General features: G+C 40.4%; 1 protein-coding gene across 1 annotated transcript; it reads right to left on the minus strand.

The window, feature by feature from the left end:
• Nucleotides 1-9,204: 9,204 nt before the first annotated feature.
• Nucleotides 9,205-48,642, minus strand: NDFIP2 (Nedd4 family interacting protein 2). Its single transcript, XM_019528501.1, has 8 exons — nt 48,465-48,642; nt 47,203-47,330; nt 42,779-42,838; nt 36,856-36,943; nt 24,355-24,479; nt 17,865-17,931; nt 12,998-13,103; nt 9,205-10,997 (listed from the first exon to the last, which is right to left on the minus strand). The coding sequence occupies exons 1-7, from the start codon at nt 48,640-48,642 to the stop codon at nt 13,000-13,002; spliced, it is 750 nt and encodes a 249-aa protein (XP_019384046.1). The 3' UTR covers nt 9,205-10,997; nt 12,998-12,999.
• Nucleotides 48,643-72,089: the final 23,447 nt, after the last annotated feature.

Here is a 72,089-nt window from a genome sequence, read left to right on the forward strand (position 1 = left end):
GGGCTTTACTGGGCACCTGCTGTTTTGTAAGAACTGCCCATGTACACTTTCATACCCCACAATATGTGAAAGAAAGCATGGTAGCTTGCTGTGTTTTTAGTGAAGACTAAGCTTCCAGAGTTTAGCTTCCACTTACCACAAGAAAGAAAAAAAAAAAAAAGTGTTGCATATAGGCAGTTTTTATGGAACAGGTGATGCATAAAAATATGTGGCCTTTTGGCCTGTGGAAAATTGTTGTATGCCCATACTTTTATTGTTGCTCAATGAAATGTATTTTTTTTTCCAGAGAGTTTTAGGAGAGCATAGGATTTACAACCCTAAACTGATACTTATGGAATACTGGGTGACATCTCTCCACAACTTATTACATTAATACCATATATTTTTACATACAACATGCACTTTTCTTCCAAAATCAGCCCCCAAAATTGAGGTCCATGCATAAAGTGGGGAAAATGATTTTCTCCCAGGATACAAGAACTTCGATTCTTGCTCCACAGTGCAGCAGCTGTGGCATTACTATTCAGGAAGCTGAGGGAATCAACTGATGTAATATAATAGCTCATTGTTCTTCACTCCAAAGATGTTAACAATTGCCTCTCTTTTTTAAGTCTTGATGTTCTACAATCAAGTTAACCTTTCTTAGAGAAACTTTGCTAATCTGCTAGCTGCCCTTTGCCTCTCTCCTTTTATTTCACAGCTCTAGAAGCTCTTTAGTTCAGTTCACCACACGAATGTCTCACACGCACACAGATTTTTTTTCTGAACAAACCTATTTTTGTTCATCACTTGAATTTCATTTGGTAATTATTTGGCTCCTAACAGTCGAGAGACACGGTTTAGAAATTCTGTTGCCATTTTAACTTGTGTACAGCCTTGCTCTAAATTTAATCACGTGAAATGACATTTGAGTAAAATCTCCCCACCCTACCTCCCCAGAAACTTCCTTGAAACATATTTGAAAATTATTTCCATTAGTAATACTCATTCTTAATTTCTTAATTCCTGTCTGGACATTGTGTTCCTATTGCATTGGGCTTAGCCATCCCTATAGATCAAACTTCTGATTAGGAGTAATCTATTAAAGGCTGATGTCCAGATGGCAGGAAGTGGAAAGTGGGGTTCTATAGGGCTCTGTGTCCAATACTATGTAATAGTTTTATTAATGACTTGGATGCAGGGACAGGGGCTGATCATATTTGCAGATGACAAAACAAGGAGGGGTTGCAAACAGTTTGGAGCATAGGATTAAAATTCAAAGGAATATTGGTATGTTGGAGAACTAGGTTATATGCAACAAAATGAATTCAACAGACAAATGAAAACTACCATACAATAGGAAGAAAAACCAAATGCATAAATACAGAATAAGTATTTATTCTGACACTTCATTAGGCAGCAATTGCTGAGAAAGATGCAATGTTGTCCAAAAACAAGCAAATATAATTCCAAGTTGCATTAGCAGAAACATAATATGCAAGGTACAGGATGTGATTATGCCACACAATTTACTGCTAATTAGGCCTCAGCTGGGGTATTGTGCCTAATTTTAAGTATTAGAAATTAAAAAGGATACTGAGTTAGATTATGATTCCAGGGGCAGATCTTAGGGGGTTGTTGTGATGTAGTTGCACTGCCCCCGCATTTGATTCTGCCACAGGAATAGGGAGGGTGCCTGGCTCCTCATTGGTGCCACAGGGGTGGAAGCCTCCCCAGCTACCCACTGTGGGGTGGGAAAGAGGCTGCCCCCCCATTTCCTCATCCATTGCTTTTGCTCCTCTGAGACGGCTCTGGGACAGCTAAGCCTGGAACTGTCTAAGCCCAGGGTGAGGAGCTCAGACCATCCCCTTGGCAGGCTGCATCTACTCCCATTAGCACAAGGGAAGTACAAGGGCACATGCTTTTTCAAAATACTATATCCACCCATGTATGACTGTAAAGGGTTGAAATACAAGGCATGCAAGGAAAGGGTTAAGAAATAAGGCACATTTAGTGAGGGTGGGAAAAGAGGTTGAGATGAACAGAAGAGCAATTTTCACATAATCAAGTCCGCATGAGGAGTAGAAAAATTCTCTCCCTCCAGAGGGCAGAACATGAGACAAAAGGTTCCAACTGCTGCAAGGCATCTTTAGGTTTTACCTGAGTAAAGCTTCATACCTAACACAAGGACAACTTAACAAGTTGCCCAGGAAAGTTTTTGAATTCTGGGAGTTTTCAAGAAACTGGATTATAAACTGTTTGGGATGGTTTAGGAATAGTCCATTCCATGTCTGTGCAGGGATTGGACTAAGTATTAAAGCTGTAAATTCACCCATTATTTTCTCTTCCCTCAAAAACCCATTGAAATTAGATGGGAAAAAGGTTAAAGCTGAGACAATTATCACAAGGCAGGAAATCAAGTGGTCTGCTTGCAAATTTAGATATCATACCACACAATTATTTGTACTGTGGTAGTGTGTAGGAAACCAAGTCATAAATCATAACACCAATATGCTAGGTGCTGCACAAACAGAACAAAAAGTGAAGTCTCTACACTGACAGTTCACCGAAGTCAAAGGATTTAAAAAATAACAGTGCTTGTTGGGAGGAGGGTGGGGTGGAGGAGAGGCTAGGAAGTAGGATATAATTTGTATTCTGTTTCTAAAGTAACTGAGGGTTCACATTTTTCAACTGCTCTCAGCAACCATGAAGGATAGAAACAGTTACTCCAAAAAACAGGATGAGATTGCCATGTAATCCCCAGGTCCAGGAACTGGAACATTAAGAAAATCATCACATTCTGCGAACTTTGTGATATAACAGTGAGTTGGCAACAGCAAGTTTTCTTTTTTTAGTGTGAACCTTACGATTGCAAAAGTTGAAAAGGCTGAGTATGGTATGCAGATTTTCTAGTTTAATGCAGCAAGGCAGATTATATTTTGACCAGTAGGTCAGAGCCATGCCTTGAGGCAGTATATAACTATACTGTTCATCTTGGCAAAGCTAACACCTGCTGGCTTAGTACCTTACTGAGAAAAAAGGTGGGCCCTACATGACTGACAGTTTGTAGGGGAGTGTGTTCCTTAGCCATTGCCTGCAGCAAAACCAAAATAACAATGATTATTTATTTTGAAAATTCTCCAGGTATACAGACAGTGGAAAATTTCGTAGGAACAACCCATTTTTGCACTGTTGAACTATCCAGACTGCACTATATGGCAAAGTTACATCTGCACAAGCTGCAGAAGAAACAAGAGCCGCATATGGAAGAGATTCAAGCACTGTGTGATCTACTGATTTCAGGCATTGCACCACATCTGAATTGCCCCTTTGAAATTATGAGCATCCTTCCTGTGTATGCCAGAATTCTAAACTACAGAACCGCACTTGCTTAACTTTCTCCATGTAAGATACACCAATGTTCTGGTGATGAGTAATAACAAAAATATGAATAGATGTTCAAAGTCAGGGTTGCTCAGTCCCTGGCTCACAGGCCAGATCTGGCCTGCAGAGCCATGTGATCCAACCTGTTGGGCTCCACACAAGTATCAAAATTAGGCAGCAGGGAAGCAGTGGCAAGATTAATTGCCACCAAATTTCTGGACGTATGGGGAGCCCTGCAGGCTGGATGGCATGGCCCTATGCCCTAGATTAGGCTCATGAGGCCAGGTCAAGGCAGAATGTGGCCTCATCAAGGCATGCAGGGCCCAACCCAATGCACTGATCCCACAAGCGTGGCCCTACCAGATTCACAGCAAAGTGGGCTATGCTGCGGCTCCTTTGATCTTGCAGGTTCCCCCGCCATGCCGATTGGTGGAGTGGCCCAGCTTGTGGCTCATTCCTGATCAGCAGAAAAACAAAAACCATGGTTTTAAACTTGGTGCTGTTTTTGCCTCCCCGCTGCTGATTGACCGAGGGGCCCTGGCAGCCCTGTTGCTTGCTGCTGACCAGTGGGGGAGACAAAAACAGCACCAAATTTAACACTGTGGTTTTCGCTTCCCTACCAATCAGAAGCCACAAGCGTGGCCCCTCCAACAATCAGTGGCTGGAGGAGCCTGGGGCATGAACCTGCAACATTAAAAGGAGCTGCAGTACAGCCCACCTCCACTATGAATCCAGTAGGGTCCTACCCATGAGGGATCCAGCCCCATACCACTCACCCAGACTGCAACGTTGACTGCGTGACTGTTCTAAGAATATTCTGACTCCCAACATACTAAGAGCAAAAAACAGCAGCACTTTAGAATGAAATGTGTTAACTAGTTTGTGACAAGAATTATTTATGATACAAATTTCATATTGCATGTAATCAGAGCCAGACCACACTAAAAAAAAGAAACTGCTCATCAGAAATAAAAGTATTTGGGAGTATCAGTGGAAGCCACAAAGTAATTTGAAAACCACTACACACACAAACAAAATTATCAGGTATGGTCAAATTCAGCAGAGGTGCAGAAACCCTGCTTTCATTAGTGTTACACCAGAGATTAATTTGACACATGAAAAATAATTATCCTCATCCCCTTCTATTAATTTAGACTGCGAAATAAATCTGTACTTTGAGCTTTTTAAGGAAATTGCAGGAGACATTTTCAAATGCAGGAGTAAGTTAATGACTTAAACCAAGTTGAAGGAAAATACTGAGAAAGACAAACTAGCTGAAGACCCATCCCATAGGGGCTCTCATCAGTAGTTCTAAGCAGCCAGCAGTGCCTTCTTCCAATAATTCCCCCCAAAAGGCCTGTCAACTTAACTTTGAAACACCCAGTAATTCTTCACAGAAAAAAAATAAAAACAATCACACTTCAGAATCTACACTGTGCAGCTGCCAAGAACATAGCAGCAGCTGCTGACTGATACCATAGCAGAGAGAATGAAGGGGAACACTTTTATCCAAGCCAGCTACAAGGAGATGCCAAATAACTACTGTAGTTGAATACATACATATGCCAATTTAAAAATAACAGATACAAAGCAAACAGAACAAATTATGTCAGCAGCAGTCTCATATGTGTATTTATGAGATTATGTCTGGACATTTGTGAGTCACAGTACAATACTGATGTACAAAATCAAGATGGACATCTGTCTGTGCAGTCATGCAGAATGGAGGAATTCATGAGCAACTGTTAAGATTCGGTTAAGGGTCTTCACCTTAGGCGCACAAAGGAAAAAAAGACAGATGGGTACAAATTAAAGCGAGTTTAAAATGCATTGTTTAATTGAGGGTCCTTTATCATTTTATATAAAATGGTGGAAATAAACCATGGCTGCATAACACTTGTGCATACATAAGGAAGAGTTTTCCTTTACTTCCCAAAGTTGTTCCATAGTGAAATCTCAATCCTTTTTTGAAAAAGATCACATTGGGAGGAGCCATTAAAAATCCCACTGGGTGCATCTATACATGCAATTCACATGGCTGAATAAAGTTGCTAGCAGGGCCACAAGGGTGCTAGTGTGGGGCTAGCCAGCTGGCAGCCAGCACACTGTAGCATCCTTATGTCCCAGCCACCCCTGATCACCATCTACACATGCACTGTGACAGAGTAAATAACTCCATTGTAGGATAGTACTTATGTTGCATAATACTATCCTATAGTGGAGTTGGTTTAATCTGGCCAAATAGTGCTGCAAGTGTAGACAGTGAACCTTTACTGGAGCTAATCAGCCAACTCCACAGTAAAGCACTCATGTAAATGCTCCCACTATCAATTAATTTACAAGTCTAGAAAAATATTACAGAATGAAAAATGACAGTATGCAAAAATAATGTGGAGGTGGGTCAGAGTTTAGTTTCATAGATTTCATAGACATTAGGGACTGGAAGGGATCTTGTGAGATTATTGAGTCCAGCCCCCCTGCCAGAGGCAGGAAGTCTATAGGAATCAGATGATCCCAGCAAGATAAACATCCAAATGCCTTTTTAATGAGTCCAGAGTAGGCGCTTGCACCACCTCTGGGGGTGGGGAGGAGTCTGTTCCAGACCTTGGGTAAGTTTTTCTTACATTGAGTCTCAATTGACCTCCTGGATTTAGTGTCCGTTAGATCTAGTTATCCCTTGGGGAGCCCTGGTGAACAACTGTTCTCCCAGATCCTGATGCACCCCCCATTATATACTTATAGACAGCCACCAGGTCCCCCCTGAACCTTCTCTTCCCCATGCTGAAGAGTCCCATGTCCCTCAGCCTCTCCTCATAAGGCTTTCTCTCTTGGCCTTTGATCATACAGGTAGGTCTCCTCTGGACTCTCTCGAGTTGTGCCTCAAGTGATTTGAGAGTAAACTTTAGGCTGCCCATGCAGCTAAATTTAGGAACCAAAGGGAAATTCTTGTATTTAGATATTCTGAAGATAATGTTGACCCCCATTGTTTTGATATCACTTACACTTACATACCAGAGGATTGGAAGAAGGCCAATGTGGCCCCCATCTACAAGAAGGGGAGAAAGGACCCCAGCAATTATAAGCCAGTCAGGCTTACCTCAGTCCTTGGGAAGACCTTTGAGAAAATTATCAAGGAGCACATCTGCAAGGGCCCAGCAGGGGAGGTAATGTGCAACCAGCATGGGTTCATTAGGGGCAGGTCCTGCCTGACTAACTTGGTTTCTTTTTATGATCAGGTCACAAAATCCCTAGACGAGGGTGTCAGGGTGGATGTCATCTTCCCGGACTTTAAGAAGGCCTTTGACATGGTTTCCCACCACATTCTCTGAAAAAAGAAAAAAGAAAAAAAAAAACAACTTGGTGACTGTGGCATTGATGCCTACACAATCAGATGGGTGCCAAATCGGCTAGATGGTCGCACCCAGAGAGCGGTGGTGGACGGGTAATTTTCAACCTAGAGAGATGAGGGCAGTGGAGTCCCCCAGAGCTTGGTCCTGGGGCCTGTACTCTTCAACATCTTTATCAGCGATCCGGATGTGGGTGTGGAATGCATGCTGTCCAAATTTGCTGACGACACTAAGTTGTGGGGCAAGGTGGGCATGCTGCAGGGGAGGGACAGAATCCAGCTAGATCTAGACAGGTTACAGAAGTGGGCAGGCGAGAATACGATGGAGTTCAATGCAGACAAGTGCAAGGTGCTACATCTAGGGAGAAAGAACCAGCAACACACCTATAGGCTGGGGGACACCCTTCTTGTCAACACAGTGGCAGAAAGGGATCTTGCAGTCTTTGTTGACTCCAGGACGAACATGAGCTGCCCACGCAAGGACGCAGTCAGTAAGGCTAACCGTCCCTTGTCGTGCATCTACATATGCATCACAAGCTGGTCCAGGGAGGTGATCCTTCCCCTCTATGCGGCATTGGTCAGGCCACAGTTGGAGTACTGTGTCCAGTTCTGGGCACCGCACTTCAAGAGGGATGTGGCTAGCATTGAGAAGGTCCGGAGGAGGGCCACTCACATGGTTAAGGAGCAGTGGGGCAGGCTCCATGAAGAGCAGCTAAAGGGCCTGAACCTATTTAGTCTTCACAAGAGAAGGCTGAGAGAGGATCTGGTGGCCGTTTACAAACTCACCAGTGGAAACTGGGGAGGCTCTGCTCCCCCAGGCACCACTGGGGGTTACTAGGAATAATGGCCACAAATTGTTAGAGAGAAGGTTCAGGCTGGATATCAGGAGACATTACTTTATAGTTAGGGCTCCCAGGCTCTGAAATGGGCTCCCAAGTGAGATGGTTTTCAAGAGGAGGCCGGACAGATATTTGGCTGGGGTGATATGATCCCTGTACCCGTTCCTGCCCGGGGCAGGGAGTCAGACCTGATGATCTGTTTAGGTCCCTTCCGACCTTAAGTACTATGATATACCGCAATTCTAGGAGGTGAGAGACAACAGAGTGGAAGTAACGGAGGAGAGAAGAGGAGAGAATATGAAGTGTCTGGTTGTAAACTTTATGTTAAAACTGGCAGGTGTTGTGTTTAAGTAACTGTTGAACAAGGATCTGGTTCCTTGACAAACCAGAACTTGAAGTCACATTAGGAGAGAACAATTTCTAAATAAGGTAAGGAATGGGGTTGAGCTTCTAATGCGAGATATAGCGAACTGAAGTCAGTGCTCCTTCCCTACGCTCTTAGCCCTCACACAAGGGAAGGGTGGCAGTGGGTCCATGCAAGAGTGTTGGGATTAGGCTTAAAAGTTTTCACAGGTAGTGGACTGATGTCATTCATCCCCCAGGTGGTGCAGACAGGTGAGAGCAGAGGGCAGCCCATGCTCAGGTGGTATAGATTATGAAAGGAAGGATGATAAGTTACTGCCAGATTGTTTCCCAGATGTGTTAACTTAATACAGATACACCCTAGTTATATCACATCCCTGGTGTCTTGTCTTTCTTCCTGTGGTGCCCTGGATAAAGGAAACAAGCAAGAGGAAAGCTTACATAAATTGGATTTGGGCAATTACTCAAATTTAATAGATTTTTTTTTTTCCAACTTCAAAGCTCTGTTTGCAATTTATAGAAAAAAATCTGTTTACAGTCAACCTCATAGTGATACTAGGGTTTGTTTTCTAACTACCACACAGAGCAAAGCTGACCAGGTGTTTCTAAACCACTGAAGCAGCTGCTCCTAACCAAACTCACAGGAAATAGCAAGGAAAATATGCAGCATTTGACACATCTGGAATAGATTGCAGAGTCTTTGAAATAATGTGCCAATTCCCTTCCTCCCACTGATGAGATTTCAGGCTACCAAAGTGCTGCATCCACTAAAGAGGGACAGATAAGATGCCTGTCTTCACCATACACATTCTTCGTATCAGCATGAAGAATAACGCTTTGAAGTTAGCCTGGAAATAATGCATGTAGGAAAAACGGTACTGTAAAATGTAATAGAGTAAACAGAGAGAAATCAAGCAGAAGATTGATATTTAACATGGGAAAATTGGTATTTACTGTACTAGCTGAACTTGGCAAATTTAAAAAGGAAAATCCATATTACATACGTTTCACATTTATGCTAAAAAAGTTAAAATGTCAACACACTAAAAGTTTTGAGTAATAAAACATGGGATGAAAAAAGGAGGAAGAATGGGGGAGCAGGTTAGCAATATCATTTGCATGTAATTTCATGTTAGTTGATTGCAGCAGAATAATGCAGCATGAAATTCTCTAATGTAAGGTACAAAAACTAAAAAAGCAGCAAGGGTTTTACACATTGCTCTTCTCTGGCAGAAGGACAATAAATGAAAAAAGTATAAAAACACAGATGAAATTCAGAGGGAAATGCAAAGCAACTATTAAACATAATCATTTTATTTCTTTTCTTTTTTTCCACAAAAGGCCAGGAAAGGGAGGTTTCCCAGAAGCATTAGTTTATAATTGTTTACCTTTTTTAGTAACTATGCAAATTAAGAACAATAAACTATGTGACCTGTTTACATATGCATTTTTAAAACATTCAGCGTAAATACAAATTGAATAAAGCATTACTAGTTTAAAGACAACAAAAATCTCATTTTTTTAATGTTAGTATTAAAAAAAGTTCAAATTAAAAAAGAGGAGGATTCCACCCTCCCACAAAAAAGCAAAATATGTTGATTACTGGTTGTCACTGAGATTCCAGTTGTAGTAAAGGATTAAGGGGTCTAGTCTCAATCCTGGCAGGGCATAGATCTTACAACTATTGCAGGGAATTATGTTTCTTTATGAACAGGAGAATGCATCCCTAAAGAGATGATACCTTTAAAAATATAATACTATTACTGTTAAGTGAATACTAGTAAGAGTGCATTGGTTTTATTTTTTTGCTATTAGTTTAAAATAAAAGACTGAAGGGGAAAAAACACCCCCCCCCACACACACACGTATTACAGTTTTAACTCAAGTCAGAGCTAATTTTTTTGAAAGACTGAAGTCGTTTTTTCTAAATTAAGCATGGTGAGACACTTGTAAGCACCATTCTGAGAAACTCATCAAATATAGTGGATTTCAGGGTAATAGCAAACATAACATTTGGTAAATACAACAGTTAATGTAATTAACCTGGGACCTGATCTGCAAAGCTGTTGCTGGAGCAGAGACCTATTTGCATAAAAAGGCCTAAGATCCAATGTTAGCAATCCTCGCTGACTGGAAGTAGATCTGTCTCTTTCAGTGGAGCTATCTACAGAAGAAAGATTCTTTTGCATGACCAAGGGTTTTCAGGATTGGGTCCAAATTAGTTAATCAAATCATGCAGAGAATAACCTGCTGTTCAAATGGACATTCAATATCTTCTACCCTCAAAGAATTATACCAAAAAATAAAACTATAACTTTAATGTCCAAATTAACAAAACATATATTGTTCATATTGTGAGTAAACACAATTTAAAGTGAATGAGAAATACTCTGGTTACAAATATATTTTGACATCACTCCTAAGAAACAATCTAAACAGTGATTTATGCATAGATATTTACATGGGGGGCTCAAAGTGGTATTTCATTTTTAAACAAACTACTAAGCTGGTCTGAGTTTGATAAAATGCTGATCATTAAACATTAAGAATAATGAGGATTTGCAAATTTTTGTAAACTTTAACAAGTGTTCTATGTTGCACAATCATTAGATTAATCTAAATTACATAAACACTAACTAAATGTTTGAACTGGTTAATCTGAATCAGTATATTTCAAATTTTACTGAACTAAACTTCAGATCAACTAGTCAGTGGTACACACATGCTGTAAGACAAGATACCACTTGAGTCTTTAAGATACAACAAGCACAGATTAACCAAGTCTGACTGTATTTAATCTCTACTAACAGGCTGTATGAAGGGTATGATTTTACTTCAGTCCTATCTTTTTACTTAGCACATAAGCAAATGTGCAAAAACAAAAAGGCAATTTTTTATATATTTACTTGAATGAACAAAACTGGGACTTAAGCATAAACCACCCTGTCATTCTGTTTGAAGCTGCATCTTTTCTTCACTAATTTGTCTTCTGTTTTTAGTAGTCTTCTATCATATTAAATTGGAGAGTTACAGATCATCTGGAAATTTCACACTGGTATAAGAAGGGAATGTCTGGTCGATGCAGTCTAGAGATAAAGAAAGAATCGTACTTCAGTTCATCAGATTGATTAACTGTAAGCAACACTGAAAATTGAGGTGAGTGTTAAAGCAGGAAACCTTTTTTTTTTTTTAAAAAAAAAAAAAAAAGCAAAATCAATTTTATCCCAATCAGGATGACAGGAGAAACTGGCAGTAGAAAAAGACTCATCCAAAATATTTTTAAGGCTTCTGTTTTTGGAATATTTATTCATATTATAGTATTTAGAATTGCTAACATCTATTTGTTTATTTAGAAATCATTTTACTGGACAGAAAATATCTTCTCTATATCAGTTCACTTATGCTTGCTGACATTTACTTTGTAGTTATTACTTGAATTAAATATTTAATACCTTTGAACAAATATTGGGTAAGTCTGTCCAGCTCCTGAAGATCTTTTTGAGTCTGAGTAGCTCCTACTGTGTAATTGTTAGAGGTGCTTTAAGCTAATGGACCAGTCAATAGAAAGATTCTCATTGTCTACAGTGGGTGTTACATAAAGGTCCTAATATTCCATCCTATACCAGAATTTCAAGCCTGAGATGAAAAAACAATAGTGTATACTACTATACTGTCCTCCTCGCATCCACCTTTTGAGGCAAATTCAGCCAGATACTATTAGACTTTTAATCACCCTGCATTTGAAAAGCTCTATTCCTACATTAATTTTTATTCTATAAGATCTAAATTTATTAAATACATATTAGATGTTTTCATGCAGGTGTTTACTATACACTTTTCCTTAACTCTAAAGAGGCCACTTTATTGCTCAGAAAATAAAATATATATTATTGCTACAAAATGAAGGAAACACTGCACTGTAGATGTCACTAACTTAGGCTGTTTCTTAAAAGGCAATATATTTCTCAATTATCATTTAAGAGTTTACCTTAGTGCATAGTTTTGACAAAATGGCACATGATAAAAGCATATTACATTACAGTTTTATTCACTTAACAGATTAATTCCATGATCAAGAACTGAAAAGCACAGCAGAAGTAATGATTTTCCATATTTATCATTAGGTGTTCATTAAAGTGGATTTTGCTGCCTTAAATAAAAAGACACATCCTTTCTAGGCAAATACTGTCTCAGGATTTTTGTTTTGTTTTTTTTCAGACTTCCAATAGTGAGTTGCTGGTTACTTCGTACTGATCCTGTAGCCAATCTTGAAAAAAAAGAAGTTAAAAGAAAATCTGCTTATTATAGTAAATACAGCTTTTAAAATGAAATAAAACTGAGAACCAATACTAAACATTTAGAGTTACACACAACATAATGAAAATGCATGGTAATTATTTATGGACTCAATTAGAATCATGGTGTTAAAAATCAAACAAATCTCCCAATGTTAAATTATGCAGCAAAGGCCAACAATCCACATAATGGATAAGTAGTACTTGAGACAAAAAGCCAAACGGATAAGCCAACTAAAACAAGAACAAAGTACATTGTTACATAAATAATAAAAATCATGGTTTGTGATTAGCTTAAAACATTCATATAAAACAGGCAATATACTGACAGTCTGGCCTCAAGAGTGAATGTCAATCAGATTTAATATTCAGATAGATCAGTGCTTCCTGACTGGCTGAGAATAGGTTGACTGATGAGCCAATCAGTTCTCGTGTGCTAATGTCCATATCCTGATTAGCTGCAGCTACTACTCTTTATACAAAGTGAACTTGATTTCTAAGCTTATATTTGCTCAGAACGTTCGTTTCAAAAGAAACAGTTTTAATTTTAAAAAATTCTTAACTTCAGAAGAGGAGAACTCTGGATGCTCCTGAAGCATACTTCAGAATGGAGACAGAATTCATTGTTACTGCATTTAACATGCATACAACAAAGACTTATTGTTTTGGTGACCAAAACTTAACGTTCCTTGAAGGAAGTATTAGCCTGTTAATATCTGTTAACCAAGAAAAAACAGAATCTACCTCCTGGGACAATTAACATTTATCTCAATAAAATAAGAATTGCTTACCTCTAGTACAAGAAGAAAAATCTTGTCCTATGAGCAGCTGCCATACTTTCAGACATGTTTCTGACTTTAAGGTAATTGACAAACCCTCGAAAGAACAGGAGAAGGCCTGAAAGCATTAAAAATGCATGTAAATAAATGTAAAAAAATACCTAGCTGTATAATATTGTGGGGGTTTTTTTTACTGTACCATTAAAAGAATGCAAAAAATTGAGAGAATGTGCGCATGCGCACACACAATGTAACCTTCAAAAATCCAATCTATGAACATAACCTAACCTCATTACAGATACAAGAGTTCCAACAGCACAAAAGTTTACAATTAATTTAGAGTCAGGTTCAAGACTGTCATTTGTACTAAACTTAAACAATTTTTAAAAGCAGACAAAGAATTCTTGAAATACAGTTTTAAAATACTCTGTTTAAAAAAAGGGGAAAGCAAATACAGGCCTCAACAGCAGGATGAGTTGTTGCTGTATTAAAAGACAACTTGAATTCTGAAATACAGTCAGAAATATATACATGTAGATGAGTATAAAATATGTTGCTAGTTAGTCAGGGAAAAACCCAACATGCCAGGTAATAATAAACGTATGTAAACGGTGCCTCAGTATTTGGACAGGTGTATTTTTATAGTAATAGACTAAAGAAAGACAATGTTGCACGATCACTCTGGAGCATGAGTTACAAGTACATACTTTATTTGGTCACACCACAGATCACCTGGAAACTAACCACACACTCAGCTTTCAGCTATGTTTAGGGAGTCACCATAAAAATACACATAGTTATCATATGAAAGTTATTTTTCCAAGTGTCAGTGTATAAGAAGATGAAAGAGCTCACAATCACAAGATACTGTTGATGGCAATAACTTATCAGTTCAAAGATGCACAGGACATTTATTTGAACAAGGAGTCATAACCAGAAAAGAGAAGGCAACGTGGCATAGCGCAGACAGAGAACTTAACCAGAAGTCAGCAGTCCAGCTGCTTGTCTGATAGACAAACTTGGGAGATCATTTTACCTCTCCATGCCTCAGTTTGCTCATATATGAAGTGGGGTAATAACACTTACAACTCCTTTTAAAAATATTAGATATAGAGGATCTCATCAAAAGAAGGCATTACTACTACTACTACCACTACTACTATTATTATGGTAAGTATTAAAATAAGTTATAGAAGGGACATAACTCCTTATGTTTCAAGGCTTTAACAGTTTGGATTTAAGTGTCAGAAGGGTATTAATGCCACATCTGCAGTTTCTTGCCCTTTTTTTCAGCAGGTCTGGTGCTGCCCACTGTCAGACATAGGATGCTGGACTAGAGAAGACTCTGGGTCTGATCCAGAATGACAATGTCTACGTGCAAGTTGATTGTTTTCCTTTAGATCTAGTAAGGGCTATGGGGCCAGTGACCCAGGTCTGCAAGCCCCCGACCCCTAGTGGAAGGCAGCAGCTGGTACAGCAGGAGCACAGGCTGGTTTCCTCCCTGCTGCTGCCTGCTGCAGGCTCAGGCAGGGCTAGCTTCCAGTGGCAGCGTGCACTCCTGTGCGGCAGGGGGGCCCTGTGCCACCCAGATCTGTGGGGGAGAGGTAGGGCGGATGGGCACTGCCCCCGTGCAAGCAGAGGAAGTGCGGCCAGCGCAGTGGCAGGCAGCTTTCATGTGTGGCCCCACTGTGCCCTGACATGCCAGTCACACACACTGCGCTCTGGAGAGCCTGGGGGAGGGCAGCAGGGTAAGGAGCACAGCGTCTGCGACCCAGGGTTTATAAAATGCTCAGCTGGTTGGAAACCCCTCCTGCTCTGGGCTGGCTGCAAACCCTCCGTCCTGGCTGGAGTGCCCAGCCAAGGAGCACCCAAGCTGGCTGGGGGCTGAGGGAGCGGGGAGGTTTGCAGCTGGCCGGGAGTGGTGGGGGTATCCAGCCAGCCGAACACTCTGGTGGAGAGGCTACACACTCCCTCCCAGACAGAGTGCCTTGCTGGCTGCAAACCTCCCCGCTTCCTCAGCCCCTAGCCAGCTTCCCCCCAGCCCTGCCTCACAACCCTGAAGCCCCACTTACCTCCAGCAAGAAAGATGAGCCTGAAGCAGTCTCCAGTAAGTGTGAATGTCGGGCCCTGCCCTTCCTCACTCCCTCCCCTCCTGGCAGAGTTGAATATTTCCCTGCCCCTTTTGCAAACAGCTCCTGGAGGCTGGAACTCAGCCAGCCTGCAGAGCTCTTTGCAAAAGAGGGAATTCCGTGTGTTTCTCTTTTAAAAGGGAAAATCCGTGTTTTCTCTGATAAAAATGGGAAATCCATAGTTTTCTCTATTTTTCCACAGGAAATGCAAAACCAGGATCCCTACTCATCACAAAATCTTCTCTGTTTTCCCTTTTCACTCTTTTTTGTTGTTATTGGAAAAACCTACACCAAAAAACTCATTCACCCAGATGAAGGCTCAGGAAGATGCAGCTGATTAACAACTCTGGGCATTTTTACACATGCAAGCTCCACAGCACCAGGCACTTTGAAAAGCACCAAGCGTTGCGATGCTTGCAGTTGTATAAGCAGTGAAATGCGTGTCAGTGCTGAGAAAATGGCGGCGATGTGCTTTTGAACTAAAACACATAGAAAGTGCTTTAGTTCAAAAGCATATCACCACCATTTTCTTCATGCTGAGATGTATTTTGCCACTTGTATAACTGCACATGACACTGCTCCAAAGCAGTGGATCTCTGGTGTGTCGTGGGACCCAAAAAGTATGTCTATAAATGCCCTGAGGCTCAGATAAAATGTGCTCAGTGACTGAGCTGAATGTTATGGCAATCTGGAATAGAGTGTTGGTGCCTGAACCTCCAGCCACATACACCTGACCTGATTCCACATCCAGATTAGGGCTACTGCAAGAGCAGAGAGGGAAGACAGGTAGTTGTCAAGGAGTCAGGTGCTTTCTATTGTGAATAATGTAGTACTTTAAGAGTCTGTACATTGAAAGCAGATTCCAAGCTCAGTCAGGTTTTCACATTTCCAGGTTTGAAACTTAGCCTTATAGTCTTCAACAGCAATCATGGCTGGCTAATCTACTGGTTTTAAAATTAATATTTTCTTTCTTGTCACTTCACTTCATGTACTGGGGACATGGATTATTTTACATCTTCAAAGTAATTAAAAAAATTAGGACTCATATTTTAAAAGAGTAGTCTAATCAGGAAGGTGTTCAAAACACTATTAAGAAACTTCTGACAGCATTCCTTGACACTGAGCACACTCAAGTATTTTTACTTGGCAATAATTCTTATACAGAATTAAATATCATCTGAAGTGCTTAGCTTCCAATCTGTAAGTCTGTAGTATGCAAGCAGAGCTGTTTCAGTCAAAATATTTTTTATAAAAGAGGGTGATGCTTAATCACTCTATGCATTTAAATGGCAACCAGTGCCTTTCATCCCAATGAATTCCAAACTATAAAATTTGTAGTATGAACTACCATGAAAATGTTGTAATTTAGAGTCTAAAGTTTGACTCCCAAATAAAACTGGCCTGATCTGAGAAGTCTGAGTTCTCATTCAGACCAATGAAATCAGCATGGAGCTACAGGTGCACAGCTCCTTTAACAAACAATGCTACTGTTACCTGGGTTTAAAAGCCTAATGTTAGCCACACAAATTTGAACATATTGGCCTGGGCATGCATGTACACATATGTATGTGCAAAGAATTGTTTCATTTCTGCTGAAACAAAGCCACCTCTGAAGCAGAACTGATGAATAAGAAGCTGCTTAAGGGGTCTGATGATGAAAAGTTTTAAGTACTTGCAATTCCCATAGATTCCAGACCCTATGCCGTGCACAGGTACAGAGGAAAAGCAAATTCAAGATAAAAAACAAGAAAACCCTCTTACCTAAGTTAAGGGGTAAGGGAAGTTTTAGGTGGCAAGCATACTGTACTCCTAGGAATCACAAATAGTCAAGATTGGTTATGCTTCTCACTCCCAGCATAGGATTCCCTGACATTTTGTTGCTAGGTCATTGGCTCAGAAATGACTCAGAGGAAGAGTGCCACCTACTGTATCAACCTCATCACAGGTTACTGTTTCTCTAATTAGGAAACAGCAGGAAATAGGATTAGTAGTACAGCCTCAAGTAAAATCAAAGCATCTGCTGTGTTTTATACCAAATTAGAAAGCTTGTGTAAGAAAAAAAAATTACAACAGTAGTATTTTTTGACATCACTGTTATTGAAATCAGAGACAAAGGAGCAAGAGTCAGAAACTCAACTTCTGAGCATGAACCTAAGCAGACAGACTTTTCTGAAGAAAACTGACTGAACGGAAGGAAGCACTGTGATCAGAAAGCATGAAGCTTTTCCCTTGCCTGACTGAGTAATAATTAATACAGCGTGCATTTCAAAAGGCAAAAAGGATGTTATCATGACTCAAATAAAAGATGGCAGATACAATCATCCAAAAATCAGCTCTCTCAAAATTTAAGGAACCTCCATGAACAAATGTATACAAATTTCATGTGTACATACTGAAAGTTAACGACTTTCACACAGATTTTTTTACATTTATGCTTATAAAGTTCAGTTTCATAGTTTTCTGCTCCTAGGTCAGCCGCAAATTTTGTTGATTTTTGCTTAAAAACAGACATCTATATAATTATATCTAGCACAGAATTCTAATGTGAAAGTTAATAAAATAATTTGAAACTCTCACACAGGGGCAACCAAGAATTTGGTGGTAGTAACGGAAATAAAACATACAGGATTTTCAGTAGATGAAGAAACAACTTAATATGTTACAGAACTCAATTTTTACATGCACAAGCAACTGTTTCATCTTTCAGAAATACCACATCAAACTACAATTTGTATTTGATTATAACTTACCAAGTACAAGAAATATCCACCAAAGCCAGTACTGTCCATTGAAGTATCCAGTAAAGTAATCTGAGAACTAAAATACAGGCATAAGGATTACCCACAATAACACAGACGACCATCGTATTTAATATATTTAAATAAACAGTCAAGAAGGGAATTTAAATATAAAACAATGCATTGGGGCACAAATGCAAACAATTACTTATGCAGCTGTAAAACATACAAATAGCTCTAGTGTTGTTGTTCAAACATTTCCCACGTGCCTGTCAAAAATATCCTTAATATTACTCGTTTGAATCATTTGACATTTTCTATTATAATAAATTACCATCAGTTCTTTTTCAGTGTCTGCCATCCCAAACACATTACAGCAGCCTGCTGCTTTAGATATTAACACCAAAAGGCACATTAGTTTAATCTTATCAGACAGGGATGTTCTGCTGACCCCTCAAAAGAAGAGCTTTTGACCTTCTGTACACCCCCTACTGTTAATCGCTGCCAAGAATACCAGTCCCATAAAGACCCCCAACTCATTAAAGTCTTTTCATTTTCAAACCAGCGTTCAGTTCCCAGCAGTGAGCTGAACGCAGCTAAATGAACCTTGAAGCAGCATTTCAACTGTTCTTGTTAGTGACCACGGTAGACAGTTTTGTCCTTTCTCATGTGGGAATATGAACAGGCAGGCAGCTGGAGGGCAGGGTGTGATGGTATTGAAGACAGGTATCTTTTCCTTTACCAGACTCCAGACTGCATGCTTCACTGATAAAAAAAAAGCTAATGAAATGTCTCTAGAACACGCATTAGATCTCTCTATTCTCACTTCTAAACAGTTACTGAAAGTAACTAAATACTCTGTGTAGCAACAACTGTTCAATAATCTTCTGTGCATTTCCTATGTTATTGCTATTCAGCACCCTTGATACATATTGTCAACAGTGCTTGTCCATGTTTTATAACAGCAAGCATATTAATTACTTAACCTAAATTGAAGATGCAAGATCAGATACTCAGCTGGCACAAATCAATGGAAATCCCTAGATTTAGATACGATGAGGATTTAGTCATTTTTATAAATTCTGTTCATGTTGGTGGGTGTGGGTCCACCTGCATATTTTCCAAGAGTAGAAGTAATTCTAATTCTTTAAAAGCTAAATTGACATGGTATCTTTTGGCAATTCTACTCGCATTCATTTCTTTAATGCAACATTAAAATGGGGGAGCAGGGAGATGGGGGGGAGAAACCAAACCAAACCACATGTACGTATTCATATAAAGTGAAGAGTCAATGGGAGCAGACTCATTCTTCAGTATTCCTAGGAAACACATTAGCATTATTCACAGTCTCTGTTTGTAATGCACTACCATATACTACAAACTTGAATTCAAATGAATTTTATTTCCATTTAATTAATAAGTAATATTTATTAAGAGTAGCCATCAGGCACAGGATTGTGGGAAAATCTCACATTTTGTCTACACCAGTGGTTCTCAATATTTTGAGACTTTGGGCACCTCTGGATAGACTCAGCACACTTTGCAAAATGCCAGCTTTTTTTTTTCTTAAACTACCAAAAAAAATGGAGTGAAAACTAAGCAAGCAGTTTTTCTGTTGCAAAGAACTCAAAGACCACAGCTATATGATTTATATTTGAAATCTCTGGATTTATTCTGTGAATCACGTTTGCAAACTTAACAATACTAACATAGTGTGGCAACCTGTAGAGCCCCTTTGAAAAGATCTCAAGGCACCCCAGAGTGCCGCGGCTCCCTAATTGAGAATCACTAGTTTACATCTTTGCCAAAATAAACAATTGTTGCAGACTCTTCCATCAGTACACTTATGTTTGCATAGACGTTTTGCTGCTGGCGGCAACTGACAAGAAGGAGTGTAAGTGGACTAGGATGATTCACTCTTCAGTTTTGCCCTGTTCCTCTGCTGAGAAAGGCAGTCCCGGCATGGAGCAACCCTAACCCCACTGTGTGCCCAGGGAGTGGCACTTTGGCCTGGTGGGACTGAGGAACCCACCAGGGGCCAGACAAAGCCTCTCTGCAGGCCCAATCTGCCCTTCCCACGGCATCTGGCCATGCCCCCGCCCAGCCACTGAAGGTAGGGGTACCCTGCTGCCAGCAGAGGCCCCCCCCTTCTGCTATCCCATCTGCCTCAGTGGCCATGGTGCCTGCTGCTGCAGCAGGAGAGGGGAGCAATTGGCAGACCCAACTCAGGTCCCTACTGGCGGGATAGAGAGAGGGGAATTAAACCCCTCTCTGGCTAGTTAAGCCCAGACTGGCCAGCTCCCCCCAATCCTTTTCTGAAGCCAAGGGCATGCTCTAGCACCTCTGGCTCCTAGCCTGAGCAACTGCAGGCATGTGCCTGCATATCTGTTCTGTTGCAAACTGGTTCATTCTCTGCAGGTTAGACCAGGGGTTTTCAACCTTTTTGGATCAGTGGGCCCCTGGCAGCTGGACTCGGGGAGGGTGGCGGGGGGGCGGAAAATGATGGCATGCAGCTGGATGCAGAGCAGGGGGAAGGGGTTGGAATGCAGCCAGATGCAGAGCAGTGGTAGTGCCTCCTAGGGCCTTTTCAATTACCCCCAGGGGTACGCATACCCCTGGCTGACAATCGCTGGGTTAGACTAACCTGCAAAGGTTGAATCAATTCAGGCTCTGGCTTTTTGAATGTCTGTCCCTAGCCCAAAGCAGTCAAAAGCCTGGAGGAGAAAGGCATTTCCATGGGACCTGGGAAAGCTAAGCATAAGTCCCTCCTGAATGAAGCAAAGTTTCACTAATAGTAATATATTTCAGTAAAAAATTGTTTTTGACAAATTGGTATTTTCCATCAAAAAATATTTCATCCAAAAAAGAAAAATACAAAACCCCACATAACATGAAATCTGGTAAAGAACTGGGATTCTAAAGTAGTAACATAAAATACCGAGCGTTAAATAAATAAGCTACTGGAAGATGAAGTAACCCTTGAAGTTGTGTAACAGTTGGTATAAGTTTACATTTGTACTAAAAAAACAAAACAACAGACTTTGGAGTTAAGAAAAACTTTACCGTTATGTAAAAAGGAACAACAAGACTTATTGGCACCATAGGCCATCCACTAGTGGCCTACCCCACAGTAGACAGATTATTCCCATCTGTTCTTCTCCCTCCTGATATAGTTCTTACTCTGGCCACTGGATTGAAGAGCAGCAGAAATGTTCCAAATTTGGTGGGTAAACACCCCTTCAGCACAGGGAATTTAAGACAAGAGTACAGGATATGGCTAGGATTGGGGGTTGGCCAAGGACAGGAGGCATGATACGGCAGGGTCACCACACATAGTGCTACAGACCCCAAATTCAAAAATAGGCACTCAAGACAGCCAAGTAAAATTACCATAACCTGAACATTTTGTTGAACTTGTCTGAATTACCCAAGGACTGATGTAGCCCCTGGAACAGCCCATAAGTAGAAGGGAGCAAAAGGTAGCTGAAAGCCATCTTCTTATCTACTCCACTCTATTCACCTTAGGGTTTTGTACTGCCTTTTAACCATATTACCATTTTTATAAAAAGAGTTTCAGACCAGAACAAACCATTAAGTCATCTAGTCTGGCTCCTTGCTTATCAGTAGCCATTAAAATTTTACCTAGTTAGTCATGTATAAAAATTACTGTGAGGCTAATATATGTTCCAAATAGCTATCTGTTGGTCTGAACAAATGAAGAGTCTAACGCTCCCCCTAACACTTTGTTAAGTGGTTAAATCACCCTCACTTTTAGAAGTAGGTATAATTTCAAGCTTGAACTCATCTTGTTTCAACCTCCTTTTATTTATTTATTTATTTTTACACAAGACCTCGATGTGACCCCTAAAGCTTTTTCTTTGTTATTGCTTTGCAAGATACAGTCCTCCATTTTCTAGACCAGGCTTGGCTTCCTTGTTCTTAGACATAAATTTGTGTTTGGTTGTATTAAAACAGTTTTGCTCTAATAGGCTCAACTTGTCAAACACCCTCACTGAAGTTATTTTATTTTCTATTTTAGGAATTATTTTAGAGACTGAATGAATTGCTGACATAAAACAGAATATATATCCTCGTTCTGTTTGTTTTTGGTTTTGTTTTGTTTGTGGAATTAACTCCTAGAGTCCTGCCAAGCCACGGACTTTGAAACCCTCTCTTCCTCCCTCCCCGACCCCCAAAGCAATGCTCTCTACCATATATCTAAGCATTAGCAAAATACCTCTCTTCCCCTACTTCACCTTTGGAATTGCCATCTCTCAGCTATAACAAGTTACTCCATGATCTTGTATTAACACAAAAATAAACACTGTTTACCCGTGGGAGCCAGCAGTCCTCAGGGCTGGTGCAGCCCAGCTTCACAGCCTGCCTGAAGGAAGGGACTGGGAGCCACTGGCATGACCAAGGAGCAGCAAAGATGACCTGCCCCACCCCCCGCTGCTGATTGGCCAAGACGGCCGTCCATTGTGCAGCTCTACCCCTCTCCAATCAGCTACAACAGGTTGGGCCACACAATGGGCAGCTAACTTGCCAATCAGCAGCAAAGGTTGGGGGAGTCAGGGCCCCAATGGCCAATCAGTGGCAGATGGCGGGGAGGGGGACTACCAAAAAAAGACAACTAAAATGGCACCATAAGCAGCCTGTGACTTTTCCCGCACCTCAACAGGAATTAAGTAGATCTGCATTCACTATATTTTTCCATAGCAGGTCTATCTTATGAATTTTGCTTTTTAGTTAAACAAACCATGATGGAAACAAACAAAATGAGGTAAAAGTGGGCTCAATAATGAGTATTTAAAAAGCTTGCTACTGGTGTATTCTCCCTTGGTCTCCTGGAAATTCATAAAAATAGTTGTGTTGATATTTAATGAAAAGCTTAAAATTTAAGCAAAAGCTTAAAAATGCCATCAATTGCCAAAAGGTTCAAGGTGGCATAGAACCATCTCTGTAGGCCTCCATTACATTCTATCTATACGTTTCATAGTTGGTACGGTTAGAAGGGACCCGAGCAGATCATAAAGTCCGACTCCCTGCCACGGGCAGGAAAGAACATTAGGGTCAAATGACCCCAGCAAGGTGTCTCTCTAGCCTCCTTTTAAAGACCTGTACGGTAGGAGCGAGCACCACTTCCCTTGGAAGTTGATTCCAGATCCTAGCCACCCTCACTGTGAAGTAGTGCCTCCTGATATCTACTCTGGACCTACTCCCCATCAACTTATGGCCATTATTCCTTGTTACTGCTAGCAGTGCTCGGGGGAACAGGGACTCTCCCATTGCCTGCTGGTCTCCCTTGGCCAGTTTATAGACAGCCACCAAATCCTCTCTCAGCCTTCTCTTGTGGAGGCTGAACAGGTTCGGTCCCGTAGCCTGCCCTGCTGCCCCCGATCATGTGAGTAGCACTCCTCTGGACCCTCTCAATGTTGTCCACATCCCTCCTGAAGTGCGGCACCCAAAACTGGACATAGTACTCCAACTGTGACCTTACCAATGTCATATAGAGGGAGAGAATCACCTCCTTAAACCTGCTCATCCTTCATCTGTGGATGCATGACAAGTTGCAGTTAGCCTTCCTGACTGCGTCCCCACATTGGTGGACCATGTTCATCTTGGAGTCTATAATGACTCCAAGATCCTTTTCTGCCTCTGTACTGATGAGAAGAGAGTTCCCCAGCCTGTAGGTACGCTGCTGGTTCTTTCTCCCTAGATGCAGTACCCTGCACTTGTCAGTACTGAATCCCATCTTTTTCTCATCCACCCACCCCTGTAACCTGTCCAGATCCAAATGCAGCCTGTCCCTCCCTTCTAGCATGCCCACTTCTCCCCACATCTTAGTGTCATCTGCAAATTTGAACAAGGCGCTTTTCACCCCCTTGTCCAAGTCGCTGATGAAGATGTTGAACAGTGCAGGCCCGAGCACCGAGCCCTGGGAGACCCCACGGCCTACATCCCTCCAAGTTGAAAATGACCCATCCACCACCACCCTCCAGCCAACCGGCGACCTATCTGACTGTGTACACATTGACACCACAATCTCCTAATTTTTTAATGAGAATGGGGTGAGAGACAGTGTCAAAAGCCCTTCATTCAAAAGCCCTTCATTCATTCTAAAGTCCAGAAAGACTACGTGCACCGCAACACCTGCGTCCAAGGATTTTGTGACAAGGTCATAAAAGGGCACCAGGTCGGTCTGACAGGACCTACCTCTAATGAACCCATGTTGGTTGCCCCTAAGGTTCTTAACTCTATATCCAAGTTTGTTATATACCTTTATTCAAACCTAATAAGCATTCCCAGATAAGCTCATTTTAGTGGAATAGGAAGTGAAAATGATAACATTTTATTAATCCTAGGCATAGTATAAATATGTTGACTTTATGGATTTCTATTATCAGCTTTATAGGAGAAAAGGCCACATTATACATCTTTCCTGTTTCCTTTTGCAGACCAAAAAGGAAACAAACATATACAAAAAACCCAAAAAACTTACTCGTACAATAAGAATCCATTTGATCAGTGATAGGCCAAATCCACAGATTGCACCATATCTTCCTGCTATGGTGTTCGTTATACAGAAGGATAAGCAAAATCCAATCCAGTTGAAAATAAATGCCACTAAAACCAAGAGAATCAGTAGCATCTGGTTAGTCAGTGCTAAGTACTACATAAATACAGCTAAAGTAGTGTGTGTGCTGGGAGGTTTGAGGAGGAGGGATGGTACATGCACATACACACCATCTATAAAGAAAAATATACATTTATTTATTTAATTTTCCATCACTGATTTTACTAAAAATACTGCTGAATACATTTCCATAATAAGAGATCCATATTAGTGTTTCAGATGATAATATTCCTTTGAGGACAGAAATTCCTAGCAGTACATTACCTTAGAAGTATAGCACCTGATTAAATGGTCAGCATTATTTAAACAGTGAGAATTCCAAATGAAACTGCATGCATCCTCTAGGCTAGGGACAGAAGTTACACATAAACCTATATACGTGATTGGAAACCCGTTCAAATCTGTAACACAACAGAAGTTTAGAGCACATAAACCACTTTCAAAATGGTAAAAATTGGTTTAAGATAAACCTAGAGGGATGTAGGTATCAGACTGAACGGAACTGATTTACTTTAAATCGGTGTATTGAACTTCTGCTCCAGATCTGCTCCAGATTCAAGTCCATAGATTTCATAGACATTACGGCTGGCAGGGACCTCAAAGATCATCAAGTCCAGCCCCCTGCCCCAGGGGCAGGAAGTCAGCTAGGGTAGGAAATACTGTGTATTGTGTAACCAGCTGTATGTTGGCTCAGGACTTGAGTTGTTTGGGGATTATTACATATTTTGTAGGCAACTGGCTGGGTTTTGCCAACTTGCATCAAATGTGTGTGTGGATATGCACACACCTGTAGCCACAATGTTTCATTCCTGTTGCTAAAGATTTGTAATATGGGGCAGGCCAGAGATAGTGAGGCAGCAACTACCCTGGAAGAGAGTTTATGGGACAAATACCCATGAGTTCAGTTTGACTTTCTGCAAAAAAGCCAAGTTCCAAACTGAACTGCCATGGGAATAGTTTTAGGGGACTGTCTCTGTGGGTTTGGTAAACAAACTCAGAAATGTTAGGCCTACTTCTCTTTGTTGATGGAAGATCTTTGACTCCCAAAGTGTTAAAAGTCCTGGTGGCTTATTTAATTACCTTTCCCTTGGAGTTAACTCAGTCCCCCAGCATCCCAGGATGCTTTGTACCTCCCCTGAAAACCCCTCCTCATAGGGTGGGTGGGCTAGCCTTGGCTCAAGCTATCTGCTCCAAGCCAAGCAGGGAGGCATGCTCTAGCACCTCCCTGGCTTCCGGCCTGAACCACTACAGGAATGTGGCTGCATTTCTGGAATCAAGAAAGAATGTTTATTCACTGCTTGCTGGTTCAATCTACACAGTTTAGACTAACCTGTGACGACTGAATCAATTCAGCCTTGGGATTTTTGACTGTTCGCATTTAGTCCTAGAGAATGATTATAAACTTCACAGATATCTGACTGCAACCCCATAGAACCATAAGGACGAACACATCAAACAAGGACTATGAATTAGGCAGATATGTAACTTTAAGGATTTTATCTTGGGACTATGAGAGTATAGCAAGATAATTTGCAATTTCACATATGTTTACATATGCTAGAATAATTCTAATGTAGGGCTTTTCTCACTCTAGGTATAATTGAAAATAAAATAAATTTACTTGCTCCCTAAATTGATTATAAAGTGAAATACCTTTTGGAGAAGATCACACATTGCATCCGTTCCCTGGTCCAGAAATCATAACAGCCATTATCTGAATACAGTATCATAATGCAATCTCCATTATGTAAATAAACAGAATAAATCTTTTTATAATATCTCTTACACTCATGGCATGTTAAAAAACAAATGGATCACCGTGTTTAAATGTTCTCATTGCTCTTACTATCAAATTTCACTTGTAATGTTCTCAGTGATTGCCTTTTGCATGTTTCAGTGTTAGTTACAAGCAACACTGTCTATACGGACATCATCTTGTATACAATGAACACAGTGTGGGAATTCTTCTGAACAAGGTAGTCTCCAACTGTTGGAAGTAAGTGGAAGTGATACAAGAAATACCAAAATAGTTGGGAGAAAGAAAACTGGGAAAGAGAGATTAGAGTTTAGGAGTGGATGAGATACTGGAAATACTGAGATACTATAATCAGAGAGAACAGAAGAAAAAAAAGAAAAAGAAAAAAAAAAAGAGGCATCCATCATGAGGGAGGGTTACAGACAGGGAGAAAAAGAAGCATTGCTAATGAAAAACTAAGCTAACTTTGCTGTTTAAAAATAAGTGCCTAACAACTTTCAATCCAATGCTTTTCAAACAATCCTATGAAAAAATCAGAACTACTAGGTAAATGCACAGAGAATTGATCTATTTTCCAAAGCATTAAAATAAAATCCATATAACAAATATGGGTAAAAGATTCCATAACAAGTAGTCATACACAGAATAATTAACCAACCAACCAGTAAAACCCTATCAAAAATTTTTTTACAACCTCTCCTTCTAGAAAGGTAAACCTTTACATTTTGAAGATGAGAGACCAAAACTATAAGTGGGACTTCACAAACTGTGAAGTGCTCTTGCCTAAAAAAGGGGGCACTTCACAACGTATTTCCTAAACACTGTTTAATACTTTGTCTCACCTTTAAAAAAAATCTATTTTATATATGTGCATAAAAGAACAAGTCTCTCCCAAATAAATGGTGGCTACTATAAAGTTCACTTTTAGGCAAGTCACAAAAAACTAATAAATAGGTTAGCTAAAAAAGAAATAGTATTTTTATTGCATAAATAGAATATTTAAAACTGCATCCACAGATATCTTTTCAAAAAGAAAAGTTTGTTAGTAAGAAAACTGATAAATCCCATTCAGAAAGCAAAGTTTCCTTTTTTTTTTCCTAATAACCCCTCCCAACTTGCCACACTCTCAAGTGTGCACTGAACTTCAGGAATCAATACTTTAAAAGTTAACCTACTTCTGTCTCAACATAAGATTACTGTTCCCTTTTTTTGCCATGCTTTTGCAACTGACAAACCTGTCCAAACTCTACGCAGGTATGCCAAAAAGGTGAGGCCCAGTAAGACTATGTAAATAATTCTTTCAGACTATGATCATTTGAGTAAATCCCTGCAATTATAAAACAAATAAATCCTCACCCATAAACACACACACAAACCTTTACAGCACCCTAAGATCAGTACTGATAGTCTCATCTGCTCAGCATTACCTGGGATTACATACATTTCATGAAGACACACCCGTACACTGAGAAGTGTGGGGGGCAGACTGTACAGGTTAGTGCCAGGACAAAAGCCTGATCCACATTCTGTTACTGCACCACTGAGGAGGCATTCTGCAAGGCAGAAGATGGACAGCTGGTCCTGCATGTGTAAACCCATGAGGAATGTGGGGGGTTAATTCTCCAGTGACATAGTGTTTTTTAAATTGCTGACAAGTGTTTCATGTGTGGCCTCTGGGAAAGCTGCACACCTTAGCACTTTCACCATTTGTTCTTAATATTTGCACAGTAAAGTCTCTTTATCTCCTCACAAAAAGGAGCAGGATGCTACCAAATCTAAGTGATGGAAAAGTGCCCATGGCCAGGGCCCCATGCAGTAACCGCTACTGGAGGTATTTTCAGCAGCCTAAAGATATGTTGTGGGCTCCTGCATTACTTGTAAATACTCCTGGAACAACAAGAAATATAAAAATAGCAACATGCTTATATGAAAAACACTGGTTTGTCACAGAGTTATTAAAGACATGTCAGTTTCCATAGGTTGTGAAAAATGTCACTCTAGGCTCACATTTCATAGTTAATATCCTTGCAACAATTTAGGAAAATAATTGCCATTTACAAACAAAAACCATGTAAAATAAAAAAAGGATAAAATATTAAAGATGTGGCTTCTGATCTTGTGCTGTAACCACTGTCAAGGAGAACTGTGTACCCTCCTATAACTCAGAAGAAAACCATTAGAAAGCATTAGAGTTATACACCAAATTTTCCAAACACATACTAAAGAGTAGCATTAGTTGATTTCAAGACACAACTATGTCTTAATGCCCTCTGAAGTTGTAGATGTCCATCCTCTGGATGAGGGTTCAACAACATTTTCCAGCAGGGGGCCACAATGATCCTACTCAGGCTGAAGGCCCACAATAACTGTGGAGTGGCATGGGCAGAGATCTCCCTCTGCTGAAAGCCCCAGGCACCTGACTGCAGGACAGTGTAGGCAGAGCTCCCCCTCCACTAAAGCCCCGAGTGTCCAAAGTGAGAGCCCCCTGCCACAGAACACCATTGAAGTTATCATCACAGGTTCTTGAACCTTGTTCTATGCTCCAACAGAATTAGGGTGGAGCCTTTGGTAGCAGAACTACTAGGGGAACCAGAGAAGAAGGGAAAAGAAGCCGCAAATAATAAGTGACATTTCTGCAGCATAATGTGCAAGCTTGTATGTTTTTTGTTTTGTTCTGTTTTGAATTTTAAAGGCATACATTCCTGCATATTATTAGGGAAAGTCATTCCCTTTCACTACTATGGCAACTGCATGGCACTATCTGTGGGCTAAAAAAATCAGTTACAGAGCAAACTGGGTAATTCGAGAGAAGGAGTTAAATATCTATAATTAATTACCTTTAAGATTTATGTTTGCTATTTGTACAATACAGTGTACTAGTCTTAAATTAAGAGTATTCTCACTTCTATTAGCAAATTATTTAGAGGAAAAACCATATCAAATTATTAGAAAAAGAAATCTAAAGTTTGCTTCATAGTCTATTACTTATAACAGGGGTTCTTGAGCAACTTCAAAGGGGACATAAACTGCCCAGGGGGTGCGCACAGCAGCACAGGGAAGCAGCACGTGGAGTGGTGGGCGGCAGTGGAGGCTGCCGCATGTGAGCTCCCCATCCCATACCGCTGCCATCCAGCACTAGAGGCCACTGTATCACAAAGTTTGAGAACCCCTGACTTGCAATGTCCTGGTGTAAGTTACACTTAAGTACAGAATTTTGGTCTTATGGATCAATTTAAAGCTGAAAATAGTTCAAATCAGACTCTCAAAATTAGACATTTGTAATCAGTATATTTTTGTAGCGTTTTTTTCATTAGCATCTAATTTACTCTCAAGCCCTTGACCAAGAGCATCAAGAGAAGCAGTGTTCAGAGAGGATATAAAAATCACAATGCACCTTTGCCTCACTCAACACTTACCAGCTGAAGTGAAACTAAAGATGCCTTTCTATAGATCTGACATTTAAGATTTTCCTTTAGCAAGTTCACATACCACTGTTTAGTCATACTGTTATACTGTTCTGGCATTAAGGATCTGATATTAATCAGGTGTGTACTGTAACTTTTGATCTTAATTCATTTTTTTACTACAACTATTTAACAAAAATGTATTAATCTACCATTTAAAAGAATATCAGTAAATAATTCAATAAAATTAAAAAACTCTGCAAAATCTTTGGACTTTGAAATAGAAAAGAAAAAGATATTGTTACTTACACCCTACTGAACAGCAGATGCACCTTTTTTTCACTTCTTAGCCAACATTCAATAAATCATGGAACAGTACTAAATCTCTCTAGCAAGAAAAAAAAAGTCTCAAAAAGATAAGAAGGAGTTATGTTAGGACTGCCATTTATATCCCTGTATTTTTCAAAAAGCAATGCTAACAGATATCTATACTAGAAATGACTGATTAATCTACTGCCAGGCCCAAGCTAAATATGGTATAGGATCACATCGAGAGAAAAAGCAGAGGAAAGGGACACAATGATTTTTCCCTTTTTCCCCCCTCCATTTTACCACCATAATGCAACGGTGGCAAAATGGGAAAAATCCTTGCTGTAGAAAATCTCAGAGTTGTTCAGGGAGAAACGAGCATGTGAAAATACAGCACTGCTATGTATTCAAAAACAGAGCCTCCCAGAATAGGAGGGATTATTAAAAATGTCAGAATGCTTTTCTTTCCAAGAAAACCAAATCAAGCTACCTTACAATGTAAGGAAGCACCTCCCTACTTTTGGTTAGGTATGGTAGCAGTCAACTCAGTCAATACTGAGACTGTCAGAGGAAGGCTGTAAGATGTGATAGGAGACTGCCTCTTCTCCCCTCTTTCCCAAAATTACCAAAATAAAAGTACCAGTTTCAAGAAGGGTAGCCTGCCTAAGGGGTGGGGTGTGGGGCTGGGGAAAGCTGATGTCCATAAACAAACTGTCAGCTGGGAAGCAGTTGTGGAGTAATGGGTGTTCACTACCTGAGTATCATCAGGTCAGACAAATCAGATTCTGCCTGGAGACAGTGGTTTTCAGCATCAACAAAAAGCATTAGATTGTTACTGTCAATGGTGAAAGACTGCCTCAGAATACACCAATCTCCAAAAGAATCTCAACCTTTTTTATCGTTTCGGAAGCCATAAAAGCAGTTTTCAGCTGGACAAGCCTTAAGAATTTTGGTTAGGCAAGATCAAGGAATATTAATTTCAACCTCTGAACAGTGTCAATCAGTTACCACTACAGAGCTAAAAAAATGCTTCTGATCAAATCAGCTGAAACTCAAAACCTGACATGAAAAACTTGTCTATATTTTATGAAATGATATTGGCAACCTGTACATCCTGAAAGGTGGACAATTACACCTTTGGAAAATCTGGCAAATTCAAACTGCCATGAATTATTAAATGAATCAATAATCAAGAGGGAAATGCAATGTTATCTTGAAGTGAAACATACTTTTTTCTCATAAATACACACTTTGTTACTATAAAAGTGCAAGAGTTGAAGAATTACATGAAACAAAGTATGTTGTTGCTTTCTAGAAGCCTAGAATAATGAACAAATTCTCATAGAACTGAGACATGAATATGTTTTCTATTAATTTCTCCTTTTGTATCAGAACAAATAACACGTAAAGTAAAATTAATAAGATTGTTTATTATCAGCAATTCTGTTCTTCAACAAGAACAACCAAAGTTTTGAACCCAGGGTGACCACAACCTGGAATTCTGATTTACATTTCATCAACTAAAGAGAAGTGGCACAGTTTTCAGATGGAAGGAATTTGAGGAGCACTCAAATTCCACCTAAGTCAATGGGAGCTCTTCACATCACCCTAGCTGAAGAGCCTAATTTTAGCCACTATGATCTAAAAAATTTGGCCCAGATTTCTACAACATTTTTAAATAACTGGTTCTTTCTGACCAGAATAACATACAACTTAAATAAAAAACTTCTGATCTAAAATGTGGCAGCAGAATTTAATGCAAATTACATGCCAATTTACGTAGTCAAATGGGTCGCCAACAGGCTGGAGGGCCACACTCAGAGAGTGGTGGTGGATGGGTCATTTTTGACATGGAGGGATGTAGGCAGTGGGGTCCCCCAGGGCTCGGTCCTTGAGCCCGCACTGTTTAACATCTTCATCAGTGACTTGGACGAGGGGGTAAAAAGCACCCTGTTCAAATTTGCTGATGACACTAAGATGTGGGGGGATGTGGGTATGTTGGAAGGTTGGGATAGGCTGCAATTGGATCTGGACAGGTTACAGGGGTGGGCGGATGAGAATAGGATGGGATTCAACACTGACAAGTGCAAGGTGCTGCACCTGGGGAGGAAGAACCAGCACCATACCTACAGGTTGGGGAACTCCCTTCTCATCAGTGCAAAGGCAGAAAAAGGATCTCAGAGTCACCACTGATGCCAAGATGAACATGGGCCGGCAGTGTGGGGATGCAGTCAGGAAGGCCAACCGCACCTTGTCATGCATCCACAGATGCATCTCAAGCAGGTCCAAGGAGGTGATCCTCCCCCTCTATGCAGCACTGGTCAGGCCGCAGCTGGAGTACTGCGTCCAGTTCTGGGCGCTGCACTTCATGAGGGATGTGGACAACATGGAGAGGGTCCAGAGGAGGGCCACTCGCATGATCAGGGGGCAGCAGGGCAGGCCCTATGGAGGAGAGGCTACAGGACCTAAACCTGTTTCAGCCTCCACAAGAGAAGGCTGAGGGGGGTCTAGTGGCCTGTTACAAACGAGTCAGAGGGGACCAGCAGGCACTGGGGAAGTCCCTGTTCCCCCGAGCACTACCAGGAGTGACTAGAAATATCGGTCACAAGCTAGCAGAGGGTAGATTCAGATTAGACATCAGGAGGTGCTACTTCACTGTCAGGGTGGCTAGGATCTGGAACCAACTTCCAATTCAAGTGGTGCTGGCTCCTACCCTGGGGGTCTTTAAGACAAGGCTAGACCATCACTTCGCCGGGGTCGTTTGACCCCAGTACTCTTTCCTGCCATGGCAGGGCGTTGGACTTGATTATCTGCTCAGGTCCCTTCCGACCCTACTAACTATGAAACTAGGTGGACTAATACTAAAAGCTATCTATGACATGTTCCTGCCCACAATTCTGAGAGTTTTCCTTTACTCCATGCCTTATCACTAAAGCAACACAATTTCTACTCTAAACACAAGAGCAGAAGATAGCCCAGAGGTCTGACAAAGCTAGCTCTATCCACACAGGAAAAAAAAAAATGAATATACACACAAAACAGTTGAGTCAGTAATACATTTTTTCCATTGACTTCAACTAGAGTTTTAGTCAGGTCTTAGAAAGGGAAGAAAATAAATTGTACTGCAGGATACAATTAGCAACAGAAGGGGTAAGGGTGCTTGGTAATGTAATACACCTGCCAAAAGCCAATAGTTGTATAAGAATGTTATAGAAAATATAGAAAATGTGGGCCATAAAACAAATGTTGAACATTAGATATATTAATAGATTATTACTGAAAAGTCATACTTAAGATAAACAGACAAGCTGTATGTGACAAATGTTTCCCAATAAATGTATTATATATACAGGTTTGAAAATATATCCCTGCAATGCACCATTCCTGGATTCTGGCATGGAAAGTTCTTTTGCTCACTGTTACTTGTGGAAAAGAACAGATAAAGAAAACTTGATTTCAGCAAAAAACGTAGGTGTGTCAGGAGCTTTTAGATTTGACCTCTAGAAAATACAGGAAAAAAAGAGTAGCTGTCCAAAATGACTGTTTTAAAATTCCTACAACTTGGATTAAAAGCTATAGAAATTACTACCTAGGTTTAACTATGCAATAATGGCACCAACCAACAAACCATTTGTTAAAACAACTGTATACACTGGAACATGGGGTGGAAATTTTTATTGTAAAATTGTGAACTTAACTTCCACGTCTGATTTGCTGTTACATGATAGAGACAGATCTCTGTAATATGTCAGTGCTTAGAATATTGGGGAGAGGGGTGAGTGGGTGGGGGTGGGGAATGAGGAGGAAACAAGGGGTAAAGAACAGAGACGGCCACTAGATGGCTGGAAAGACATCAATTAAATTGCAATTTAGATATTTACCAGTAGATGGTAGCTATATATTATTAATTGTGAAGAACAGCTTCACAGTAAAACAATATTTTTATTATATGATCAGCTGGATTAAAACAAGTTAAATAACTACCAGATCCTCCCTCACTATTTCACACTGAGTTTTTATAAAACTCATAAAGTCCTTGATTTCAGGGTCTTTGGGTTTCTTTAGAATAATGTTATGCTGGAAGCTGAGTTAGGAAAAAAAATGAAACAAAGAACCTTATTTCTTTATGTCCATGTCCCTGCCAAGGCAGAATTTTTCCCATGGGTACATTTTCTGTCAGTTTTGTAATACCTCCTTTAAATGCCCTAAGCAAAACTGCCCCAATTCTCAGGACCCTGTTCCAGGATCTCATAAAGTTCCATCCCTCTACTCTTCTTTTGAAATTATGCATTTAACTTAATTCCTTTTATTCTTCATATAGCTACTCAGAGAGCCTAAAATCCAGAGTGTTAAACTCATTTGACTCCCTGGGCCAGATCCAAACCACGGGACTTCACACAGGCTGGATACAGAGCCACCTCCAACAGCAGGGCAAGCAGCATCAGGGAGCCACAAAAGTTAACACAGCTGTAGCTTGTCCCACTGCCAAAATGTGTCCTCAGTAGGCTCCAAACCCTATAATTTGGCAGATAACTTCACTCCCCTGCTTGCCCCACCCCTGAATTCCTAGTCCCTCAAGTAATGCTAGAGGCCAGATGACATGGCTGTGCAGGACAGATGTTTGACACCTTTGCCTTAAATAAATTTCCTTCCTCTGAACTGCTAGTGGAACTTTTCAAGATTTTGTACACTTACCCCCCTTGCCCTCATTTATACATTTAAAATGTGTCTAGTCTGTTTTGGGAGGAAAAAAAAATCTCCAGCTCCACAATTTAGTTCTTTAACAAATTACTTCAACTGTCAAGCAAAGAAGTTTTCAGTGCTGTACCTGTGGTTTTGAACTTCATGCAAACAAATGCCCAGTTAGGTGTTTAAATGTCTACCTATGTATGCTATTATCTAACTGATGTACAAAGTTACTGCAAACATACACATACACAATAGGCACATATTTTCATTAAAAGCTTTGTCCTTGTCTTGTTTTGAGAACAAGCCTGTTGTGCATTTGCATGCTTTAACAAGTTAATAAAACTGAACAGAAATACACTGGCAGAGTAATCAACTGGTAAGCATCTCCTCTTATGACATAAATATAAGCTTTGAAAAAAGAGAGAGAAATATTGGCTTCCTTAAAAAGATACGCCTTAATTTGGTTGAAGAGAAAAACAGAATCTATTTTATATAAAAAGCAGTGCTTAATTTTATATACCCAAAGCTGTGTACAAAGTTTCTGAGCACAGGGTTTTTGGTGACGTTTTTGCTTTCTGAATCCAATCCAGCGTCATTATCTACTTATATACATATGCATATCTGGTACAGACTTTAAGCTAACAAGACCCTTCAGATCACACAGCAGACACTCATGGTTTTACATACAGAGGTTCCCCAAAGTCAATAACCCAGGCAAGGATTCTGCATTATATGTAATGATGTATATGAAGATTGGTGTTCAATAAACGTCTGCATTTAAAAGTATGGAGTTTGTGCTACATGAGCTGAGGCACCCAAATCTTTTAGTTCAAATGTTGTAGCAAACTTAAAAGTCTATTTGGGTCAAGTCACTAGGGCTAGGCACAAATGTTTGAAAAGCCCGAGAAGGAACAGAACCAAATTATACTATTTTCTGTAAGCAGCATAGTTTATATTAGTAGCAAAACAAAACATGCATTTGCCCCATGTTGGGGGGGGGGGGCTAGAGGGGGGTGGTAAATTGTAGACTGGGTTCTGCCATTTTTAAACCAGTCTGTAAACTGAACTTCTGTTCTGTTACAGGTATAGATCAGTTTCCAATCACTTATATTGCTAAAAGTGTAATGCCTGTACCTGGCCTAGAAAAGACCAGAGAGCAAAATGGTGTAAAGCACTGACTATATTGGCATTTACAAAAATGATTTACATACAAAAAACCTTTATTATACTCAATTTAATAGTTTGGGGCATGGAATTTAAACAAGCAGCAGGAGATACAAAACATTTCTGGATATCATGTTTGTCAGGCAAAGCTGATATATACAAAAATATGCTTTTACTAGGATTCTGAGTCAAAATCATTATCTAGGAATGCAAGGATGACTGACATCAGCAAAAGACACCTTTTCAAGCAAAGATTTTCAACACAGCATCTGTAATATACATTTATCTTGGAAAGAGGTGGCAATTTCTCAGAACTTAAACAGCATTGGAAAATGGATGCAATTTTCAAGAAAGAATTTATAGTAAAACAATAAAAGACTCACTTAATAGAATATATATGTTAGAAAATAAAAGGTGCACAACACACATATGGTAAGTGAGTAAATACTAAAGGTGGTGTTGGTAGCAATCAAAAATCGTCTGGAAAAAGAGTGTTGTATATTACCACAAAAGTGATATAATTGTAAGAGTTGATTATCTTAAATATCTACGGTTAGTTTGACCTGAAAAAATTAAAATAGGTCTGAACAAATCCACCTACAGCTATTTAGTGCAATAAGCTGCCAAGAGCATTGTTTGGGAGAGAATGCATGTATCACAATATTTTTTTCTACTAATTTATCATCTTTCTGCAATCTAGCCTTTTTTAATTAATTGAAGTGTTTACAGTTCTGCTAAAACTTTGACGCATGGTCCACAATATAGAACTAGTCTGCCTTAACTAAGGATTTGTTCAGTCCTGCTACCTGTGACAGGTGTAAGTTAGTTTTAACACCATTCTCTGATGTGACTACAGGGGGAAAAAAGCAACATACTTGCTTTTTGTGAGCAATAGGTACTGTTTTACATCTGTATACAAATAAAAAAATAATAATTTGTTACTGTATGTCCATGCCATTTACTTTATACTTTTAATGTTCTGCATCTTCAACTTTTATATTTAACTCAGCACCTCAAAAGGTATGGAATGTGAAAATAACTTACTGAAAAATGCCAACATGAAGATGCCATCATTTCCCACTCTAAGCTGATCTGCATCACTGAAGTCATCCCGTGGTGGATACTCTTCTTCCTAGGTGTATAGGTTGTTGAAATTTTAGTAAAAAAAGTTTATCTGAGAATAAATGCACAGCCTATAGTTTAAAATGGTTAATTCTGTATTTGAATCATGGTAGAAGGATATTTTTGAGAGGTCTATATAGAAAACAAGATATGGATGTATAAGAGATAAACGCAACCTAGACACCTATTAAAGTTTATTGCTTGCTTTACTGCTTACTATGATAAAGTCCAGTAATATTTTTAATTCACACTTCTGCAAATGCAACAGTAACATACATTTAAAATGATATATTCAAATCTGAATTGAGCTACAGATCATTATTTCATACATGAAGAACTACAGTTAGAAAAATCAAAGGGAACAAAGTAGTTAAACTAGGGATGAATTTATCTTCAATGGGGTTAAAATGGACAAGTTTAGTTCCATATATGTGCCTAGTCATCTGATCAGCGTAAGTATTTACAATGTATTTATTCAATTAAATAACATTTATATGTAACACCCACTGTCTCATTATCTGTGCAGTTCAACCTCATCTTACAAGATAATCCTCTGCTCTCAGCTGAACATGATAAAGAAATAGGGCTGGAAAGATAATCTAGTCCAACCCCCTTAGTATCATTAAGTTACTAAAAAATAAACATTGAAGAAACTATTAAAATATTTACTATATTAGAAAAAAATCTCTTCTTTTTTTATTCAAGTTAAAAATATTATCAACCTTTCAAAAAAAAAAAATCACAGAATTCATTGACATTTGTAAGCTTTCTCCTTGAAGTAATTTTAAAATAAAACTGTTTTTTATAACTGTCCATCACAATCACAACTTACATTAGTACACAGGAATGTCTAGAGCAGAAACTTTTTCTAAGCAATTTCCTTAATTGCTAGCGTCATTTCAGGTCAATCTTTGTTTGCAAGATAGGGATACCCAGTGTATGTAAACTGCTGATTATTGCTGTTATTTTTAACCATGTTAGGTACGTGACCAAGGCCAAAGGGGAAGCATTTTAGTTAATAGCACTGGGTTGGAGCATTTCTGTAGCACTTGTGAATTCAGTGTTTGCCTATTCTGGGCAACACTTAGACTGTGTTTAGATTTCATTTGAACACAATGGCAATGAAATAAATATATAAGGAAAGTTTAGCCACCTACAACAGACAGCTCAAGCCCTATTTTTAAATAATCTTAATGCACTTACATTTTAAACATGGTTAAATACAGGTGAAGATCACATCTAGAACATACTGGAAGTCTTAGATTCAAGCAAAAATAGTAATTTCTTTATGTGAACAGGTTATATATGATCAACACAAATTGAGGAGACAATGTATTTTACATTTTATGCAACTGATTTAATATTGCATTTTAATTAACCTTTTAAAATAGTTTCCTAATTATAGCCATCAGTGGTTGGAGGAAGGGGCACAACTTATGTTAGGTCACTCTATGCTTACAAAGTAAAACACTTCAAGTTAAAAAAAACCAAAAGGTATGGTGGCTGAAATGCTAGATCTTGAGAACTTAAAATAAAACAGTGAATGAGCTTCAGTACACACCAGCATAACCGGCTGCTTGTTTACATAGTTGTAATTCAAAATGTCTTAAATGAGTCACATTCTTTAATAAATTATTCTGCATTTAGTCTTTCCTGGCTTTATACATTTTGGCACGTGATGGAAAATAAGACCCTACAACAAAAATGAATTTGGTTGGCACTTTCACAATCTCTAGCATGCTTCTGAAAAGATGGAATTGGAGCAAAATAATTGCTTTGTTAACAATGTCACCAGAGGGTGCAAATAATTTAAACTATAATCTTCCTCTCCAGACAGACATCCAATGTCTTTAACTTGAGCAAAGTTAATGATGAAACTCCTTCAAAATAATAATCCAAAAATCCCCAGTCGTGACAAAAATATTAAAAAAAAAAATCCCTGAGATGCTTAGATGTAGGACTTTTAAAAAAATCCTATTTTTAATGTTTTGATGCCTCATCAATATCAAAGATATTGACAAGACTGGATATATTCAACACAGGGCAAATAGTTCATTTGCATAAAGAACTGTATGCGGCATGATAAAATTAGGGGAAAATATATGAAGTCACAGTGAAAAAAATGCAAAACTGTAAACAAGCAAAAGATAAGTAAATGTCACACTGTGTTTACATGCAAAATATGCCTACATATTTTAGAATTCCTCATGTTACTTTGGTGATCCAAACACTGACCTTTTCACTGTCACTTGATCGTATTACAGACTCAGACTCAACAACTAAACAAACAACTCTCACGTGATAATACTTTTCTCTCTGCCAGTACAATGTGTATTGCTGTTTGGAGAATAAGATAAAGTCCGTATACATTTGGTCAGATTAATATCAAAAGAGTACAAACAAACAAAAAGGATGATGCGGTGGCTAGAAAAACACTGCAAGTCTTCCTGATGGTAAAAATGAGTGTAAGATTTGGAAGATATAAACTCTCACCTTTTTTCAAAAGTGTTTGCTATTTAGCCATAATAGTTTTAGTTAAGCTACACTTATGAGGAAATTGACATGGTGAGTCCCAGTAATGCTCACCTAATAGTTACACTGCTTCTGGTTCAGTAGGTAGCATACAAACTAAGCAGCATATATCTAAATGTACCATTCCCAGCAAGTAAGTTTGAAGTAGAGACAAGCTCCATATTTAAAAATGTATTAAATAACTCTTGATATGAAACTGAGCAATTTACTAAGTGTTTTGACTGTAAAGTTAACATAAAGGAATCCAATACTTTTCTATTTTCCTGAGTGAATTGTACTACTATAAAAGATCTTAAAATATTTTCAAAAGGGTAATAAACAGCCAAATGTATAAAAAAAAAAAAGGCTTGCCGAATGAGTTAGCACAGGCACCAAGTTTCTCTCTGCCATTTTTCAAACATGGGAAAAAGAAACGCTGGTCATAGAGAAATGACTGCTTTGAAAATGATGCTAGGCAAAGAGACAACCGCAAAGTAACTATTTAAGTTGGTTTAATAAAAGATATCAGTTTCATGCAAAAAACCTTGTCTGGGAAAAAATAAGCACTCCAATTAAGGAACTCCAATATCTTTGGGCAGGGCATAACTACCCTACAAATGTTAAATGTGCCTTAATTGGAAAATTTAGCTGTTGGTCTGCAACATTACACTCCTAGGACATTTAAACGTGTTCTCCAAGGAAAGTGGAGGAGGGGAGGGCAAATTAAAGTGCCCGGAGGGTCTTGTCTGTCAGCATCCCGATGCTGAAAAATGGCAGCAGGTCACATTAAACCTCATCAAGTGAGTTTTAGTTAAAGCACCCCCAACACCATTTTAGAATGCAGGGATGATAACACACAACATGCTGAAGTTGGCTAGAATGCAGTTATTATCACACTGCAGTAGACTCAATTACACAAGTAAGTTATGACAGTGCGTCAGAGCAGCCTCGCTGCATGTGTATAAGCGCCCCTAAGTACTAAAAAAGTTTAGTGCAACTTCTGTTGTAGTTTGAAAATGAATTAATGGTGTTTTTGAAGAGAGATTACATAAAAATTCAGAAATTAAAATGTGCCAAAGTTTACTTTGAGGAAATGTATTACAATTTTTCTCATTTTAAATTGATGGTTAATATTGCTTTGCTGTTTTTTAAAAGGTGATAAGAACCACATACTTCTCTCATTATCTAGTTATCTGGTAACAACTGAACCACATAAGCAACCCACATTAAACCACTATGAACTGTAAAAAGTATTTGTTAATGTTTTTAATTTGCAAACTTCAGAACGGCAAAATTCTGCTGAGATTCAGTAACAGTTCAACATATGTTTCCTATCTTTCCATAAGTGACTCCCCACAGTTGTTAGAAAGGCCAAATATGAATATAAAGCAGATATCTGCAGACAGACATGTTCTAATTAATTTTATTTTGTTCCACTAATTATAATATATTATTTTGCATAATAATCTGGGATATCTTCTTAAGGAAGAGTGCTATATCAAACTAGTTTATACTTAGTGTTACAATATTTGCATACTGAATTCTGATAATCTTAAAAATAATTAAATTGAGCTCTTTAAAACTAATCTTTAATCATGTGCAATCTAAATTTTCCAGAATCAGATTGCAAGACATACTTAGTAGCATTTGGTTTTATAATCATTACAAACTTAGAGATCGTAGAGATCCATCAGTCCACCGAACATGTCCTCACTACAGTTCAAAATCATTGTTACAGACCACTATCTTGGTTTTGTTTTAAAAATTTCTTTTCCTCAAAATAAACTACCTCCACCCCTTGCAGTAATGAGTTTTGTTTTGCTTTGCTTTGCTAGGGAAGGAGAAGCAGGTAAGGGGCATTCTGAATTTATTTGTTTTCCCAGGGTTTTATGGAACTCTGAAGTCCAGAACTGAATGCAGCTACCTTTCAACAGAAATAGATAGTTTAGTACTGTTTTTCTAAGGATGAGTCTTTTAAGTAAGTGAAAATAGCTACAGTGTACAATGTTGAATAGCATTAAATTAAAAAAATAAAGACACGTCTTTCTTTCACAAGTTCTCTCTCTAAATGAAAAACCTAACCAACTTTGCCCCTTTTACTGCATACTTCACACTATGGCTAATGCTGTAAGAAAAGAATCACCTACAACATAGGTTGTAGTAATTGCAGACCTTGTAATCTATTTTTAAGTATAAAACTACTTTTGTTTCTATGTTCAGAAAATATTTAACAACAAAATGCATTAACAGCCTAGGTACGTATCACAAAAAACAACAGTTTATTTTGTAAACTGCAAGGCACCAAATAATAAACAAAGCTTTAATTACAGTGGCAGTTGTGACTACCGCTATAATTAAGGTTGTGTCATTAGCTCTGTTCCAAACATTGTATTTCAGGAATTTATAAGTTTCTCCAAACCAAAACTAGACATGCAGAGCCTACCTGGAAAACAAGGTGTTGCATTAAAGCACTGTACAAACATTCCGTTTCTCCTGGGAAAGTCACTGGTCTCGCAGGAGAAGCCATGAGTGTACAGATTCCTGGCTTTTACTCCTAGAGTACAAATGGCCATTCCAGGAGAAAAATAACCTGGGAACAACCAGGGTTAAATCACTCCTAGGAGAGCAAATATCTGTACATGCTATGGCTTCTCTCACAAGAGAAAATATTCCTCCACCATCTTTTACTCCCCCTCCCCCCCCAACCCTCCACCGCCACGGAGACACTATGTCGCTCACTGGACACTGCTGCTCCAGCAGCAAGCAGAGCAGGCCCCCTTCACAGTCCTCCCATTGTGCTGCAGGGAAACAAGCTGACAATGCGCAGTTTGGGTCAGCCAATCAGGGCTGCCCATACACTGCTGCCATCTGTCACTAGACAGACTAAGGGTGCCTGTAGAGCATTGCTGCAATGTGTACAGTGTCAGCATCACAAGGTCTCTGCTTTTCAGGGCCTTCAGCATTTGAATGCCTGTAGTTATAACTCTGGCTAAGTTTTTCTACCAGGAGAACACACCTGGGAGAAGTCTCCCAGGTTATTTGAATGTGAATACTCAGCCTGAGAAAGCAGTCACTGGTAAATATGTACTATGGATCTATGCAATTCAGGTAGCTTGCAGAATATTTTTTGACAGAAACTATAATTTCCTGAAAAAAGAACTGAAGATATAAACATTACAAATCAGTGATCAAATAGCATACCTTTTACAACAACTCTGAGATTTCAATGATGCAAAGATAATTCCACAAAGGACACTGGGAATCATCGTAAGTGATTACTTGGCAGAAGAAAAGTTCACAAAAAGATCTAAAACTAGATAGAACTGTACCATACCTCTGGTGGACTGAGGAATATTTCATCAAACAGACTCCTAGACTCCCTAAATTGGCCGTGCTAAGCATGTAAAATAGAAAAACATAAGACAAAGAACTAAAGACGACTGTTATGCAAAAGCCTTGTATTACACAAAAAACAAGTCATTTAAATTATCTTCAATATTTTGTTTCCACGTAACCCTTTAAAAAGTCACTTAATTTGAAATGGAAAAAATGCATATTGAAAAATAGGATATATAATGCTTCTACCACTAAAGACTAAGTGCAGTGAAAATCTTTCAGGTATACTGATACAGCCAGAGACACTGGTGAGAAGGGGCTGGGGGGCAGAGGGATGAAAAGGAAATAAATTATTCAGTATACTATTACATACAAAGCCTGTACTAAAAGAATTGTTTTATTGTTGAAAAGTCAAGCACTCAGAAGTTAGGAAAGGAATTGTGTTTACCCATGCAGGCTTAATTCTCCCCTATGCACATGTGCATTACGATGCCATCTTGAATTGCTGATTACCCAATTATTTTGCATAAATCCTGTCTGATTCAGTATGCTGGATGAGTGGGGATCACTACATAAGGAGCAATATATTGCTTTCTCATTGTTCAATGTGTGGCTCTATCCCTTGTTCACTGCACAAATTATTAGGAAAAAAACCTCTTGCTAGGAGGGTAGTAAAGCACTGGAGCAAGTTACCCAGAGAGGTTGTGGAATCTCCATGCTTAGAGGTTTTTTAAGACTAGGAGAGACAAAGCTTTGGATATGGCAATCTAGATGGGGATGGCCCTGCTTTGAGGAGGGGGTTGGAACAGATCTCCTGTGGTCCCTTCCTACCCTATTTTTCTGATTCTATTATTCAAGTACTGCTGTGAAGACAACTGTTATGATCACCATAGAAATGCCCACAAGTAAATTTAGTATGAATGCTTCAAATACAGTAATGCATTTTGTTCTTACCACTTCTATGCAGGAAGTGGGTAGAATTATTCCCATTTTACAGATGAAAAGCAAGGTAGGGTGGTGCCTTAGAAACTAACTGGTTCAGAGAGGCAAGCTTTTGCAGGACACAGCCTATTTCATCAGATTTTAGGGATGTAAAACTGAGGGAGATAAATTTCCTTTCCATTTCTATTTCAGATGCCAAATACTCTGAAAACTTTGTATGCCATGTTCAGTACAACTCCCACTGATTTTAGGAGCAGTCAGGGTCTCAGACTGGTCATCCAGAAAGTGGAGAGGAATTAAGAGCTATCTGTGAAAAGTTTAGTTTTATCAATTTGCTTAATCTTACATCCTAAGTCTTTGGGAAAGGCAAAGGCAGGATTCCATTCTCCGCAGCAAAATACAACTATTTCAAGCATGAGACCCTTCTTTTTCTTCATGCAACGTAATCCCCAGACTTATCTGCTACAGACCTTCAAGTAATGAAAGCAATGGAGCTGGGGTGTACAGACATCTCTTACTACATAACCTTAACTCATTCCTAGAACATATCCATCCTGTGGTCTGGATGAAGCAAGGGTCCTATGGAAAATATGCTTTGTGATGGCGCAAATAAAATATAAAGGGGGTTGAATTAATATTGCACTGCCAACTACATTTTTGGGAGCTTACTAACTTTTGAATGCTTGACCATGCAATCTGGATACTGCTGTCTGAAAATAATGTACATTCTTAGGGAAGAAAACTGAAACAAAATTAGAACATGATCCATTTTTGATGCCCACATGGACCATCAGAAGAACTGGAACATTTAGATACACTGTACAAACACCTGAGATGAAGTAAATGATAGTACTAGTAGGTTGTCATCTACTACATGTACAAGCACTTAAGGGTATCATGGTCCCAATGAATTTCAGATTCTTTGCTGACACCTGAGGAATGATGAGACAAGAGTCTTCTAACTGTTCAAGGCTCTGAAGGGGATTGTCCTCTAGCAGCTACAAGCTTCTGATTATTTTATTCCAAACTTATTTTGTGCCCCATCACGTGTTAACATGTCCCACTTCTCTCTCACTGCCCCTAAGTTGCTTGCCCTGGTTGCATTCTCCTTGCCTCACTCTCAACATCAGCTCCACAGGCTTCTCATCCTAGACCCAGCCTGGTCTATTGGGCTTCTTTTCCAGATCCCCAAAAACCACTCCCTCACTCCTTTTCTCCCCTGCCCCCAAATCTCAGCCTCTCAATCCTAACCTTCATTGCCTGGGACAGAGAGCTAGCACTCTTTGTCCGAACTGTTCCAGTTTGTCTCCATTCCCACAAGATGCAGTCTCAGACTCCTTGTCTCCATTTGCTTTTTCCTCTCCCCACTGATCTGCTTCTCCCATCTCCATTTAAATCAAACAGCTCTCCTTCATGCTGATCAGATGCCAGAAGTGGGGAGAAAAGCATCAAGGCTAGAAATAAATGTCACCATATGAAACAGATCAGCAATGCCACAAGGTATTGCAGCACTATGATCCGCTTCACTGGGCAAAACGTTAAGTTATCCCTTCTCCCACCCTTCGTGATGCGAGACAAGGGGTGATGTGGTTTCCCCACTTCCCCTGCTCAGGCAGACCTGTCCCTGGTAATCACTGGGGGATGGGTCTGGCTAAGAAAAATCCTTGCTTTTCCCTTCCCAGCCAGACCTCCTCCCTGAAAGACGTGCTTTCTCTTAGTCAGAACCATGCCCCAGATCTGGCTTAGCAGGGAACCCAAACTTCCCTACTGAACTACAAATACCCCAAGATTCTTCAGGGTGCCTCTCTGTAAGCAAGAAATGGGGGCAGAAATTCCAGGGACTTGACCTCAAGCTCAGGGTGCCTGTATATGTCCACCACAGAGGTAATAGATATCTGCAGCAATAAAATGGCAGAGTCTATCACCACCTTTTGTTGCACCGTTGATTTTCCTTTCATGTGGTGCAACAAAGGGTATCAATGTCTATTTGCACAGCATTTGTGCCACCATAAAAATGCTTATGGTGGCACGTGAGACGTCAGACATCCTGTTTCCATCCCAAAAGCACAAAAGAAACTGATTTTTGTTTTCCATTCTAGTGCTCAGTCCCAACCACCACCCAAAACATCTGGCAGCAGTCATCATAAGGAAAATTCAGATGGGACACCGTATAATCTCTCCTGTTCTTAATCAGTTTTAAGAGTTGTGAAGTTCAAGCTCACTAAACAGTAAGGGAATTTTCAGAGATTTTTAGCTTCTTAAAAAAAAAAAAAAGAAGAAAGGAAATCACTACTGAGCTAGGTTTTTCAGTGCTACCAGTTCCCCCTACAATAATAATAATAATAATAAACCCCTTAAAGTCTATTAGTAACATCTGAAATATCCTGAATTTGTACAACTATTCTTCAGATGTACCCTCATAACTGTAAAACCGTGAAGCCCTAAAAAAAATCTCTCAGGGCCTCAACACTTGTGTATAATTTTGTTCCCATAACTGACAGTGGGCACAGGACTGCAGGAGAAATTAGTCAATAAATCTCACATTGAAAACTAGCTAGTCTGCACGATGAGCGAGTGCAATCAGATGGTCAGGATTCTAAATGTATCTTACCAGCACCTGCATATAACCATGGTCTCAGTGATTCTTAGCAAAAGAACTGAGTTATTGTGATACAGACTACATGCCAACTAATATCTCCCACAATATAAAACAGCAGTAATCCTACCTCCGAGGACCTAGGAGAAAAAACAAAAACACACTGTTGGTGCTTGAAGCAGGAATCAGTGATATTGCCATTTCAGGTTCCAATTGCCAAGTGAGAGACACTGTTTCTGAGCACTCTAGCAGAATTTAATAGTATATATTCACTATGTCAGAAATAAGACAAAACACTGGACAATTAGACTCACACTCAAAAGGGAAAGATGTTTAAATCGCTAATTTAGATAGATGAAGTGCCTAACTTAGTTGAAGTTCTACAGAACAAAAAATTGAGACATTAACCTTATACCTTCTAAAAAATCTAAAATATGTCATTTTGCAGCCACTATTTCTGTTGTCACCTTTCCCCCTCCTTTCTACAAAAAAACCCCAACATTTCAGTTCCTGCACTTAAGATGTAACCATTCAAAGATCAGCCTAAGTGTAGGAAGTGGAATAGATAATTTACGATTCTCTAGCTAAAAAGAGGCAAAGGACTGGAAATATTGTCAAACCAAGCAGAAAATGTGACATTTGAAACGTATTAGAAAACAGAGCTTTACTTTAAAAAAAATGGTATTTTTCTATTGTACTTTCCACATATCTAATTGAAATTAATTCATTCTAAAAGATACTTAGGAAACTGAGATTACAAAAATAATTTAAAAAGTTAAAATGTGCACCTAAATTATTTGAGACTATCTTAAAGTACTGTACACTATTAAATCAACCTTAATTATAGATTTCCCAAAAGATATTTAAACAAATATTTCACTTACTCTTTGGGCTGCTTCAGCTGCTGCAGCTGCCATTGCTGCAGCTTTAGCTTTCTCTGCTTCATCGTAAGTAGGAAGAGAGGTAGCTACACTATATGGAGGTGGTACAGGGTAAAATTCATTTTGTGTTTCTGCTAAAGAGAAAGAAATAAAAGTGGAAGCAGTGAGTGTCATGGTTTGGTTATCTTGGAAAGATATCAACAAGGGCCAAGTACTACAGCAATCTTAAAAGGATCATTCACAAACAGGACCGGTAACATTTAAATTGTGGAGTCATTAATTTTAGTCTTTGTGCTATAAAAACATGAACTACCAGTGTCTGCAGACTTCATGAAAAGGTTTGAGATGTTACTCTTTTTTATTACAAACAAGCACAAGTCACAATTTCAAGTTACTATCAGCTTCAGCTCAAGGCAATACAGCTTGACCTGGATACTGAAAAACAGTAAAGACTTTTAGAACAAAGATTTACATTCAGTCAACACATCACAGCAAATGTTCCACTTGCATATACATTTTTTGAGCTGAAAGAGGATCAGGAATACAAAACAGCAACCAAAGAAAAGTTTCAAGTTCTGGATATTAAAAACTAAATAGAGGGCTATGCAGAGCATAACGGTTCATCAACTGTGGAATCCTGTTACAAGGTTCAGTAGAACTATGTAAAACAGATTCTTTCAACATTTCTTTCAATATGGCCAATTTTCTTTTTAGAACCAATAGACTTATGTGGTAGAATACACAAGTTTTAGTCTGTGCAGTCCAACACTTGACTTTCCTCTCCACTTTCACTTAGCCTGGAAGAGAGTTCTGGGGTGATAGAAGTTCCCAGTAAAGAAGCCTATTTTACAATGTTCTGTACAGGAAGACATCAATGCATAATAGTCTTCTATTTGGATCAGGGCCACAACAGACATGAATAGGAGACTGTCTTCATTCATATATAATTAAATACTAACCAGAGCAGAGAGAGACTGGCTCTAGAGCCCCCTGGTAATGGAACACCCTAGTTTTTAAGTTCCTGGTCTAAATCAGACAAGGTGGGAGCCTGAACTTGAGTCTCCCCCAAGTCAGACAAGTATCACAACCTATGCCAGGGCAAGTTTCACTCTCCCTCTTCTCTGGTTTTGGCCAATAATTCTATTGTGGTGCTGGGAAACTTCTCAAAAGTTTTTCTGTAGGTGGTATGTACCTGTACAGCATATATACACTTCTCTAAAGGCACCTAAAAATTATGTACGCTGTTTGTAGCAGAGGAAAAATACCTGGGGTTGCAGCCGCTTCTACAGCTATACTAGAATAAGGTGGAGGAGAAGTATCTGCTTCAGATGAAGCTGCTGTTTGAGAAGTCTGTGCAGTCTCTGTAGAAGTAGACGGTTGCTCAACAGTCGAGGACTCCGAAGGATCATCTTCATTGTGAAGCTTAAAATAAAACACACACATACAATATGCTTTCAGATAATTCAATGAAGTAAAAGCAAATACCTACATAAACCTTTCAGACATTACCACAAATCAGCAATGAATTCGGCACTTATTTTTTTTAAGTTTATTGGAATAATGTATAGTAGGGGCATCCAACTGATTTCATCCTGCGGGGCCAGATTACCCACCTCTAACCATATGCCAGAGCTGCTGCACTGGCAAGGCTCCAGAACCTGGGGGTTGCTGCTAATCAACTCTTCTTTTCCCCTCTTTCTGATTTAAGTCATCAACAGTAACTAAAGAACCCAAATTAGGCAGTGGGCAAGAGGATAAACGGGTGAGAACTGGTAGAGTTCATTCTGGCATTCTAAAGCCACACCAACAAGTCCTAAAGACAGTAATTTACCCATTTAGACAGGCCCCATGTATAGCATATGCTAAATAAAAATAAGTCACCAAACTAATAAACTAACAAGACTGAATAAAACACAAGGAACCCCAAGTATAGCCTTTAACAGCAACTTTTAAGCAATCACTTTAGAAGTGTGATGATCAACCTTCTGGCCCTGTGGGTTAGTCCATGGGACAGATTTCATGTGTAGGTAAAATCTAGTGTGCTCGCCAGAGACTAGGTGGCCTGACCTATGCACCAGCCTGATCCTATGCACTAAATCTGGCCACAGAGCGACCCTGGATGCTGACACCACTAGATGCTGACATGATCTAGCATGCAGGGTTGCATCACCTAGCCCATAAGGTTTCTCACAAGTCCAGAAATTCAGCACAAGGGAAGCTGCAATTAACACTTCCACTGCTCCCCTACCACCACATTTTTGGACCCATAGGGAGACCCATGAAATGGTCTCATGGCCCAGAGGTTGAGCATGACTGCTTTAAAAGAATCTATTAGGTATCCAGTACAACTCAACAGTATTTTTAAGATCTCCTTGACTATGCAACAAGGATTTTTTTTTATTCTTAAAACTGTTTCTATTGCATATTAAAATGCCATGTACTTAAGAGCTCTTTAAGATCCCAAATCATAAACAAAAAATATTGTATGTATATGGAGATGAACATAATTGATCCACTTTTAGCAAAATATCTACCCAATTGTCTTTTGTTATAGCAATTCAAGGTAGTTACACATCCTATTTTATTTGTATACTTATGACGCAAGATTTGCAGCAAAAAATTACTGCAGGGATTTCGTTTAAGAGGTAACAAACCTAGAAGAATGGTATATATCCTAGAGTTTTAGAACAACTTGAAAATGAAGTAATTCAGCTCTTATACCCAAAGACTGGTGAATTAGAGATTACTTTACAAGTCAGAAAAAAAAAAGCAGATAAAAGACTGTATATTTTCAGAAACACTGTCATCAGTCTCATAAGATTATATTGAAGGAACTGTGCTCATCACATATAAGGTAATAGCATTGTCATGGGTTTAGGAAGTGGTTAAACAAGAAAAAACCAACAGGAATAAACTACTGGTTTTCATTATGGTAAAAAGGTTAACATGGGGTACTGCAAGGATACATACAGGCAATCCCTGCTTAACGCAGTTTTGCTTAGCACTATTTTACTATAATGCTCATTTTACATCAATATCCGATTTCAATTAGTGCTCAGTGAGTTTCATTATAATACTCATGGTTGCCATCTTGGTTAGTCAAAAACTCTCAGTTTCACTTAACACTATTCCGCTTAACACTCCATTTTTCGGGAACCAATTAAAAGCACTAAGTGTTGTTGCGCTATAGATTCAGAAAAGTTTGAGTAAAAAAGTAAGGTCAAGAATATGCACATAGTGAAAAATGATTTACATCAGCAGAGACCAGAGCATACTGAAAAGAGCTTCAGAATGCCTCAAGAGAGTTAGACCTATGGGAAACAAATTGGGAGACAAGATTTGAATGCAAGCAGCACGACAAAGGGAAAGCCTAATGAAGAACAGAAGAAATAGTCTAGACTAATAATACAAATTTCTGGGATCTAAACTAACCATAACCACTCAAAGAAAAATTTAGCGTCCTATGGAAGCAATTCAAAGAAAGCTACTCTTCAAAGATCAGAGACAGTCAACAGTTCTGCTTACCCAGTCTCAAAAGAAATATATCAGGAATGGAAGAGATCCAAACCATGGCAAAGCTGAGAGGAAACAACCATGTAAAAAAAGAGGCTGAAAAGATCAGAGCTATTTAGCATAGCAAAGAGGACAACAGACTTGTCTGAAATACTAAAGAGAACACAAAAATTAAAAATAGATATTTCTATTTATAAGAGCAGGAGGTCCAAGGACATCGAAATACGGTAACAAAGTACTTCAAAATATAAACAAAGCAAATTTACCCTGCAGAATTCACTGCTACAAAATATCACAAAAGTGAAAACAATAAGATCAGATATTTGTAACTGCAATACATATACAAAGACAGAAGAGTTATAACCTATGTTTCAAGGCATTACTTAAGACTGGTTCAAAGCTATACAAACTGAGAACAAAAATAAAGCCCAAGTCCTTGACATTTTTAAATCAATCCTATTTGTATTATCAATCACTATTACAGAGAAAGTTTCTCTACTGGAAGTTTTTCCCATAACTAAGTCTGAATCGCTTGATACTACTACGCTGGGGGGAAAATGGATCACTGATCTGAGGTATATAGTAATTCATACGTTAAGCAACTAAATTCTCACAAAGGCAATATTTAATACTAAAAATACTGCTTTAAAACAGCTATTTGTTTCCCACCCCCATTCTATTAAGAGAAAATAGCTTTCCCCACCCCCATTACAAATTGCTACCAAGCAGTTGTGAACAGGCACAAAACACTTTGGCCAGGTACAGACGTTGTACTTTTACAGGTATAAATGATTGGAAACTAGTCTATACACATAACAGAACAGAAGTTGGGCAGACAAACTGGTTTAAAAATTACAAAACCCAGTCTAACATGTGTCCCCCCTCCCAACCAAATGGCAAACGTGTGTTCTGTTCACTACCAACCTAAACTACGTCACTTCCAGAACACCACATAAGCTTAGATCGATTCCACCACAGGCTTTTTGAATGGCTGTACCTGGCCCGTGTCAAGTAGTCAAATAAGACTAAATATAAAATGGAAACTAACTCTCCAAGTTATCAGCTTTTTCCCCTGCAGATTTGAAAAGCAGGTCAGAGTAGTACAGCCTTCCCTTTCCATGTTATAATTTCTTAACTAAAATTTTCTTTTAATTAAATTGCAGCAAATTACAGAATGCCTCTCTTAAAAGCTTTAATTCAGTTGGCCCATCTCTAGCATAAAACAGGTTTCTGGGCAGCTATTTTGAGAAATTCTGTGATAAATCTCTCGCACAGTCCACGGATATCATGGCATCCAGCTGACCCTGAAAGCTTTCAAGTTAGAGCGGGGCATGCTTCTTTGTAAGCAGTTTTGAATTCCTCCTGAACTGCCTGCATGTTTATCCCACGCTTGCTCTCCCATCCCCCTGTCATGTACTGTAGGTTAGAGGGATCATCAAGGTCACATTACATGGGCTAAATTTATGCTTTGGATTTTTAAAAGGGGATAGCAATGGGTCTCTTCCTAAAATCAAAAGTTCAGAACCATACGGAGATCATTAGGGAGTGCACAATGTAGTACAAACCATCCAACTCTACCATACACAAATTTAAAAGCTCCTTTATTCTTCATAACTAAGCTGAGCTATTGGGACTGAGTTCCTCAAAAAAAATTTTTAAATTATCTCCCATATTACATACCAAAAAAAAAAAAAAAAAAAAAAGACTGAGCATCCGTGATCCATTTAGTACTTTCAGAACTTTTAGGATCAAATGCACAATGAAAAAAAATGTGACAATTACTTTCTTTGACTTGACCACTTCATTTTCAATTATCACACCCATACCTGAAAAGAGTACAACATCTTCTTGTAGTGTTTATTCCTTAGGTGTAACCTTCATTTTCTTTGTGACATCAGTTATTTCCAAACAACTAGGTGTGATGTCATATGATCGATGACTTCACATAGGGGAATATGGAACACGGGAGGAACCATCTGTTATTGTACCAGAGATCCTCGGTAGGGAGTGGGTCGAATGAAAAAAAAGTGATGACTGAAGAGAGCCTACTACCCTTCTGAATTTTTACATCCATGACAATTCCAGAGCACAAGCTCTTCAAGCCTACACAAGGCTGCTTTGAATACTGGCAAAAGTCCCATTTTCTAAGATTAAGAGTACAATTAAATAAATATTTTACTTCTACACTCTACAAAATACACTACCCAAGTTAGCACTGCCGTATTATTCTCACATTATATTATTTTTAAAATTAATTTTAAAACCTTCTCACTTTATGGGTTATTCAATTCAATATCTATATAAAAGACATTGCTATGTTAGGAATGTGCATCTTATGCTCACCTTGTCTATTGCTTTTTACCTTATACTATAAATCTAAGGGCCCCAGGACAAGATTTGGTTTTTAATTGTTTGTACAAAATTAGTATAAGTAGCCCTAGTAAAAAATGGAATCTAAGATTTGTCAACATCCCTCTGTGCTAGTCCTAAAACAGGTTTGGCTGGTGCATCCCCCTTTCCCAGACTTTCATAATTCAAATGTAGTGTTCCACGGTCTCAGTTTTTATTTTAAAAAAATTGGGGAATTTTTCAGGGTTGATCTTTGAAACATAAAAACCAGGATGAAATCAGGATAAAGGGAAGAAAAGAGAAAAAAAATCAGTTTAAAATCAGGGGAAAAATTGGCAGTGAGACAGTAAAGCTGGGACTAGAGATGGGACAGGGGAGGGGCACGGCACAGCCCATCAGCCACTCCTGGGGCTACGGCAGGGAGCAGAGCGGGGGGAGCTGTCAGTGGGTGCAGGGCATGGAGGCACAGCTCTTGCCGCTACATGCCCCCTGGGAGGGCTGCAGGCTGGGGGGGCCTAAGCCAAGCTCTTCCTAGGGGGTATGTGCCACTGGATCAGCGGCAGAAAGCACATGGTACCACGCCCTGCCTTTCTCCCTGGTTCCATGCACGTCCCTGCCCCCCTGCTGCAGCAGCCTGCTGCCAGACTGCCCTGGCATTTGGGAGGAGTGGGAAGTGGCACATGGCCAGATGTGGGGGAAGAAGGGGAGCCCACCCCGGCACCAGTACCTCCTGCCTTGCCTCGAGTCAGAGCTAGGAGCCCTGCAGCTCCAGCCCTGAGGGGCCATGCAGAGCAGCTGGGTGCAGCACCCTCTGTAGGGAATATGGCGAGGCTCTCCTGCTTGCCTCCTGCCCCAGTAGGGCTCGCAGCTCCCAGAGCCTAGGGCAGGGCCAAAGCCAGAGCTGCCAGAGTGCAGCTCAGACCCACCTGCCCTGGAAACGATTCCTGTGGCCCTTCCCACCCCATCCAGGGTCAGAGCCGGGAGCCCCATGCCCCCAGGCAGTGGCTCCAGCCACCCTCCCTCGGCCCCCGTTGCCACCACCACTCCACGTCCAACCAGAAACTTGTGCCACCGGTCACCAGCATAGTGACACTTATTTTACCACCACAAATGGGGAATGGGCTATTCCTCACTCATGCCAGTTAACAGGGATTTGTACTGAAAAATGGGTGTAAATCAGTAAAACCTGAATGACTTCAAAGAAAAAACCAGGGAATTTATCAGTGTGCGTGTGTGTGGTGGGGGGGGGAATGCCACCTCCCCAAAAAAAAATTCAGTAAAAACTGAGAATACAGAACACTATTCAAATGATAGCATGATGACCAGACATCACGCTTTTCCATTTCCCACAGAAAAATGTGGATTTTCCCCTGTAAAGTTGGCTCCTGCCTGATGCCAGTTCAGCCAAGCTGCAGCCCCATTCACTGCTGTGGGCACAAAAATCAGAGGGGGGGGCATATGCCCCCATGTTCCACCTGACACATTGCCTATGGCATCACTTATACCCGTACATTCCCTGCCCTACACGCATACACCCTTCCCCAAACACTGAGGGGGCAGAGGGGCTGTGGCGGGGGGGACTGGGTTAGGAGTAAGGGGCACCAGTACCAGCAGGGGCTGGGGGTAGGGGCATGGGCTGTTTCACGTGAGGGAGTTGGGCAGCAGCAGGGCACCAGAATATCAGGGCTGATCAGCACCAGAGACACAGGGGGTGGGAGATGGGCAACTACAGCTGGACTCCACATCCTGGTAAGCGAATGGGACAGGGGGAACTCTGATTTTCCATGATATAAAAACCAAAAAGTCATATACCAAAATATAAATATTTAGAATGTATTTTATTATAATGATTGAGGCACTAAATGCTTTAAAATGTAAATATATCAATAAAACCTCATGTCTAAATGATGCGCATATACATATATTAGTGATGTTCATTTTAGTCACAGAAAAAAAAAAATGCAGGTTTTGGATTTTTTTATTTTATTTTTTTAAATCAGAGAATTTGGAAGGGACAGCGGTGTTTTTGTTTCATTTTGTTTTTAATCAGAGAAAAACCAGGATCCCTAGCGATGATATTTGGAAGAAATCTGTCTATGATTATAAAGCTATTACTCAGGGAACCACTCCACTTTTATTAAGTTGAACGATTGGTATCGATTTTATACTCCTGGATTCCTAGATTTCTTATTTTCTCAAAGGACAGACAATCAGAGACAGAAAAAACCTAGGCAATACAAGTCTATCCCTTTGCTACACTATACTGTTTGCTAAGCTAGTCAGCTGAAATGTTTTCTTTTCTCTTGCTGAGCAATGCTTTAGGTGACGTAAGCCATATTTCTTTCTTAGTAGAGTTTTTGAGAAAATCCTTGTTCCTTTGGCAAGGGATCTGCTTTTGGTTCTCTAGAGAGCCGGGAAATGCCCAAGATGAAAGACTGACGATTTAGCTATGCAGTGCTACATGGAAGGCCTCACTAACACCCCTACTCCGATCCAAAGAGCACCCCAATCTTTCCACTGCATTTGTGGTGTTTTCCACCGTGATATATAAAAGTTTTTATTTATTAATAATTATTTTATAAAACATTCACTAGGGCAGTGTTTCTCAACCCAAGGATTGTGACCCAAAAGTGGGTCACAAGAATATGTGAAAGAGTTATGAACAAACTTTAAAAAATGGATTCTCCTTTAAAAAGGAGAAAAACCATGGGAAAAGGTGGCTTTTTCCTGGAAGGCTGTCAGGGCTCCAACTTGCAAGAGGCTGCTTTGAGCTGCTTGGGGCACTTCATGCCCTGCACACACTGGGAAACTGGGGGTTGGAAGAGGGAGGGCAGGAGGTTGAGAGCGAGCGGCATTGGGTTGAGACTGACCATCGATGTCTATAAAAATGTGTCCTTGTAACAGGGGCCAGGCCGAGCCCCATACTCACTGGAACAGTGATTGCTGACACGCCCCCAGGCAGCAGATCCTGGGCCAGGCTCGCAGAGAAGCGGCAAACCCGTGCGTCAATGACGTGCTCTGCTGCGCTACCAGACAGGCAGCCAGTGCACAGCAGATGCTCCCCAGGCTCCAGTCCCAAACCAAAGTGACGGTCAGAACCCCAGCTCTGCTTGGGCACAGGCCACAGCCCAAGAAAAGGGCAGGCAGCTGGCACAGGAAGTGTTGCCTAGAGCCTGGAAGTGACAGGCTGGGGCTGGGGCGCTCAGCTCTTGTCAGTGGCAGTGGGACACATGGGGGGGAAGCAGAGGTCCAGGTTGGCCCAGACAAACCTGGAACTCCTTACATAAGGCTGCACCAACCCCAGGAAAGTGGGAATGCCAGCACAGGCACTGTCCCATACAGCATTCCTCCATGGAGACTGAAGACTAGGAACTGAGGACCAAGACCAGCTCTCTGGATGGAATCCTGACTGCTGCCCTACCATAGAAGGTCAAGTACCTATAGGGGCTACTCTGGACTTCATAATACCCCTGGCTCCACATTACCCGAAGAGCTCAAGCCCAGGATGGACCAGCCCACTTGAACTGAGTTCTTATCAAGGACAAGTCCTGAAAACCTTGGACTGCCTGTGGGAAGGCAGCCAAGATACCCTGCTGGGCTAAGAAAGGCCTAAAGCAGGCACAGACACAAGTTATATGAATTTATTTGTTTCTTTATGCAGTCCATACACTGCCTATCAGAGAACTGAAGCAAAAACCAGAGGGCTTAGCTGAGGTGCGCTGACCCCAGGAAATGCAGTTTCCTTCTGTCACTGGCTCTTCCATCTGAAGTAGGAAACCAAATGCCCTATTCAGCCAGAACATCCTAGTGGAAGGGGGCTGGGTATAGGGGAGGAGTCCCACAGCAGAACCGTAGTCATAGTGACCCATAACAATCTCAGCCAACTCTCTCCGTCTTGGTGTAGCCAATTGGCTGGGTCCCTCTACAGTTGTGCTACAAAAAAGGTTAAGAACCACTGCTCTAGGGCAAGGGAGCAGAGATCAATAGTATTAAAAATCTGTCAACTTCTTAAACTCCAATACCAGGGGTGTCAAAACATACAGCCCATAGAGTCACATGATTCAGTTCATGAGTCTCTGCACTGGCCCCACACACTGCATAGGGCTACACGCAGCACATGGGGTCAGTCCAGGGCACATGCTACATGACTGGTTCTACATGTAGGCTCCAAAATTGATCAAGGTCTAGCCTAGTCAGTGGCAGCATGCATGTCCAGTCTGGCAGGGCAGTGCAAGTCCTGTGCCAGTCCACTGTTTCACATGCAACACGTATAGCCAGTTCAGTTTCAGTGCTATGTAGAGTGCACCAGCCCCAGGTCTCGCTCTGCATGCAACATACAGGCTGGAATGGGCACTTCATGCAGCGCAAAGAATCTGGAGCATGGCTTGCATGTGGCACTCTGCCAGACCAGCCCCCTGCACAGGTTCCTTTACGCTCAGACAACCTGGAGCCCAGTGCAGACTGGTCCCAAAGCTAGCATGCAGGCCCAGTCCAGCAGGGCACCACAGGCAATCCATATCCCAGCCCCCCTGTGCTGCGTGCAGTGCTGAGTCTGCCCACGCACTATATGCAACAAGCTCCAGAATGAGGTTAGCACGTGCTGCAGTCAGCACACACACTGGACCTAACACTGCACAGGGAGTCAATCCCAACACAGTCTGCAGATCAGCCAAACAACTGGCTTCTGGAGTTGGAAGGGGCTGCCACCCCTGCCTAAAGAACATTTTTCTTCTCTAGGAATTACACTGGACAGTTTAATTGGCTACACTGGAGTTCTATACCTTTCCATATTAACAGTGATTTCCACAATCACACTGTATCCTTTCTTACAAATCTGGCAATGCTCATCAACAGACTGCCTTTTTTTTTTTACTTTTTAAATTGCATTCTGTGTGAAAATTTGCTTCCACCTCCACAACTCCCCACAGCTACTAAGGGAGAAAGGTAATCACAGAACATGAAATCAATTTGTTTTCAAGCTCACAAGGGCCTAACACACCACATCAAATATTCTGAAATCAGTCTCCAAAGATTCACTTACATCTTTTTTCTTCCACTTTTCTTCACTGATGTTCTCAAACTTAAATAATGTTGGAACAGAGAATCTTTTCCTAAATCCAATCTTAACTGGGTCATATCCAGAACATACATTAACACTGCACTTCTAATTTAAAATACTTGTGCTTGCATAAGTGCTTACTTAAATGCCTCATTTAATATGTTTTCAGTAGTGCCTAGGTACATCAGAAAACAGGCAGGAGACCTAAATCCTTTTAACTATAGGCACAGTTGTAACCGGACACTTGCTTATGGTTGCCCACCAGGGTACTCAAGCCAGCATCAGTGGCTGCACTGATGGCAATTATAGCAGCACAGCAACTGCTGTTTTGTATCCCACATCCAAAGAAGTCATGCCCCCTGCCCCTTTGTCACACTACTGACACCAAGTCGAAGGGTTCAAATTTACCAGGATTTTATGACCAGGGATCCTGGTTTTTTCCAATATATAAAATTCCCCAATTTTTAGTTAAGAAGATCAACAAAAAAACCCAAATCCATGATATATCACGGAAAAAAGTAAATTTGGGGTTAATTTTTTTTTAACCGAAAATTGGGGAATTATATATACTGTATCAGAGAAAGCCAGGGTCCCTGTTTATGACAGATCCAGAACAGAACCACTCCAATCTAAATCCTGCGCTCTAATCAAAAGTACCACCATTTTCCTCAAAATTATCATTAAATAGCATGTATGTGTGTATGTACACATACACAAACACACACTCACTCATACTAATGGTGTATTTTTAAATTGTTTTCTTTTCATTAGAGAGGCTCTGGAATGAATCATCATGAAAAAAATCCTTTTATTCAAAATTATTTAGTGTAAGGTCTAACAGGCCTCTTGCCAATTTGGGTCTCTTAGATGTTCCATTAAAAAGCCTCCAAAACAAATAATGCTGAAGAGTATGAACACTCCAGTGACACTGGGTAGAATAAAATATCTTTTAGAAATGATACCATCGAAGTCTTGGCAGAGTCTGCTCCGAAGACATTCATACATATAATATTTTATGAGAAATAAATCTTTTTAGATGATAAGCTTTCCAACATATTTTAGGAGACAGTCATCAGGATATTTCACCCACTTCTACAAAACAAAAATTAATTAAAAAAAATTTATTGTTTTAATCACCAGTGTTCTCTGGAGATCCCACCATCTAATAGCTTTACAGCTAGATGCACTTGTTCTGCTTTCTTTCCCAAGGATTCTGAAAATCTCAACTAGGTTTCAGATTTCGACCCTCCTTTCAAACTCCGATTTCTCTTGCTACGGTAATCCAGCACAAATAAACTCTTAGCTTTCATGGTTTCAACTGACTGGCACAAAGTTATAATTTAGTTTTATTAACTACCTGATGCACTTTCCTCCATCTAGTATTTGGCCACCTTCTGAGACCAAAGACTAGATTCTATTCTACCATGTAAGTGGACTTAGCATGAGTTTATTCCACCCTGAGAAAACATTTCTCGTATTTACCCAAATACAAGGACAGGTTTCCTCCCCACCACCCTACGAGAAAGGAGGAGAGGGGAGCCTTGTTCTGGATTCAAGTATGGCCAGTTGCAGACAGTGGCTCACCCCCAGCTTTAGCCCTGGGCCCCAAGCTGAAGCCAGAGCCAAGCTGCCATCTGATCTGCCTCAGGCTGGAAGAGCTTGTTTGGCAGAGTAGGGAGCATGTAGTTGGGGGAATATGGGGAAGACTCTGGAAGCTGGGAGGTGGGAACCTGCAGCCTGACCCCCAGCCTCTCTCCCCCTTGACCTTCTGCTTTGGCTCTGGTCCCTCCAGCCCTAACTTGGCCAAGCTGGAAGCTGCCACCACTTCCCCCTGGCCAAGCATGGCTGGGGCAGGGCTGAGCTAGGGCTGTGCTACTGCTGAATGCCCAGGAGACAGAGCAGAGCTACAGAGGGGAGCAGAGGGTGGGGGTGGCAGGAGCCAGGCAGGGTGGGGGCCATGCTACTGCTGATTATCCTGGAGCTTCAGAGCTTAAGCAGAAAGTTAAGGGGGGTGGGGGGAGCAGAGAGGAAGGGCGCAGACACAGAAGAGCAGAGGGTGGGGAAGGCAGGGAGTGGGAGGGCTGGCACAGGACTGAGTGCAGTGGGTGGTAGCCAGGGGACAGGCAGGAAGAGGCCTGGGCACAGAGAGGCAGGTGGCAGGGTGGGAGCAGGCACAGGGGACAGAAGGCAGGGGTCTGACCCCTCACCACTGCTGCCTTCCCTGTCACTGCAGTAGGGAGAAACAAATTTTAGATGACTTTCCATTAATTGTATACATTTTTCCAGGAATAGACTATAGTTTCCATATATGGAATGTAATTATTGGGGGTTGGGGGGGAGTCTTAAAAATCAAAATCATCTTGGATTTGGATAAAATACTGTAAATGAAAAACATAAGTTGTCTTCTTCCATCTTCCAGTTTCTTTGTGAGTCAAAACTTAAGGGTAGAGTAAGATGACAGCAGCAGAAGTATTAATGTAGGAGTGCTCAGCTCCTAGTCCATGGGTCAGATCTGGTCTATAGTACTGTGCTACCTGGCCTATAGGGCTCTCTATAGGTCTGGACATTTGGCCACAGAGAAGCAATAGTACCCGTCTCCTTCTGTCAAATACCCACACCTGTTAGGAGCCCCAGGCCCTGTGTACCCTCAGCAAGTCTGCAGATGACACCAAGCTGGGGAGGGGGAAGAGAGTAGTGGATATGCTGGAGGCTAGGGATAGGATTCAGAGATACCTCAACACATTGAAGGATTGGAACAACAGAAATCTCATGAGGTTCAATAAGGACAAGTGCAAAGTCCTGTGCTTGGGACAGAATAATCCCATGCACAAGTACAGGCTGGGGACCAAATGGCTAAGCAGCAGCTCTGCATAAAAGGATCTGGGGATTACAGTGGGCAATAAGCTGAATATGACTCAACAGAGTGTGCTGATTGCCAAGATGGCTAATGGCATACTGGGCTGCATTAGTAGGAGTGTTGCCAGCAGATCAAGGAAAGTGATTATTCCCTGCTGTTTGGTACTGGTGAGGACACATATGGAGTACTATGTCCAGTTTTGTACCCTCTCCCTCCCTCAGAAAGGACATAGACAAATTGGAAAAAGCCCAGTGGGGGGCAAACATGGTTAGGACCCTAGGGTACATGACTTCAGGAAAAGACTGAGGGAACTGGACTTATTCAGTCTGAAGAAGAGAAGTAGGGAATTTAATAGCAGCCTTCAACTACCTGAAGACTGATTGCAAAGAGGATGGAGCTAGACTGTTCTCAGTGGTGGCAGAACAAGGAGCAAGGGTCTCAAGTTGCAGCAAGGGAAGTCTAGGGAACTCTCTCATAAAGAGGGTGAGAGAGGGCAGCACCGGCCCCCATACCTGTGGACCATCCCCATGTCACTTAGCTGACCTGCAGGGCCAAAAGGTCCCTGCATTAATAAAACTGGAATAGAGTGGAACAGGATCACACTTAGGTGCCCATGTCTAGTTTGATATCCAACACTGTTCCCCCCAACAACAATTCCTATATCCCTGTACTTGTTCTGTGACTAAAAGGAAGGATTCATTTTCCAGAAATGTTGATCTGAAATCTTTCCACAGTACTAATTTCCTTACTAAAATACGAAGCAACACAGAAGACAGTTCAACAGAAAGACCACTATCTTTTACTGCTTTGTGTACATGCATGTAATCATTTCTCCTAATACGACAGAATATGAAAATCATACTAAAACTCAGGATACACACTCAACTTTGGTTCTGGGAGTACAATTTCTGCCTGTGAGTAGCAAATACAATATATCTCCCTATCATTCAACAAGTGTGTGCTTTACATACATCTGGATCTTGTGTGCCTCTTCACTGACAGGTCTTTATTTGGATACTATTCTGCTGAAGGTTATCAGTAGTAGGCAAGTATTTGACTAGCAAATATTTTCATAAGCAGGAAAACAGACCAGAAGACTGTTCCTGTATTCCACAGCTCTGTAGAAATACTAAGTGTATCTCCTAAATAAGGATTAGGTACCATGGAAACCCAAAATCTCTAGAGGCAAATTTCAACTCAGTATAGTCCAAAGATACTTGTACTGAATGCGGTTGTTGAAAGAAAAAAAGAAGGAAAAAAAGAGACAGACAACACACACACATGTTGCAACAGAAGTCATTGCTGCCAAAATAACAACTTTCTTTAAAATTAACATTTCAAAATATTTACTTTCTGGATAATGTTAACGGATGTTATGAAATAGGGAGCATAGATAAGGAATGCAAATCTACAAACCCAAAAAGGAGACATAGATTTCACAGACATTACGGCTGGAAGGGACCTCGGGAGATCATCGAGACTCCATTGTCTTTTTTCATTTTTGTAAGTGGTAAGAAGAGGAAAGTCAAAATTTGTGCTACTCTTATTTAGAGAACGTTTAAAAATGAACTGTCAAAGATGTAAGAACAAATTTCATATACATATGCCTTCTCCACAGCTTGCTCTGATACGTATTCCTTTCCCTCTTTATGCTGATACCAAGCTTGATCAGCTGATTTATCCTTTATACAACTATAGCCATTGCACTGCAAGATTTTAAAAATTGGCTGCTCTGAAAATTAGATCCCTAGACTGAAGAAAAGAGACAAATATTTAGGGCCAGATCCTATTTCACCAATACATGTTTAATTAGCTTTTATCTAGTGGTATAACTGTAGGTTTTGGTACTTCATGCCAAGTTTGGTATTCTGCACAGCCATGTTTTTGCACACTTCCCAACTAAGTGTACTCAGTAGGGCTGCACTCTGCCCTAGCAAGGCCAAGAGGGGTGCAGGGAAGAAAAAGAGGGTTAACAGAATCAACTAGGCACATGCATGCCAGGTAAACCCCTGAACTTCAGTCCCAAAAAGAACATGACTAGTGGGTGTGAGATGTTAGAGAAGGAAGGTGGTAACCCTTGCACTTTTACCCTAATAGCTTAATGAGTAGGGTACCAGCCAAGGGAGCAGGAACCCCTCCAATGCTCCCAAGGAGGTCTGAATCCATGACTCCCACTTCCCAGTAAAGCACGCTAACCAACAGGCCACAGACTAGATACTGTCCAGAGAACCTGAGACCCCTATATAAGGTCAGGACGCAGAACAAGTGAGAGGGAGGGATGCTTGGTAAGATGGTTGCTACCCTAGAAGGGAAGAGGTCCTAGGGGTCCTCTATTCTAGCCCAGGTCTCTTCTCCCAATTTGGCAGATACTATCGCAGTACTGTTTATTCAATGAATATTAAATCCAAGGGGAAGATTCAAGAGCAGTTTTATAATTTACAGATGTATCTTTTAAACTCTTCTGGTTAATAACCTCACAATCTCCAGGCCAAACGAAACCCACGAGGCACCAGATGGATAGCCCCGTACTAGAGGAAACGTTAAAGAGAAGGAGCATTCCCGAAGCCGTCTTAATTTTATGAAGCTACTGTTCCAAAGACAAGAAAGAAACTGAATTGATTTCCATCACTGAATTTTCTGTCTTCTTGATTAACTTGTATCTCTTAGGCTCAGCATTTATTTGTGATATGCTGTAGCTTCTAGCTAGCTTGTATGACTTGAGGCAAGTGCTACCTTTCCTAGGGTCACAAAATTGCATGCAGAAGTGAGTCTATTATGATTATACATTTCCTTAAAACAAATCCAGAATTATTCTGGAAGCCAGAGAAATGTTTGGTAAACTTATACAAGTACTGATATGTAATTGTGTAAAACAGGTCCTACAGGAAAGTTTAAGGGAGCTTGAACACTTCCCTAATTCCAGGAAACAGCTGGTATGGAGGAAAGGCATGAATGCATATACAATGCTTATTTTTTTAATGTCTGTTTTCTTCCAAATGCCTTTAATGGACAAAGGAAAAATAATGCTTGCTTTAAGGAGACTGTTCAGGCACTACTTACTATATTCCTTTTCTCACAAAAAGAACAGATTTCCAGGTTCCAGGTGTACACGAGATCTGCTGTGGTAATCACAACTAACATCAAAGGGACTGAAACACAGGGACCAGTTTAAAAGTGGAATCATGAGAATCTGCCATTTCGAAAAGATGATGGCTAGAGGCCTGAAACTTCAAAGGAATGTACTTAGAGACCAGAAGATCTGAAGTGCAGTAGCCTAGTGCAGTGGTTCTCAGTCTTTTTCCTGCTAGGACCCAACTGCAAAGATCCATGGGCCATGATGGTGTCCCTCACTCTCAACTCACAGCCCCCAACTCCAGCCCTGCCAGAGGGGACCCCAGCTGCTCCCATCCCACTTGGGCCAGAGCACAGTGGCTGTAGAGGCTCCAGCTTATGCAGACAGCAGCAGACCAAGTGGAGGAAAGGAGGCAAGCAGGTTAGTCGTGGTCCTTCCCACCTCACAAGCAGCATCTCTCAGCCGCCCTGCCCCTGCAAGGATGGGCCCTAGCCCTGGTGCCGCCAGCCTGACCGCAGATCTCTCCCACCCCCTTCCCCTGCTGGAAAGGGTAGGCACCTTCCCACCACCCCTCTGCCCTGCCCTGCCCAGCTCACAACCCTTTGAAATATTCTTGTAATCCACTTTCAGGTTGCAACACTAGTCTAGTGGCTGTGATAAAGTAATTGCAGGAATTAAATGTGATTAATTTCAGCCTTGATGACGCAATCAATGGCAGTACATGAATTTTAAAATATATATATCTGACACAGTATAATTAGATCATTCGCAACAGTTCAAATACAAATTGATAAAAAATATTCAACATTCAATTATATTTTCATTTAGCAAAGAATAGACACAGAGAAGACAATAAGAGACCTTTAAGATAGTTATCAATTTCTCAGTATAAAAATTAACTACACTTCGTTTTCTGGTAAGCAGATGTCAAGATATGTTGAGAACAATGCACCAGAGAAACTACATCTGCAGGAATTACAAGATTTTGCATTGGATCTTTTCCAGAAAACTAAAAAGTACTTTCTTCTGCATTAACTGCAACTGAATCACACTGACTTTTTCTTTGATCTTACTTTATGGACATTTTTCAATGACAGAAACACCTCTTTCTTTATAAATACTTGGTAGCGTAGACAGACTGCTTTCCAACTCCTACACAAACAGGAAACTTTAAAGGTCTTCCTCTTTTACACAGTCTAATGTTCTACAGTTTGAAATGAATCAAAGGCAGATTTCAACCGTGGTAACAGGGTGGCAGAAAAAAAGTCATCGACTTTATGACTCAAGGTCTGGGATTCTTTTAGAAGAGAAATACTGTTCTGACAAATTCCTTAAGATACCAACATACTAACGCTTCACTGCCCTGAATTCCAGAGTACGATAATAGCTTCTAAACACTTACACTAACTGGACAGTTCTCCTCAGTAGCACATATTTCTCTTTTCCTAATAGACATTGCTTCTTGGTACCTTCATGAAAGTAAAATACTACCAACTTCTGGAAGTGAGCGTGAGAAACAGACACAGAAGCAGACTACTCTGTTAGACACAAAAGCAAAAGCTGTGGTATATAATTATAATCAGCCTTACCAAAAGGGTTACAAAATTACTCATTTGCTCATTACCATAGCTAAAAACCCAGCGCAGAGTACCCAGCTTCAACTGGAGGGGTGGGGAATGTTCACACCCATCCTAGCAGTCCAGGCAATGTCCTGAAAAATACAGGTTTAAAATCTCCCTCTTTGGTTGAGGAGGAAATTCAACCAGGTTTCTTACTTGCCTAAGAAATGTTCCAAATGCTACAGACAACATATGACAGGTGAATACTACCACCAACTACTATCTCCTCCTCCAGTCATTCTTTATAAGAAATCAGTGAACCAGTGACTCATTTCCAAAGTGGTTCATTTTAATGCCTAAGTACAGAAGGGGATTGCAGGCTCTGCATCCTAATCTCAAGAGCTACAGCTAATCACACAGAAAATCAAGATAGCAGGCCTCTCTCAAGCATTTCCTATTATTACCTAATTTAAACACCCCTTCCACCCAAGATGCTGGCCATGTTGAATCCCATTCCCCATGTAGTTGTTTAGATACATCTTAAGTGCCTAACTTGCAGCTATGAATCTAACTCCAGACCAAGCATGTGAAATTAAAGCAGAGTCAATATGCCCAAGGCCCAGATCAACAAACAGGCTTAGGCACTTTAAAATCCTTTTTAGAGCCTAATTTTAGACACTCTTGGCCTATACATTATCTTTGCATCTGAAAGACTGTTACCAACACTTTGTATTTACATGGTGCTTTTTAATCTGAAAATTTGAGAATGTTACAACAGAAAATATTTCACACAATAGATCCAAGCATATCAATCTAACTTTTTCTTGACACCAGTATGATCTAGTGGGAGGAGCTTAGCTCTCCCACACCAAAAATCTAAATTCTTATGTTTGTACTAAAAGCTCCCTTGCAACCTTAAGCCCCATCTTTGCTCTTCATTTACCTATGAATCTGCAGAATTGAAAAGAGTTCTTAAAGGCATGAGGCCTATTAAGTGGGAGCTGTGACATGTACAGTTCAAATCAGTCTCTTGGTTCTTTTATGCTGCTGCTATTCTCCCTTGACATTTTTGTGGATAGTATAGTTGCAATAAAAGCCTTTCCCCCAGCATCTGCATCTCAGTACTCCAAAGAAATAAGGAAATAACAGAAGAATGTAAGTCTCATTTTCAGTACTGCCTTTTTCATCCAGCAGACACGTATAGCTCAGCCCATGAACTTCTCTAAATTGTTTCTACATTAGCAACTGCAGAAAGACTGCTGGAATACTTAAAACACAGTGTTACAAAAATCCAAGACATACAAACAAAGTACTTTTAAAAACCTCTTCTAAAAACTGCCTCCAAGGTACACCTGCAAGATTGGAAGCATCCTGTTTATCAAGTTCCTAGTCTCTACCATGTATTACTAAATAAAAAAAAAAAAAAACTATTAAGGAAAAAAGCTCCACAACATTGTTGTAAACAGGAAAAAAATTCTCACTACAACTGAGCATGCAAAACAGATGAACTAAATTTTAATTAGTTTAATAAACAAAAATAAAAATCTCCCAAATGACTGCTACAGGGCTGAGAACAATCCAGCTAAATTTCAGCCCTAAAAGCTCCTTATAGATCAGGGGTCGGCAATTATTTCAGCTGAAGGGCCACTTAACAAGTTTTGGTGAGATGTCAAGGGCCACAAGGGTAGCCCTGCCCCTTGCCAGGTGCCATGCCCCCCTGGTTGCCATCTTGGGGCCAGAAATCCCACCCCTTGCCCCTGGAAGTATTCCTTTTGAGACTGATTTGCCATCTTGGAAAACAGAAACAAAAGCAAATTATACACTAAAAATCAAACATTTGACAATAATATATTTTAATTTTATTTAAAATATATACATTTTTGTCCTAGTTGTGTGTGTTTGAATTGCATATATAGAGGCGATTGCATAATAGCTCAAAATCAAGTCTTATTCTTGTATGTTGTGGGGTGTTTGGAGAGTGTGGTTATGGGGTTTGTGAGGGTCTGGGAGCATAATGCATAGATGTGTGTCTATGTGGGGTGTATGCATATGCATGGATGCGAGTGTGTGGGTATGGGGGGCTGTGAGGTATGCAGAGGAAAAGAATATGGGGTGTGCATGGGGAGGTGTGCATGTGTCTAGCAGTGTGTGGGCTCCCCCCCCCCGCCCAGAGACTCACAGGTGTGTGTGTGAGGGGGAGGGTGTGGGTAGGAGCGGTGTGGGAGTGTGTGGGGGAGGGTTCGGGGGTGTGGTGGAGTGTGCATGGGACCCCCACACACATACCTTCCCACCCCCAAACCAGTCAGCAGCCGCCTCCACCCCATAAAAGCCCAGAGGCCATGCATCCTGCCACCGCCAACAGTGTGCAACCACTGCCCTGCCACATGACTGCTCTGGACTCACCCCCATGGGAACACATCAGCTGGAACCCATGTGCACAGCTTCATCCCAGCCCATCCCACACCTACTCCACACCACCCACCCATGGCACGTGCTGCCGCCCCCTTGGCACACAGAGGGGCTGGGGCAGCTCTGTGGCTGGACTGCCACTCCAGGCAGCCCAGGAGGCAACAGCTCCTTCCCACTGGCCCCTGCTCTGCAGTACCAGTGGGGACCTGTGCTGCACAGCCTGCTCCAGACTCACCCACGTAGACACAGCAGCAGTGGCATCCAGGCAGAAACTGTTGCTCAGCACGGGGTAAAAGCAGCCCCTTGCCACTGCCAGTCAACTTCCTGCTGCAGCTACCCAGAGCCCTGTTCAGTAATGCTAATGAGAGAGGTCTTCAAGCCAAGCAGGATCTGAATCTCTACCCCAAAAAAACAAAACACTTAACTCAGCTTCACTTCCTATATCATGAAGCAATTTTTAAAAGTTGCACACCCAGTACCTTTATTTTTTGGGGGGGAGGTTTCATTTGGGGGGGGGGTTGGGGGTTTTTTGTTTGTTTTTACAGGTCACCTTTAGGCTCAGTACTGTAACAAGAGATGTGTGGGGGGGGGAAGGGAGGAGGGGGCGGCCTTCGACACTAAGTTATCTTTTGAGTAATTTTACTGTGTAGGCTGACTTTCATGTGCGTCTGACTGTATACTTGGTGAGAACCAATACCAATGAACTGACTTTGGTGAATTTTAATACTTCTTCATATACAAATTTAAGAGTTTCAAAATGCACCCTGGCCATAATAGATGCATGTTTTATAAACCCGAAACAATAAAGCCACATAATACACTGTGTTAATAGGAAAATGGGCAATTATACAGAGTGGAAAAGGAGACAGAATATTAAATGTGCAGGTGTCTCAAATAACCACTTCTCAGAATAACAGTATGTAACTAAATGAATAAGAAATGCATTTTTTTATGGTACCATTTATTTCATTTTCAAATAGAGCATCAAAACTAGTTGGAGTTTTTTTTGTTTTTGTTTTTAAACTAAACACCATCCTTATACAGTAATAAAGAGGTGAAAGTACATGCAACTTACATAAAAGTAAGGCTGCTATTCTGCAATAAATTTCCTCCAGAAAGATGAAAGTGCTTTACAAACCTACACACAGCAATATATGTGTTCACTACCAAGAAGAAATGCTGCAATCATTGCTAGCTTTAGGACTATTGCAAACTGTCAAGCACCCTGTACTTCAATGAGTCTCACATGACATACACAACCTACCAACTGAAAAATCATCCCAATTCCCCAGGTAGTCCTATCTGATGCCAGAGACAGCAAAACTGCACTGCCAGTTGAATACCCCTAAATGGGATTTATCCATTGAACAGCTGTGCCTCGGGGTCTCCCTCCTAGTTTCCCATTATCCATGGTGCAAGTGGGAAAGGATCAAGAACGCTTGAGCCTCACACCTGGATGAAGGGTATTCCTGAGCAGGGAGGAGATGATTGGTAGCATAAATGTGGGCACATAAACATGAGTGAATGTGCACAAATTGAGATGAGACAAACTGAATGTTGCTTACGTTACTTTACAGTAACCTGGCTCTGGCTCTTGTAACAACTGTTCATAATGAAAAGCAACACAGTTTACCCAAAGAAAATTGAGAGCCTTATTCAAGTACTACCGATAACATTTTTAAACCCCAACTAGCTTATCACTTAAATCTGTTGCCTTTCAATACCATTTAAATGCCTAGGTCACTTGGGTGATTTTGAAAATGTTATCTATAATTCAACATTCACGTGGAAAGCTGAATTCCTTGGGGGAGGTTGGGCGGGGGGGAGGGGGGACTCGATCATGAAAGCAACTCTGAACATTACAAATATACACAGAAATGGGCAAACAATTCAATATTAAAAAAAACCTCTCTTTCATTTTTTACTCTAATAAGAATAGATAAAATGTCCTCCAAGTCATAATCTTCTGCAGATAAAAAACATGGAAGAACAAAGCATCCTTCAAATCACATTTTCTACAAGCAAATATGGATTAAAATAAAACAGCAAAGAAATCAGCAAACAAATACAAGAAAGTGGGGGTGGGGGAAAAAAAATCGCCTCTGAACAATTAACCTCTGCTGCTACAATTCCACTTGGCTTGATGTTCCACTTTCATTACCCACATGAACATGGCAGGAGAAAGGAGACAAAGGAGGGGAGGAAACAGGAACAAGCAATAGTGATCGTGCCTTAAAATTCTGAAACTCGCTGTGGGCGTGTTAACCAATAGGAATGTGGTATATACATGACAGAAAATACGACAATGAAGAATAAGAAAGGAGCAGCGATTGGTTAACTTACTTCTGACATCACATCCTTGCAGGGAAGGATGACAAAAACCCTACCCAGCAATTACATGTTCCCCTGCCCTGAGAAGGGGGGGATTGAAAAGGCGGAAGGGAAAAATAAGTCTCTCATGCCTTGGGATGGATATAGTTATGTAACTCTGTGGTCCACACCTGGTTCTTGGTTTACAAAGGTTTGTTTCACTGCTGCTCTTTGTATTTTTCTGTGGCATTCTTTTTGACTAAGAAGCATTTCATTTTGTATTTGCAACTTGCAAAAGAATACCTTCCTTTGTCATTCAAAGACAAATTGGGTCAAAGTTTTATTAAGAACAGATTGTTAAATTAGATCATGAATGTTCATTGATACAGGAACTCGGATTTAGAAAAATAATGGCTGTCACTTTAACTTAAAATTTCATTCAATTTAACATGTATTTTTTAGCCAGGTAGTGGAGCCAACTCCTCCCAGCTCATGTACTATTATTCATGTAACAAGTAGCTGCAGAAAACTCATATTCTTAACTTAATGTCTTGCAAACAGTAGCAGTAAGCAGAAGATCAGATAGATGTTAAGTGTAAAGGTTTAAGGCACAGAAGAATGAGGAGTAAAGAACATCTTCAAGTTTAAAAATAGACCTATTAGCACCTGACTCTGATGCTTTTGGTTCTTTCATCCCTTCCACCCATTACAGAACTACCCAACTGTGTGAGAATCCAATTAGCAAAGTGAGTATTGATAAACATGATTAAAAATGACAAATGATTATCACTGTTCTTTATCGTACTACAATAGCTCTACTCAACAAGCTGTTTTTGGTATATGCTGCAGATTAAACATAATACCGCCATTGTAACTGACGACAAGTTCCATAGAAACTGTTACAGCCTATTTGAATGCAGAACATCCAGAAGCTAGCTGTGAAAATACACACACATACAACCCAAAATACAGTTACTTGATTATGGTCTTTTTTAAGTTGTTTACACAGTGAGATATCTGGATTAACTTTTTTTTTATTATTTCAGTCTCATTCTTATAATATCTCCATGCCAAAGGGACACCCATTCAAAAGTCTGAACACGATAACCATACCTGAAAACTTAAAACCTATAGGAAATACAAAGCAAACCCCTGACCAAAGCAGCAGTAGTCCTTTCTTGCCTTCTACCATAAGCGATTTTGCCATATAAAACTCATGTAGTTACCATCATATTTACCCCCATCCTCCCCATGATCTGCTTGGACATGCACAGAAGGTTGTTTCAGACCCTGGAGGGGAGTTGGGAGGATAATTCAAGGAAGGGGTCTTATGGAAAAGGTCCTGCCACTGATTCCCCTCTCCCTTTTACAATGCGGAGATAAATTTCAGGAGATTCTGCCGATTCCAAATGGGGTGCCAAGAGCTGGAGAGGCATTTTGCGGTGCAAGCAGGTCTAAGCAGGGTAGGTCACATCAGCAAAAACACCATGAACTCCACACAAGAACAAGACACAAACAGAAAACACTGTGGAAAACCGGTAATGTGCTGCTGCCAAGAAGCACTCCTGTAGCAAGTAGTCTACCACACCTGAGGCCACTGTAAAGTTTTGGACAGCTTTAATGCACAGGTGTAGAACATTCTGCAGTAATCTAATCTCAAGGTGACAAAGGTAAAGATCCTAGTAGCAAGGTCCAAAGAGAACAGCCACAGGCAGCTGACAATAAAGCACGGTTGCAATACGCTCCGTCCAAGCCTCCAGC

The sequence above is a fragment of the Crocodylus porosus genome, unplaced genomic scaffold (assembly GCF_001723895.1).
Source record: "Crocodylus porosus isolate Cpor-Errol unplaced genomic scaffold, CroPor_comp1, whole genome shotgun sequence".
In the NCBI taxonomy this organism is placed as follows: domain Eukaryota; kingdom Metazoa; phylum Chordata; order Crocodylia; family Crocodylidae; genus Crocodylus; species Crocodylus porosus.

Excerpts from the sequence above, each read along its gene's own strand:
- NDFIP2 (XM_019528501.1), bottom strand. The coding sequence starts at position 48,642 with ATGTGTGTGTTTTATTTTAAGCTTCACAATGAAGATGATCCTTCGGAG. Across the intron at positions 36,944-42,778 it reads TATTCCTCAGTCCACCAGAG|GAAGAAGAGTATCCACCACG; the intron begins GTATGGTACAGT and ends CTATACACCTAG. Across the intron at positions 13,104-17,864 it reads GTGGATATTTCTTGTACTTG|GCCTTCTCCTGTTCTTTCGA; the intron begins GTAAGTTATAAT and ends TAATGCTTTCAG.